Source organism: Eptatretus burgeri, chromosome 7 (assembly GCF_056783735.1).
Source record: "Eptatretus burgeri isolate ZD-2024b chromosome 7, Ebu_testis_v1, whole genome shotgun sequence".
NCBI classification, from domain to species: domain Eukaryota; kingdom Metazoa; phylum Chordata; class Myxini; order Myxiniformes; family Myxinidae; genus Eptatretus; species Eptatretus burgeri.
In genome coordinates this window covers 66,246,767-66,318,855 of record NC_140967.1, presented here as the reverse complement: position 1 = coordinate 66,318,855, position 72,089 = coordinate 66,246,767, and the positions used below count along the sequence as shown (strand labels likewise).

The window sequence follows — 72,089 nt, the reverse complement described above, 5'->3', positions numbered from 1 at the left end:
TATGGACTGGATTTTAGGGAGGATGTTGGAGAGATCAAGTTGCGGTGCATCGTTTGGCAATGTCAAGATATCGGACCTTGATTTTGCAGATGATGCAGTCATCTTTGCGGAGACTTTAGACATCCTCTTGGGGGCCCTCGAGGTGCTGAATGAGGAGTCGGAGCCGTTGGGATTACGGGTTTCTTGGGTCAAAACGAAGATCCAGGCTTTCGGTGACATCTTGGATGCTGCTGTCCTGTCTGTGTCTGTTTGTTGTGAGGATGTTGAGGTCGTGGAGAGATTCACTTACCTTGGCAGTGATATTCATGCCTCTGCTGGTTGCGAGTCAGAGGTCAATAGACGTCTGGGTCGGGCCTGGGGAGTCATGGATTCACTGGATCATGGGGTGTGGCGCTGCCGGTACCTGTGCGGGAGGATGAAAGTCCAAGTCTTCAGGTCCTTGGTACTTCCAGTCTTGCTCTATGGATGCGAGACTTGGACTCTGACCAAGGATCTGAGACGGAGACTTAATTCCTTTGGTACCAGATCTCTTCGGAGAATCCTTGGCTATCGCTGGTTGGATTTTGTGTCCAACGAGCGGTTGCTGAGAGAGACTCGGATGAGATTTGTCACCTGCATAGTCCGTGAGCATCAGTTGCGGCTGTATGGACATGTGGCTCATTTTCCTGACGCTGATCCTGCTCACCAGATTCTCTCAGCAAGGGAGTCTCATGAGTGGAGGAGGCCATTGGGCCGACCACGTGCCTCGTGGTTGCACCAGGTTGACTGGCATCTCAAGGAGATGGGGATGGGCCTGGCATCTGCCTGGGGGATGGCCAGACGGAGGCCCCTGGAGTACCGGCGGAAAGTGGACGCAGCGACGCGCTGTTCTGGCACATGCTCCCATACCTGACCTGACATGATGACCTTGCTGTTCGCGGATTTCCCCTTTGTGGATTCGCTCTTTCACGATGAATTTATTGAGGCAATGTTTGTGGATTTATTCACCTGATTAATTAACATGGGGCGTTAACACAAATAACCCCCTCAAACATTCCAACAACAACATCATCATCTTCATAAACTCATCTTTATCGTCGCCATCATCAACATCATCATCGCATTATTGGATCAAGGTTATCATCATTATTATTAAACACAAGCAAATACAACTCGTTGCTTCTCTGCCGGGATTATTAGGGGGGGTGGAGAAATTGGGAGGGAAGGGAAGGAAAGAGAGGATGCAGGGGAGGGAGGGAGAGAGGATGGTGAAGAGGCAGAGAGGATGGAGGGAATGGAAGGGAGGAAAGAGGACAGAGGGGATAGGACATAGGGAAGGGAGAGGAGAGAGGGGAAGCTAGGAGTGGGTGGAGAAGGGGGAGCTCAGAAGATGGGGAGTTGGGGGGTGGGGTGGAGAACGAGGAGGGATGGGTTGGATGTAGGGAGAGTGACGCCTCACTAAATGTTTCTGCACACTGTGGAAGGGAGGGGTGCAAGGGGGTGAGAGAAAGAAAGAAAGAGACAGAGGTGTGGGAGGAAAGTGCTGTATTTTATAAGGAGGGGGGAACGAGAAGGAGATAGAGAGAGAGGGTGAGGAGCGTGGGGAGGAGGAAAAAAAAAGAGGTAAAGGTGAGGGGTGGAGGTGGAGTTCGCAAAGAGAGTGATATGTTATGCTTAATGACCGAACACAAAAAAATATAAAAACTCATGTCAGAACAGCTGTACACACAATTACACAACAGATTTTGTAAAGTAATCTGCTGACACATTTGCAAAAATTTTGATATCCCAGTTCCAGAAAATTTGTGGGAACATGAACCAAAAGTAATCACTGAGAACATTGAAGTACTGCTCACGTATGACCTAATCATCCCATAGAGTGGGGAACATCGAAAACAAAGCATTGCAACCAGATATCATATTTGGGTACAAAAAAAAAGAGAAGAAGGCATTCCCAATTCAGGTGTTAATACCTGAATGTGATGTTAATTCAGGTGATTTTGGACTAACGATGCAGAAATCAAGAAAATGACCAAACACAAAGACCTCAAGAATGAAGTGAAGAGATCTTGGAAGCTGAAGAATGCCGAAATTGTACCAGTGATAGTTAGAGCTCCGGGAATGATGAGGAGGAAACTCGCAGAGATATTATAAACCATCTCTGCGAATATTACTACAAACGAACTGCAGTTGGAAGCTGTTTGGGGCTCAGTGACGATCCTGAAGAGAGCCATCGTCACAAAACTTTAAAACAGAAAACTTCACAGCTTGGTCCATGAATCTTGACCCCTAACTGAAATGAAGGTGGATGCTTTGAGCCAGCCTTGAGAGGACTCCATTCCACATTCTGAAACCCACATATGTAAACACCAATCAATGACACATACACACACGGAGGTGGATACATTGAGACCTGGTAGGTCTCTATTTCACCTCCTGAAACGCACTGACATGTGGAGATTGCAGGCCACAACAGTAACTTGCGCAGACACGCAAGCGCGCGCACACACACACACACACACACACACACACACACACACACACACACACACACACACACACACACACACACGGAGGTGGATACATTGAGACCTGGTAGGTCTCTTTTTCACCTCCTGAAACGCACCGACATGTGGAGATTGCAGGCCACAACAATAACTTGCGCAGACACTCAAGCACACACACACGGAGGTGGATACATTGAGACCTGGTAGGTCTCTATTTCACCTCCTGAAATGCACCGACATGTGGAGATAGCAGGCCACAACAGTAACTTGCGCAGACACGCATACACACACACACACACACACACACACACACACACACACACACACACACACACACACACACACACACACACACTCACACACACGGAGGTGGATATTTTGAGATCTGGGAGGGCTCCATTCCACTTTAAAAACATGGACCAACTTCTATCCTCTCATACCAACCCTCTCTTCCTCATACCTGGTGACTTCAATTGTCATTGTCATCATGCCAGTTGACTGGGTGTGGGTACGTCTCTCACCTGCCATGGCACTTCAGCAAAAGACTCCTGCGACTCGTTGAGACTGACACAATCTGTCAACTTCCCATGCAGATCTCAACTAATGGTACTCCATCTATTTTGGATTTGATTTTGACCAATTTCCCTGAAAATATCTGCTGTTCTCCCGCTCCAATCGATTCATCTGACCACATGCTTGTCGAAGTGGACATCTCTCTGGCTGTTATCAGAGAACCACCTCAGCACCGTCGAGTCTGGCATTTCACTCAGGCTGACAGTCAGGGACTTCAAGCAGCAATCAAACTTCTAAACTGGTCTCCCATTTATATTTTCTCCAACATCAACTCGTCCTCGGAATTCTTTCAAAGAAATTTGCTCTCTCTCATGCACAGATTTATCCCATATTGTCTTCAGTTGTCCTACCCTTCCTCCCACCCATGGTACACTGAAGCTTGTGGTGAGGGAGTTGTCCTGAAGGCAATATCAGTTCCTTCCACAAAGCTTGGAACAAGTGTGTGTCTACCTGCAGGAGAACCAGAAAACAACATCTTTCTAACGTCAAGTCTGAACTCTCAAACCGCCTCCCTCCTCCATATTCTGGTGGCATCCAGATACCTCTGCCACTGAAGGTGAAGGAGGTTATGTTTTCACCCCTTTCTGTCTGTCTGTCTGTCTGTTTGTGTGCAGGATATCTCAAAAAGTTGTCGACAGATCTGGATGAAATTTGGTGGGCAGGTTGGGGGTTTGTCAACGATGAACTGATTAGATTTTAGTGAAGATCCAGATCAGGATCCGACTACTAGAATTTTTTAAGTCATTTTTCACCATTGAGAGATCTGGCTACACTTGTATCTCAAAAAGTTGTGGACGGATTCGGATGAAACTTGGTGGACAGATTGGGTGTGTGACAAGGACAAATTTATTTGATTTTGGTGAAGATCCAACTCCGGATCTGGATACATTTCCGAATCTGGAAATCAGCAAACATTACCGCTCTGCATAAAAAAGGTGCAAAGACAAATTCCTGAAACTACAGACCAATCAGCCAACTCCCAATCATCAGCATGGTCATGGGATCCATCATCACTTCTGACTTTAAATCCTTCCTCTTCTCCAATGGCTTGATTTCTGATCATCAATTTTGATTCAGACCACATCACTCTACCCTGGACATGCTGCTTCTGCCCACCCAATAATGGATAGAGGTCCTCAAAGCCAGACATGAGATCAGAGCCATCTCTCTAGACATATTGCATGCTTTTCATACAATCTGGCACCATGCCCTGCTCACCAAACTCTCTTCCAATGGTATCCAAGGACATCTCGGCTCATGTCTCTCAGAGTTCCTCTCCTGTCACCGTCAACATGTGGCCCTTCATGGAGTTCCCTCATCCCCTCTTCCTGTCCAGGCTGTTGTTCCTCAAGGCACAGTGGGCCCTGTACTTTTTCTGGTTTTCCTCAATGATCTCTCCGACTCTCTGGTAAATATTTTTTTTATCTTTTTGCTGATAACTCCACCCTCTGCCGTACCATCTGTCATCCCTCAGATCGGCAAGTCGCAGCCTCTTCATTCTCTGCAGATCTGGATAAAATCACAAGCTGGTCCAACACTTGGAATATGTCTTTCAGTCCCAACAAATCTCACACTCTCACTGTCTCTCTGAAAGGACCGTCTGTAGAACACTCCCATTTACTTTAACAGCAATCCTCTTGAAGAAGTCCTTTCATTCAAGCTTTTGGGTCTCACTATCTGCCATGTTCTTTCCTGGGAAAGCCACATTTCCAATCTGGCCTCCAACGACAGTGGCCGACTGGGCATCCTCCATTGTGCAAAATCCTTCCTTGGCACACCTGAGTTTGTGACCACATACAAAGCTTTCGTCCACAGCCTGATGGAGTTCTGCTCTCCCCTCTAAGCTGGTGCTCTCACCTCACACCTTTCTTGGCTTCATGCTGTGGAAACCAGGGCATTTTGAATCATTGGTATCTCCCACGATGAAGCTGTCTTTGGGTATCTCACTCTCTCACCGCAGACAGGTGAGCGGTGGATTATAAAAGGAGATAACACAAAAAGTTAAAACAAGGTGATGTCATGTAAAAATAATATTGCACATTTTCAGCAGATGAGACACCTCCAGAGGCATCCAGCGCATGGCACCACGGGACCTGATAAAGGTGGAAACGTACGTCTAATCGATGTGAGATTGAAAGCTCGGATACTTTTACTGCAACGAACAACTAAGTAGCTTGGAGAGCGCTTGGCAAGTGGCTTAAGCACTCCAACGAAATGGTTGATAAGGAACGGCTGGCTTGATAAGTGATGAGCATCGCCTATACGTCATATTAAACACACACCTTCCGGAGATCCCAACATATCAAATATGTCCGAAATATACAAATGAACACTTTTTTTCAACAGTCGGGACTGCTGCGAAGTTCAATTCTGGAGCTCAAATTTTGTAATTTGGATTATTTTAAGAGATTCTCAATGTTATGGCAAGTGTTGTAAAGAAATGGTTGTGGCCTTTTCCAAGTCAAGACATCGTTGAGCAGACCAAAAAACATGACAGCTTCAGACCCCAGCGAGGTCACCGAGGATACGCCTTGAAACGCTAAACAGTGAGGTGACCGAGGATGCACCTGATAAAGGATATAATGAAATAAGGCCGTTAATTATCTTCAAAAGGGGTGTATTAATTAACCCAAACAGCCCATTTTCAATCATGCACTTCCTTGGTTTCAGGCTGCTCGGTTTCATGGTTTTGGAGTTATGGAGGAGTCTAACACACACACACACACACACACACACACACACACACACACACACACACACACACACACACACACACACACACACACACACACTGACATTTATTAGTATAGATATGTTTCATGATCTTAATAAACTCAAGAAATAAACTTTATTTTATGCTCTTTATACAAGAAAATAAGCCTGTGGCTCTCCTCGGATAATTAAGGGTACAGTTTGGACAAATTTTAAAGTTGAAGTCCCTCACCCTATTTTCCCCATTCCCACCGAAATTTGCGGCTTTGCGGTTCACGATGATTTTCGAGAACGGAACCCCCGCAAATGGAAAGGCCCGCAAATTAAGTATATACTTAATACTGCACCGGGTATGGTGTTCTCTAATGTTTATGCCTCCGCACCAAGGGTGCCGGAGGCATTATGTTTCCAGGTTGTCCGTCCGTCTGTTCGTCCGTCCGGGTTTTCCTTTACGCGATAACTCAAGAAGCAAATTGTAGAATTTCATAAAACTTGGTAAAAGGTAAAGTAAGACAGGGCAATTAAGTGATTAGATTTTGGGCCAGATGTGATAAAGATCAAGGGTCAAAGGTCAAGGTCAAACTCTAAAATTTTACTGTTTATGCCCCAACTCAAGAAATATTGGACAGAATTTCATCAAACTTGGTACAAAGATAAAGTTAGACAGGGCAATTAACTGATTAGATTTTGGGCCAGATATGATAAAGGTCAAAGGTCAAATATGTCAATACTCAAGTGTTTGTGCAGGAGAGCGGAGGCATACCCGTCAACTGTGCGCAGTAGAATTACTCTAGTTTCTGTTATGATTTTGATTTTTTTGGCAGTAGCAGAACAAAAAAACCTTTTCTTTAATTTCTGATGATGTCAATTCGTTCTCAATTTTTTTTCTCTCTTTTATTGTAAATGTCTGCTCCATCACTGACAAATTTGTTGGAGAAATAAACAAGATTTGTGTTTGTTTTTTTTGGATGTGCAAATGAATGTAACAATATAATTTATCCTCTTTGACTTTATAATAAATTAAGCAACGTTTTTGCAAATTTATTTTGCAACCTGTAAAAAGTTCACGGGAGGGATCTCTTTCTTATACATCTTAAAAGCAATTAAAGCTCCTGTGTACAAGGTTATGTGTTTTGTTCGGGATTTACAAGGGACTTGGAAACGGGAATCAGCCATTTGGCCCATCAAGCCTGCACTCTATGAACACCCCATTTATTCAATTATTTATTGACTTGATATCACTTGGTGGGTAGGTAGGTCACAGGGGTGTTGGTCAAAATTTCTCAACACTTCCATGTGTACAGGAATGAACAGGGTAATGTGGTTGTTCAGGGAATACTTACTCCAAATGATTCTTAACCATAGGAAAATACTTTCCACCATATATTTAGGTGTTTTCAGGATAATTTATTTAACTGTTTCTTTTGGGTTATGTGTATGGCCACACTGTTTAGTAAAACAATAACAGCCATGGCCCATCTGGAAGAGGGCAGGTCTGAAAGAGGTCCATGTTTACTCCTATTTTATCCTTCTACTATCCGTGTATGCGTGCTTATGTGCAAACCTTCCATTAGGCCTCACATTAGTAAAAGTGTAACCAAGTAAACCAGGAGGAAACTCCAAAGTGAAGCATCGCCGATATTTTTTCCACGAACTTTGGAGATGAAATTCCTCAAGAAAAAAAAAATGAATAAATGAGTTCATAAAACATGTTATATCACAATGTCTTGAGAATAAGTACATGAGTGGAGTCTGTGAGCGGCAAGTTTGATTGGTCACGATGATGTAAAATGCTGTAATATTTTGTCCAAGTACCATTAAACGGAAGGGTTTTGAAAGTGCAAAAAAGGCAATTTCTGGTCTACAGTGTTCAAGTATATAATTCAATTGAAATAAAAGTGAAAAAATCAATGATGAAATTAAAATAAATTAAATTTTAAATTGATAAAAAAGGCGATTCAATATATGCAATTAAATTTGGAAGTTTTCCGCTGTTGATGCAGCATCTCTTACACCACCTTATCGAACACATTACATTAGTTATCTGTGCCTGTTGTTTGTGTCCTTTATGACATCCTGAAAACAGTAAGTTTCCTGATTGGAATGATTTTAAATTTTGTTTGATGGCCAGACAGACAGACAGACATTAAAAAAATTATCTCACTCCTCTCTGTGCATGCGCAATCGGGACAAATTCAGAGCAAACAGACTGCTGAATTACAGGTTCGTTTTTCTGATTCATGTTCCGATTTGTGTTCAAAATATTACACTGAATTTGAATTAAATTATTCCTCGATTATAAACTGACCTTTGTAGACAGACAGACAGAAGTGAACCAATTGCTTAACCCCACTTTTCGCTTCACATGCAGAGGGTTATAATGTCCCACATGTGAGAGAAGGTTCAAGAATATAATTGATCGTCCCCAGGATGAGATGCCCTACACCTGCCAGTTAAAATGAAAGACCAACATTTATTTTCTACTAGTTTATTTACGAATACAGTGCTCTGAGAAACACCACAGAAAAAATATGGAGGAAACAAGAGTGGCCTTCAAAGTTACCTGCAACTCTCTCAATACAATAATGTCAAAATACTGCAAAGATAATTGCGACTGTCACAGATTCACTAGTGTAGTGCTAATAAATTAATAGAGAAGACATGGAAAACAAGAAGCGAATACTTCGATATCGCGCGGCTGGGGGCAGTAAAAGGTTAAGAATGATGAAACAATTTTGCAGTTATAAAATTTTAATGTAGACACTGTGATTTAGCATGCATGATGGGAAGAGTTGTGACGTTGGACAAATTTCTATTTACAGCCCTCAGATCAAAGGGACGTACGTGGCCATAAGTGTGACAGAAGATGTGACAGAAGACACAGGACAGAATACCAATTATATAACAGCGTGATGTCGCCGCGCTATAACAATGAAGAACGAGAGTTACAACGCTACGCGTCAACAACGAACGGAACAGGAAAATTATCACTTCCTGCTCAGAAAATCAACTTCCGGCGTCACACAGAAAACGATTCAGCACAAAAACGTCGCTCTTCCGCATTAACCCCGCCGTCAATTCAACCGGCAATCTCCGCCCACAATCCACCCGGCAATCTCCGCCCACAATCCACCTGTCAATCTCCGCCCACAATTCACCTGGCAATCTCCACCCACAATCCACCCGGCAATCTCCGCCCACAATCCACCCGGCAATCTCCGTCCACAATCCACCCGGCAATCTCCACCCACAATCCACCCGGCAATCTCCACCCACAATCCACCCAGCAATCTCCACCCACAATCCACTCAGCAATCTCCGCCCACAATACAGCCGGCATTCTCCGTCCACAATCCACCCAGCAATCTCCGCCCACAATTCACCTGGTGATCTCCACCGACCAGCCACCCAGCAATCTCCACCCACAATCCACCCGGCAATCTCTGTCCACAATCCACCCGGCAATCTCCACCCACAATCCACCCGGCAATCTCCACCCACAATCCACCCGGCAATCTCCGCCCACAATCCACCCGGCAATCTCCACCCACAATCCACCCAGCAATCTCCTCCCATAATCCACCCCGCAATCTCCGCCCACAAATACCCGGCAATCGCCACCCACAATACACCCGGCAATCTTCGCCCACAATCCACCCAGCAATCTCCACTCGCAATCCACCCAGCAAACTCCACCCACAATCCACCCATCAATCTCCACCCACAATCCACCCGGCAATCTCCACCCACAATCCACCCAGCAATCTCCACCCACAATCCACCCGGCAATCTCCACCCACAATCCACCCAGCAATCTCCACCCACAATCCACCCAGCAATCTCCACCCATAATCCACCCGGCAATCTCCGCCCACAAATACCCGGCAATCTCCACCCACAATACACCCGGCAATCTCCGCCCACAATCCACCCGGCAATCTCCGCCCACAATCCACCCAGCAATCTCCACCCATAATCCACCCGGCAATCTCCGCCCACAAATACCCGGCAATCTCCACCCACAATCCACCCGGCAATCTCCGCCCACAATCCACCCGGCAATCTCCACCCACAATCCACCCAGCAATCTCCACCCATAATCCACCCGGCAATCTCCGCCCACAAATACCCGGCAATCTCCACCCACAATACACCCGGAAATCTCCGCCCACAATCCACCCAGCAATCTTCACCCACAATCCACCCAGCAATCTCCACCCACAATCCACCCAGCAATCTCCACCCACAATTCACCCGGCAATCTCCACCCACAATCCACCCTGCAATCTCCACCCACAAGCCACCCGGCAATCTCCACCCACAAATACCCGGCAATCTCCACCCACAATCCACCCAGCAATCTCCACCCACAATCCACCCGGCAATCTCCACCCACAATCCACCCAGCAATCTCCACCCACAATCCACCCAGCAATCTCCACCCATAATCCACCCGGCAATCTCCGCCCACAAATACCCGGCAATCTCCACCCACAATACACCCGGCAATCTCCGCCCACAATCCACCCGGCAATCTCCGCCCACAATCCACCCGGCAATCTCCACCCATAATCCACCCGGCAATCTCCACCCATAATCCACCCGGCAATCTCCGCCCACAATACACCCGGCAATCTCCGCCCACAATCCACCCGGCAATCTCCGCCCACAATCCACCCGGCAATCTCCACCCACAATCCACGCAGCAATCTCCACCCATAATCCACCCGGCAATCTCTGCCCACAAATACCCGGCAATCTCCGCCCACAATCCACCCGGCAATCTCCACCCACAATCCACCCAGCAATCTCCACCCACAATCCACCCGGCAATCTCCACCCACAATCCACCCGGCAATCTCCGCCCACAATCCACCCGGCAATCTCCGCCCATAATCCACCCGGCAATCTCCACCCACAATCCACCCGGCAATCTCCACCCACAATCCACCCGGCAATCTCCACCCATAATCCACCCGGCAATCTCCACCCACAATCCACCCGGCAATCTCCGCCCACAATCCACCGGCAATCTCCGCCCACAATCCACCCGGCAATCTCCGCCCACATCACACCCAACAATAAGAGTGACAGAAGACACAGGACAGAATAGCCAATTATATAACCGCGCGATGTCGCCGCGCTGTAATGAGCATCTGTGAAATGGTAAGGACATTAATAAAGTTAAAAATGCAAATCCATTTGAACAAAAGTTTATTTGCAATGCAAAGAGCTAATCTTACTGGTATAATTATTATTGCAGTTCTTATTATATCTTTCCTGTTATTTGTGTGCAATAAAGCTTAGCTATAATCTACTCAACCTCAAAGTGTGTGTGTGTGTGTGTGTGTGTGTGTGTGTGTGTGTGTGTGTGTGTGTGTGTGTGTGTGTGTGTGTGTGTGTGTGTGTGTGTGTGTGTGTGTGTGTGTGTGTGTGTGTGTGTGTGTGTGTGTGTGTGTGTGTGTGTGTGTGTGTGTGTGTGTGTGTGTGTGTGTGTGTGTGTGTCATCAGGAAAAGTGTCAGTGGTAGCGGTGCATTATGGAACACGCTGTTTACTGGAAGAGATATCTAAATGGGGGTTTCTTCTACAATTATGTGGATGTAAAAGTGTGATTTATAAGAATAAGCCAGTGGTCTAATAACTGAGCCAAATCTCAGAGTCCTCGTATGGTTCAAGTGATAGGGTAGACCATTGCCATATATATATATATATATATATATATATATATATATATATATATATATATATATATATATATATATATATATACATATAGTCTGGCCATTTTTTGTCTCGTTGCTTTGTGACGTCCGCGGCCAAACTATGTCACCGAATTTTCAGGCGCCATTTTGTTGTTACCCATTCAATTAGTCTGCATTATACACGGCACTGGGAGCTTAATTCAGCAAAGTCAATTCCGAGATACATGTTAGTTAATAATGTGAATTTTGTCTCAAAACTACAAGGATGATATTTTAGCACAAAGCAAAGTGTAACACTCGTTAGTAAATGTCAAATTGAAATCTGGTGTCGCGATCGATCACGAGCTTTGACCATCACGCGATTCACAGCCGAGAGGTCGCGTTCGATCACTGAATGAGAGGAATTTGATCAACGTAAATCCCAAAATTTATTTTGTCTCCTGCTCGGTATGCCATATTTGATTTAGGTTCATCAATAACACAGGATAAATTTTCACCAAGTTAAAAATAATTCAGCTATTATTGTTATTAGTCATTAATCATAAAATATTATTCACGGTTCGTACGTCTGGGGCTGTGAGTTGTTCGTTGGTTCTGTGTTCTCGCCACTGAATCTCCTATCACTGACACATTGTCAAACTCTTGGCGTCTTGAAATGTAATAATTAATTTATTCACAATTAACTCAGGTCTGCAGGCCACTTGTAATTCCAGAAAATAATCAATTCCTTTTTTGCAAAGTCTGAAGGTTATAATATTTCCATTACATCAATACAGAAGGCTGTCATTCTGTCATTGTCATTGTCTCTGTCTCTGTCTCTGTCTCTGTCTCTCTCACAATATCAGTGAAAAGCACAGGTTATTCAAGTTGATGATGACAATGATATCACGTGTCATTCTGAAAGATGCAGTTGCTTATAGTAAAGGAATACACATTTGCATCTGAACTCAAATACATGTGGTACCATTCATCATGTATCCAGGTATGGCAAACCCTCAATCCCCTCCCCTCCCTCTCATAAAGATTCTACCCCCTTATGATACTCCAGAGCAGATAGCGAATTTTCTAGACCCTTTGAAGACCGTTAGAGACCTCAAGGTCCAACATGATGCCACTAATAAAGTGCAAATTGGGCGTGTTCACCATTCCAATCAAACTGATGTCTTGATTTTGAGATTCGGTCGAGTAGTTCCTGAAAGGGCTGTTGTTCCTGAAAGGCGATTGAAAGGGCTGTTGTTCAGTCTGGCCATTTTTTTTACCCCAACCCCCATGCTACCAAGCTTCTCCCGAGAACTGCCCACCCTTGAACCTATCTGACCCTGCACCCCCCCAGCCCCCCCTGGATTTCATTCCCATCCATGTCTCAGCTCGGTGAAAAATCAGTTTGCAATTCGCATCTTTATAGCTTCGATTGCATAGTGATGGTGGCTGTTTGGGTAACAAAATGACGCCAATTATGATATCGTAGTCGAGTTGGCAAAAGACTGGTGTTAGCTTAGCAGCTAGGGTGGCTGGCTCAGGATCCTCGGGCCCTGAGTTAAATCCATGTTGGCTGCTGAATTAACACCAGGTGGGGTTGACTCAGCCTGTCATCTTTCCGAGGTTGGCGAAATGAGTACCAGTGTACTGGTAGAGGGTACAGCATCACAAGCACAGCCACGCTTCCAACAAATGATAGCTATCCGGCAACCAAGCTGCCATATGCAAGAACAAAACAGAGTCGAGTTGTGGTCTGTTTGTCTATATATATATATATATATATATATATATATATATATATATATATATATATATATATATATATATATATATATGCACTGGGGTAGACCAATTAGGACACTTCCAGATCTATAAGTGCCACATCACTATGAGTGCATGGAAATAGTGAGATCAGACTATTCTTGTGATGAATCTTGCATTTGGTCATAATTTATTTCTATGCCTGAACAATCCTTCTGGATTAAAAAAAAAATTGGAAACTGTGTGAAAAGTGCTGTTGGAGTTTGCAGCCAAATGTCTGACGGGTATGCATCACCCTGTACAATTTGGCTTTGTGCAAGGAAATTGGAGACTTTTCAAAGTGAATGTTTTTATTTTTATTCTTCAACCTTCATTGATGAGATCATGTGGATTACATCCAATAGCTGTTCACTGCACAGCTGGATTGTGTCTGTGGATAACCAGACTTATGTCTATGATCCGGCCTCTTTCACACCAGGCTTTGGTAAACTGATTAGCCCATAGGATCACAACACTACAGCTTTCCAGAGCTGGACCCCTACTGTCACAGTGACTTACGGCCACCTGATTGGAGTGCCATTATAATTTATATTATGGAACTTGCAGTAAAAGGCGATTCGTTTATTTGGTTATAAGTTTAATATGCATAAAGCTCCTGATTTGCGAGTTTTTCTGTTGATGGTTTCTGTTGGACTCGAGCACAAAACAAAATGGGCCTACTGTCACGTCTGGGGCATCTTTTAGAGCATGGAAGGTCGTTGGGCTCATTACTTTGACCAAACTTGGCCGCATCGCCTCAAGAGAACTCTTTCTTGCGTATGGCTTCCACGCTAGCCTCATAAAGATCTATGAGAGTCGAGCCTCCATTTAGAGCTGAAGCAGATCTGGTGCCTGAATGAATGCTTTGTGCTTTTTGTTTAGCACGGAGCTTATTTTCTAAAGCCCTTACATTGTTGAACGTGATTTAACGAAATTGTAACAAACTGTTAAAACGCTTTAAAAAATATATGTAATCAAAGCATTCTTTATGCAAGGATTTTTTTTTCCCTGTAAATATAGTTTAAAAGTGGAGTTCTCTTCTTCAGGGTATTAGGCTCATGAAAGTGGTCACACAAATCATGCTCACATGCAGACAGAGACACCAGTCAATGTGGGATTTCACTTCAGACAAACACAGCGGGCTACCTTGGGGAAAATGACAACTTTCCGGTGCACTCTGGTTATGTTCTTGTGGACGATCTTGTGATGTTGCTTTTCTCTCTGCATTCAGAGTAAGGAGGGAGAAATCTCATAACCTAACCTACCCCCCCCCCCTCCAACCGAAAGTGTTAATCTGTGCTCCATCATCTAATGCTGAACATCAAGCAAGGAAGCAGCACGTACAATTTTTCTATTTTTGGTATGACTCCACCAGGGTTAGAATCGAACTACCAAACTCCCAGACTAACAGCAGAAGCTCTCACCACAAGAACAGCACTTCGGTGGTGTGCATAACTCTGCCAGGCTGAACAGTGAACGTTTTGTATCCCTCTGATAGGCTGAATATACATCTGGACCTTAATCAAAATCAAATCAATTTGTCCTTGTTACTCACCCAACCTGTCCATCAAACTTCGTCCAAATTCGTCCACAACTTTTTGAGACATAGTACTATATATTGTTTTTTGCCCTATAACTCAATAGTGAAGAATCACTGAAAAAAATGATCACATCCAGATCTTCACCAAAATCAAACCATTTCGTCGTTTTCACACACCCAACCTGTCCATCAAATTTCGTCCAAATCCGTCCAGAACTTTTTTGAGATATCCTGCTCACAGACACATAGACAAACACACAACGAGAACAGCACTTGATAGAGCGCATACCTCTGCCAGGCTGAACAGTCTACGTTTTGTATCCCACTGATAGGCTGGATCTCCATCTGGACCTTAATCAAAATCAAATCAATTTGTCCTTGTTACTCACCCAACCTGTCCACCAAGCTTCGTCCAAATCCGTCCACAACTTTTTGAGATATCCTGCTCACAGACACATAGACAAACGCACAACTAGAAGAGCACTTGATAAGAGCGCATACCTCTTCCAGGCTGAACAGTTTACGTTTTGTTTCCCACTGATAGGCCAGATCCGCTGACCTGAACCAAAATCTAATTTGCTTGGTCTTGTCATCTACCCAACTCATCAACCAAGTTTTGTCATAATCCATCCATAACTTGAGATATCATGCTAAATATCGTTTTTGACCCCATTTCTCAATGGTGAAGAATCACATAGAAATTTTTTTAAATCTTGTATCTGGACCCGGATTCGGATCTTCACCCAACTCTAATAAATTCGTCCTTATCACACACCCAACCTGTCCACCAAGTTACGTCCGAATCTCTCCACAATCATTTGAGAAATCGTGGTATATATAATTTTTAGCCCTATCTCTCAATGGTGAAGAATCACTTCAAAAATTATTGGATCCGTATTTTCACCAAAATATAATCATTTTGTCCTTGTCAAACTTGTCCACCAGATTTTGTCCGAATCCGTCCACAACTTTTTGACATATCCTGTTCACAGACACACAAACAAACAGACAAGAGAGGATGAAAACATACCCTCCGTCCACCTTCGGTGGCGAAGTTAATAATGCCACTAAGTCAACAGAGTTGGCCTTTTTAGTGCTCCCGTCTGAGCAAACTACAAAAATAATAAACTTTTTATTTTTCTCCCAAAATAAAACTTTTCAAAATACAGTAATAAAAATTTATGAACCTGTTATTTTGTTGGCTTGTTTAATAGCATTCCCATCTGAGCAGAGTCTCATGATTCTGGGATCCCAGGTTCAAATCGCATGCACTTTGTTGATTTGTCACCTGTCCGTTATTACCCTCGTCATACACATAAAACGTACACCAATGTCTCCTAATGTCCTTGCACCACATATGATATACAAGATATACAAGCTCCATCGGGAGCCATAGATCACTGTTTAAAATGCAAAAAAGCAAATACTTTCCGAAAACATTTCACACTGGAACACTTTGGTCAAGATTCAAAATCAGGAGTTTAGCTCCTGTTACCAGCAGAATTCACTCTCTAAAGTGTACATTATGTTAACGTACAGCCTTACGACTTCAAAGCACTCTTAAATTATTATTATTTTTGAACCAAAGCTGCCCAGGATTGGGTTCAATGTTAGAAACGTGTATACCCTAGATTGTACAAATGAGGACAGATTGCTCTGCAGAATCCTGGCACCATCTCTGACACTTCTACCGTGGTGATGCTTCAGTGAATGACTGATAAATCCTCTGGGATATATCCAGCATATGGAGGTTTTACCATGCGACTGAGGCTTGTTGATGCGGATCCGTATAGAAGACCTTCTTAGAAATAAAGCATCAAATTAAATAATCGGTCTCGATGATAATTATCTAACCTCTCACAACTGCCTACCCTCATGCTGCAGACAAAACCGCACAACTGCTGTTGCGTCCTGGCAGTGTTCTGCAAGCTGAGCAAAACCTAATGCTGCTGCCATTGGCCGTGTCTGATGGCGGCTCCCCCAGCCTCACGGGGACCAGCACCTTGACGGTGCGCGTGTGTTCATGCTCACCGGACGGTTATGTCTCCTGCGTCAAGGGTGCCCCATTCCGAGCACCTGGCCTCAGTGCCGAAGCACTTATTGCCATTCTTGCCTGCCTCCTCATTCTGCTGAGTAAGTAGCATGTGATGGTGTATTTCAATGACATTGTGCATTATGATGTCATCAAAGATTAGAATCCCAATGTGGACATGATGGTGTGGAGTGTACGGTCATTTACAATTGTGTAACGTGTATTGCAGAGTAAAATAGATATATAGCACTCTATGCTGCCATGCATCCTGGATAGACTCGACAAGTAAGGATGTAATAAAAATCGATGGCTAAACAGGCTATTCATCGACGTACTGTTGGGATGCATCTCCATCACATTCATCCATACAAAACACCCATAACCTTGAAGGGCTTCAACGTGCTGAGCTTTCTTTCCCGATTTATCCCCTCTACACCTCCCCAGTCATCGTTGTGCTGTTCGTGACGCTGCGGAGAAAGCGCAAGGAGCCCTTGCTTGCGGAGTCTGAGGGTGATGTGCGGGAGACGGTTGTGAGCTACGATGATGAAGGGGGTGGAGAGGAGGACACTGAGGCGTTTGACATAGCAGCACTCAAGCATGTAGAGGGTGGGATTGCTGGGTTGCCTGATCAAGGAGCACGACGGGACATCAAGCCAGAGCATGCCATCCCTCCTGGGGTTGTACGCAGGTTCGTGTAGTCAGTGTTTAGCCGAGCATTGTCAGCAATAAAACCAAAGTTTCATTGTCAGACCTTGCCTGGGCTGAATAACAAAACTCGACTATACAATCATAAAAACTCGAGTAAGAGTCTTCATTCGTTTTTGTGATAGCCATTATGTTATCACAAGTTGTCACCAACATAAACAAGGCACATATCAAGGGAATTTGGCCTATCATACCTGTGCTATCCTATGTCTACCTACCACCACTTCCTCCTACTCCAGGAAGTGACAACTAGCTGTCTAACCTCAAGCAAGGAACATGGGGAGGTTGCTGGCAAACAGTAGCTGATTCTTTCAAAAGATTTTAAACATCCACATCCGAAATATATATGGGACAGCCGACTTTTCAACTCCCTATAAAGGGTTTGAGAGGACAACTCAGAGGTAGCACACTCACCCTTGAGCTGTTTAAGCTGGGTTCAATTTCCAATTCCATTTTGAACTGTCACCCTGGTGCTTCTTAGGCACAGTGTTGCATCAATGAGTGCACCTTCCTTCAGAAAGACATCAAGTTGGGTGTACTGTCTGCTAGTATTTCTCACTGCTTTTAGCAGCACCTTGTGAAGGAGTCCAGGGGTAAAAGTTCAGTTTTGGAAATTCTCCCAATCAGTCCTGGTTGCCCTGATGCTCTCTCAGTGGGTAGAGGAGTAACAACTGCAACAACAGTTATCAAAATGTTAAAATCCAGATTAAATGTTGATATTCATATTGAATTATATGTACATGGGATGGGGAAGTCAAGTATGACCGTTTTGATTTGTGTCCACACTCAGGTGCTGGCCAGAGGCACAAGGTGGTGGAGAGATGGGCTCTTTCCTGCAGGACATGTTACTCGAAGCGGATAGAGATCCCTCGGCTCCTCCTTATGATTCCCTGCAGGTGTTTGCATACGAAGGTGCCGGTTCTGTGGCTGGTTCTCTAAGCTCACTCGACTCGCGTGCCTCGACCGATTCTGATCAGAACTATGACTACCTGAATGACTGGGGGCCTCGGTTCCAGAAATTGTCGGCAATGTATGCAGATGGCGGGTCCAATAGTGGAGACTGAGAACCTGCAACATCTATTCTGGCACCTCTTCTCTTTGTCCATCTTATGTCCATCTATTTCTGCCTTCCTTTCTCTCCTGTGGCTTTTGGGGCAAGACCACTATGAGACAGGTCATGTTCGACTTGATCTACTTTTCAGCCACCACAAATTTTCTCTCTCTTTATTGCACGCTTTCCAAATTTTCTTTCTTCTTACACTGCCAATGCAAAGCCCCACCATCAATCCTTTTTTCACATTTATTACAACAATACCCCTTTCTACAACATTGCGAGGTGAGGCCTGGCCACTAACATAGGCTTCAGCTAAAGGCACATGGCCTTTCAGACCACAACTGCCTGGCAGAACTGAACAATGCCCCCACCCATGGTTTGACTTGATCACAGTGTGACTTTTATTACTTTGTGTTTATTGTTATTATTTTTATTATTATAATTATTATTATAATTGTTGATATTATTATTACTCTGATTTTGCTACATTATTGATGCTTATTTTCAACCCCTATTTCTCCTACCCCTCAACCATTCGTGCAAAAAAGAATTGTCTCTTGCCATTACAACTGCCTTGCATGCTCAATACCCACTGTACCCTTCAACTCAACTACCTTCACCTTCTTCAAAGATTTGGGACCAATTTATCACTGCTGAAGGTGCCAATGGCCCTCACTCAGTGTTTGCACGCGGCGTTGAACGTGGTGTGTTCTGGATGCCCCTTCCTTCTCAGAGCTGCCAAATCACAAAGCGGCCATCATGCCCAAGTTTGTGCTCTGCACATTTTGCATTCCGTTCTTGTTATGTTTACACTGTTTACCTGCTAATGAGGAGCAGAAGTCACCTCTCACGCTTGTTTCTGCTGCATGAAATGGTGACCTTCAGATCTGTACTCTTCTTTTTATTTCCTATGTTTTACTCCCGTCAACTCCTCCCTGTTATTTATCGCTGGCAGTGTTAAGTACTGTTTACAACCTGCTTACATTGCAAACATTTGGCACCCAGCAGCTTTCTCGTTCCTGGAGCTGCATTGCTCATCCAGCCCCATCTGGTCTTGATTAGCAAAGGTTGCAGTGCAGCCAGGTACTTTCAACCACAGCTGGATAAAATCCTACTTCAGATATGGATCGAATTTTGACCTGAAATGGATCCAATCTCGATCAATTGATTATGGGTCATTGCCCAGTTGAAATAACATCAGAGCTACCCGAAATGGGCGTAATCTGATTATAAATCGGACCTTGGCACTCGTTGCAAGAGATTGGCCAGTTGATCCAGTTTTAATGATTCCCTCACTCCATTGTCCCTTGGTTTTATTTTGATCTTATTTTTGTATAACCTCACCACGTTTATACTCTTAAAGAATAAAAGTTTGTTTACAAAAACATACCATTGGTTCTGCTTGTTAAAGATATGAAGGATTGGATGGGCTGTGAACGGTGGGGAAGAGGGAGAAATAACAGCACTTCTATAAAAGGAAGCAGAAAGAGGGGTTTCATGTCGAGCATATTCGGAGATGTAGAGATTGTGGGAGACTTGCATTTGGACAAATATATTATCTGTTGAAGATGCACCTAATTGAGTCACCAATGGTGGTTATAAAGCACCAAGGATCCTAATGAGGTAATTTCAACTTTTATAAGCTCAACGCAATTAAACAGAAAAGTTGCCCAGGGCACCTGTGATCAACCTTCCACTTGGATGAGTCAAGTGTGCCCAAAGATACAGAATACCTTGAAGAGTTACCTAAGTATAATTTTATTAAAAATAGGCAATAAGAGTGTAAAACTAGAGTTCAGCTCAAATTTAAATCACCTTAACAGCTATCATTAGTGCAAACACATTTTTAGATGAAAATTCCAAACTTTGCACTAACACGGTTTTGACTTGAGGCCTTATTAATGGTCTTCTACCCTAAACATATGTATCTTTCAATTCCAAATGCCAACTTACAATGAGTATTTCCACATATAAACAGCCTCTTTCATCTTGTGGTCAGACTGGCTGAAAGAAGATCTCTCAAAGCACTTTGGCTCGTATTTTGCACTGACATTTTTCAGACTGCTCATATTTCAAAACTCCCTTCTTGTACAGGTCGATCCATCGACATTTCACCCCCACTGGATCAATCCTTATCCCTGTCTGCAATCAATGAAAAAATATTTCAGAGCAAAATGGTTGGGTTTGGGGGATTACATAACGACTCACACCATCCAAAGATAATTTTAGTAGCAATGTCATAGTGACTTCCCTTAATCACCTGGGTTACAGTGCTGTAGATGACGTCCATCTGCATGTCTTTTCTTAACGTGTGACGTATTGTTCTGCAGTTGAATATTTGGCTTGCTGTGCTCTTAACTTTAAGACCACTGAACTCGTTTCCTCTCAACCTCATCTGCCAAATTCGACACCCATGATCTCAAAAGGAGATCGTCTTATCCCAAGTCATCCGAGCTCTTTCTGTGTTGCTACTTTATTCACACTTCACCAGATGAATCTTCCAAACTCTAAAACTTTTGCCTGACGTCTAACATTTTTCTTCTCTTTTGCCACTACAAATGATTGTTTTTCATTTTATCCATTTTTTTTCCTCTCTCTCATCTTCTTTCTTTACTCTCCTATTTATGTCTATCTATAATTCCAGCAATGTATGTGTGTGTGTGTGTGTGTGTGTGTGTGTGGTGTGTGTGTGTGTGTGTCTGGGTCTGTGTGTGTGTCTGTGTGTGCGTGTGTGTCTGTGTGTGTGTGTCTGTGTGTGTGTCTGTGTGTGTGTCTGTGTGTGTGTGTGTGTCTGTGTGTGTGTGTGTGTGTGTGTCTGTGTGTCTGTGTGTGTCTGTGACCGCTGTTTCTCGACAACCGCTGGTCCGATCTAATTGAAACTTGCTAGGTATATTGCTGGGGACCTGAGAATGTGCCTTTTCAAGGTTTGATATTAATCGGACAAGTGCTTCCCAAGTTATGGCCATTTATTTACCAACCAATGACAGCCGTTTCTGCGGCCATTTTTTTATCAACCAATGACAGGAAGCGTTGCTACGTAGTCGTGGTCGATGGGGAAGAGAAACTCAGCCGCGTTCGCCATTACGGGTTCTTCTCTTCTCTTCTCTTCTCTTCTCTTCTCTTCTCTTCTCTTCTCTTCTCTTCTCGTTTTTCCTTGCGAAAAGGCAAAATCCGTTGGTGCTAATTGAATAATTGGCCATTAAAAGCCTCCGTATTCTTGCCCTGGACGAGGAAACAAAGAAGAAGCGCCGTTTCCTCAGCGATGTTGTTTAAGAAGAGGTGCTAACGAGATAAAGGTGTGTACAATGTACATGGAGACGATTTTTATTATTATTTATTTATTGAAGAAAAATTGTTCCAAAAATAATTTATCAAACAAAGTGCACAACTTTTTTTGTTTCCAATTGTCAAAATGCTGTGGCCTTTGGAAGTGTTAAGGAATTCAGCTCCACTCAACATGCTTGACAACGAAATACATCTCAATTTGGTGGTAAAAACGATTCACAACGATGGGTTTCCTTACTCATTCCTCTGCAGTCTGCATTCAACCCCTTCATTTGTCATCTCATTGACCTCATTTCATCTATTTATAATTCCAGCAATGTGTGTGTGTGTGTGTGTGTGTGTGTGTGTGTGTGTGTGTGTGTGTGTGTGTGTGTGTGTGTGTGTGTGTGTGTGTGTGTGTGTGTTTCTGTGTGTCTGTGGCCGCTGTTTCCCGACAACCACTGGTCCAATCTAATTGAAACTTGCCAGCCATATTGCTGGGGACCTGAGGATGTGCCTTTTCAAGATTTGATATTAATCGGACAAGTGATTCCCAAGTTATGACCATTTATTTACCAACCAATGACAGGACACGTACTGCGTAGGCGTGGCTGATGCGCCATTTAGTTACCAATGACAGGACACATGCTGCGTAGGCGTGGCCGATGCGCCATTTCGTTTCCAATCACAGGACACGTGGCTGCGTAGGCCGGTGCACGGCCGGGCAACGATGATGTCACGTGCCGTGCTGGTTACGATTGGGATCGATCGGTGCCTTAGTTACCGTGGGGTAGGAGTGCCAATGGTAAATGGCAGCGAATGTCATGGCAAGCAAAGACAGGGAGGTAAACTTGATTTTAATTAACTCTGTGTGTAAGTATCACAGCAGTTGTTACTTCAATGCAAGCGATAATTCGTGGAATGATGTGAACATTCCGTACGGGCACGCACTACTTTTGGATAGTGATGACTTACTGTATTCTAATAATTTCTCGATTTCTTATCCGCATTTATAGATAAACACAATGCCCCAATCCAGTCGTCGTTTATGAGGGCGAAGGAATGGCCTGTGTGGTTGTTTGAAAGTTTTTTTTTTTTGCATTTACGGCCACGCACATATGGGCACATGAGAGCGAAGGAACGGCCTGTGTGGTTGTTGTTTCTGGCACGCGGTTTGAAAGTTTTTTTTATTTATTTTTTTTGTATACGGCCACGCACGTACGGCCATGCATGTATGGGCATGTGAGAGTGAAGGAACGGCCTGTGTGGTTGTTGTTTCTGGCACACGGTTTGAAAGTTTTATTTATTTATTTTTTTTGTATACGGCCACGCACGTACGGCCATGCATGTATGGGCATGTGAGAGCGAAAGAACGGCCTGTGTGGTTGTTGTTTCTGGCACGCGGTTTGAAAGTTTTTTTTATTTATTTTTTTTGTATACGGCCACGCACGTACGGCCATGCATGTATGGGCATGTGAGAGCGAAGGAACGGCCTGTGTGGTTGTTGTTTCTGGCACGCGGTTTGAAAGTTTTTTTTATTTATTTTTTTTGTATACGGCCACGCACGTACGGCCATGCATGTATGGGCATGTGAGAGCGAAGGAACGGCCTGTGTGGTTGTTGTTTCTGGCACGCGGTTTGAAGGTTTTTTTTTTTAATTTTTTTTGCATGTATGGCCACGCACGTATGGCCACGCACATACGGCCATGCATGGTCGGCCATGCACGTACAGACACGCACGTACGGACACGCACGTACGGCCACGCGAGAGCGAAGGAACGGCTTGTGTAGTTGTTGTTTCTGGCACGCGGTTTGAGTTTTTTTGCGGGGGGGGGGGGAGGGTTTGCACGTACAGCCACGCATCTACGGGCATGCACTAGTACTCTTTAATTTTGATGCTCACCTTCATACATCGTTGCATTTTCACTTCTTTTTCAGTGGTATATGTAATACCTTGAATACTATTCATGCCATTTTATGTTGTTGACCGTTTTTGCTTTTATTATCTTGCACCTCTTATGTTTCAAATACAGCTCTTTCACAAGACTTGTTTTGGTGATTATAAAACCACTTATTTGCAAATCATTTGCATTCTTCGTTTCTTTGGGTTGGAGCTCCAAGTACTGTATTCACATCTTATCTTGAGAACGTGTCGAGTCCGAAACAGTGGTCGATATTGGAGAAAACTCTGAGGAATCCTTAGCAAAAGCCTTTCTTTAGTTCCATTACCAACTAGTTGAAAACTTATCTGTTTATTATGAACCCTTCACTCCTTAACCACATTTACCCTCTCAATGTCAAGGGTGCATGGAATTATCAGCCACACGCACTCACTCTATCTCTACATAAAGACCACATGAATAACGACCTAATTTACTTCTGCAATCAACCTCTAGCAGACGTGCTTCATTTGGAACTCCTCGGACTAATAATTAATCTTTCACGATCTGTCATGGTCTCAACTCCATCAAAATAGACTAGCACGATGGAATGCTCTGCAGAACTAAGTCATTCCTTCGCTGTTCTCAGATCCTATCAGATCTCGGATGAAAGCCTTAATCTGCAGTACCATGGAGTATGGGATGGTGGCCACTGGAGATTGCCTTATGCCCTTCCTGAATGTGATCGAATCCATGAACCTAACATTTATTAAAATCGCTCAGCAGGAGGCTGAGGTCTTGGGCTTGCTCCTCTCCCACCACAGGCAGGTTGGGAGCAAAGTGGTTTTCTACTCCCTTATATCTGATCTTGCCCCTCATTCCCTCTCAGTCATTCATCCCTCATGACCGCTGCCAGGTCATACTCGCTCAGCCAGCAGCCCATACCTTGTTATCTCTCCCCCAGTCTGAGCTAACTGCTCACCTCCATTCTTTTGTTCCCTTCTTCTCCTGACTGTGGAATCATCTCCCCAAGAGTATTGGGTCATGTTCTTTCCTCCACTCCTTTAAAAATCCAGGTCATCAAATCCTCTTCTTCTTCTTCTTTCGGCTGCTCCCGTTAAGGGTTGCCACAGCGGATCATCCGTATGATCCGCATAGTGATTTGGCACGTTTTACGCCGGATGCCCTTCCTGACGCAACCCTGGTCGCCTCTTACGACACACAGGGAGATGGTACACCTATTTTAACCGGGGTATACACCGGCCCAGTATACTGGTACTCATTTCGCCGACCTCGGAAGGATGACAGGCTGAGTCAACCCCCTGGTGTATTAATTCAGTGGTCCAACAGGGCTTGAACTCAGGACCTTTTGTATCCCAAGCCGCTGCCCTAACCACTGCGCCAACACACCAGGCTTCAGGTCATCAAATGATATCCCCATTCCTATTCCTGATATTTACAATTCCCACCGACTTTCTGATCCAGTCCTCTTGCACTCTTTCCCAAACTGATTCCTTTTATCAGCTTTTCCTGTTTGCCCAAACTGATTGTATAATTATCCCCATACATTCCCTATCCTGTTCCAATGTCCCAAATGATTATGCAGCCTGCCGAGCTGTGCCTTGCTCAATCCCCCTACTTTGTCTGCTTATACCCCTCTCCTCCATTGTTGATTTGTTGGTCTTTCACCTCTCTTGTGCAGATCGTCCATGAGCCTCAGCTTCTGTCAAAAAATCTCACACTCTCACTATGTCTCTTCGAAAGGACCGTTTACAAAACCCCCCCATCCACTTTCTCAACAATCCTCTGGAAGAAGTCTTTTCTTTCAAGCTTCTGGGTCTCACTATCTGCCATGACCTTTCCTGGGAAAGTCACATTTCCAACCTCGCCTCAAAAGCCAGTCGCCGACTGGGAATCCTCCGTCGTGCAAAGTCCTTCCTCGGCCCTCTTGAGCTCCTGACCACTTACAAAGCTTTTGTCCGTAGCCTGATGGAGTACTGCTCTCCCCTCTGGGCTGGTGCTCCTGCCTCCCACCTTTCTCGACTTCACGCTGTCGAAACCAGGGCTTTTAAGATCATTGGCATCTCCCGCAATGAAGCTGAGTCTTTGGGCCTCTCACTCAATCACCGCAGGTTGGTCTGTGGTCTTTCTGTCTTCTACCGACTCCTCTCCAGCCTTGCCCCCCCTGCTCTCTCTGCGATTTGTCCCAACCACATTTCCACAGGGCGCTCAAGGTCCGCCAACAACCCCCTTCTGGTAAAACTACCAAAATCACGAATCACTGCTCATCTTCACTCTTTCATTCCTCTTTTTTCCCGCCTTTGGAATAAACTTCCTCACTCTATTCTTTCCCATTCTTCCCTTCAGGCTTTCAAAACAGCTGTTCACCACCACCTCTTATCTTCCCCCATCCAAATCCTCGATCTTTTCTACCCCCGATAATCCACCCAAGCCCACTTCCTTCAATTCTCCTGCTTTCCTTCCTGAAAGTCCCTTTAATGTCCATCTTCCCCTCGCCATGTTCCCCGTCCCATCCCCATCCCTCTCCCTTCCACAGTTCACCTGTGTCTGTTCCCCAATGTTTTGTCCCTTCCACTCCCGCCCCTCTTGTCTCATGCCTCCTTGCTGTGAGTTGTGTGTTAGCTCTCATACGAGCCTCGACCAAGGTATACAAAAAAAAAAAAAAAAAAAAAAAAAACCTAACAAAACACCCCATCATTTATCTATGGAAACAAATATGAACCAATTTTCGATGATTAAAAATATTCCATGCATTTTACAGTGTTTTCAAAAGTGTAAGAAGTCCTTCCCAATAAATGCATTTGATATGATTTCTGCTCTATAGATGAATCAAGAAGAATGAAATGTATTGTTCTGGATTTGATGTCGAGGGTAAAATGGGGCAGCATTTAGAATAGTTATGTCATAGTACACGTTAGTATAAGTGTGATGTAAGTACAGAGAGCGAGAGATTGAGACATCATCTAACCCTACCCAATGGTAGTGTCTAAGCCCCGCCCCCTACAATCTGAAGCTTTCTCCATTGTACATCTGTCTTCAGCAAGCAATCAGCATCCCATGACAACGTGGCATGAGTGGGCCAAAGGTCGCCCGTCAGATACTTGAAATTTCCCTCGCAGAGGGCCTAGACCATGGGCCAAGAAATATGCCCATTTGTGGACATCAGCCTGGTGGCGCTTTCTGATGGGCACGCCCCACGAGGGTGCTCAACAAGCCAAGTGAGTTTATCAAAGGGTGGCAGTGTATGCAGTGCTGCCAGTTGTAGTCGTGATTTGTTCATGCATTCAGTATGCGGGTCATCCATCCAGTGGGAGAGCTACTCATGGTAGTTTGGTTTGCGCAAGGACAAGCCCCACATGGAAATGATGCATGGCCATCAGCATCCCAGCAGCTGACCGGGCTGATGCACGAACGAGAGACGTGTGTGCAAAGCTGGGCCACGTGCGTGAGTAGGGCTCATGCCACACAGGTTAACTTGTGTCCCGTCATTTCTCCTATCAGTGTCACCCTCTCTCAATGAATGGGTTAAGTAATTATTTGTGGAAGCTTTCGAGGTCCCAAGGGCGCACTGGGTGTATTTATTATTCATTAATTTGTTATAGCTGTGATCGCGCTTTGTGGCCATGTTCTTCGTCCTCCCCTTTCCCCCCTGTTAATACAACCCCATTTAATGACAACTTGTGTCGGCGGAAGGGAAAATCACAGTGCTTATCAATCAGCATAATAACATGTCGGACGAGCACTACGTGCCACCATTTGCAGATCCGCGACAAAGCTCCGCTCAGCTATTCCTGTTGGCAGATTCTCTGTTGTCGTATGTTCTTGAACCCCGATTCATGCCAACATGGAGATCTTTTCATCCCGTTCCCGCCAGCGGGGAGCCAATCGCTGAAGACATGCGGCCGTTAGAATAGATTTGGTGTCAGTGCTGGCAGAGTGGGTCAAGGAGATCTGTCTACCATCTGTCGACTGTCAGAAGTTTGCCATCTTCCTTTGACTCTCTTGTCTTTAGAATGTCTTGTTTAGATCAGGTATTCATGTTGTAGGAAGAAAAGTCGAACTTTGTAGCTCTCTCAGCTATTTGAAGGTTTGGTGGTAAGAAAATTATTGGTCTAATACACCGTACCATAAAATGTGGTGACTTTGGAAAATGCCAATTTCATGGAAATGCCAATACAAAAGATATCCATCATAAGCACAGTTTGCGCCTGTATAATACCTTGATTATGGCCTGAAAATGTATATTGTATATATTTTTAAGTTTATTGACTACACGTGATGAAACAATAATCCTTTTGACTATGACAACAAATTGATGCATCTGCATCATCTAAAGAGAGAGAGAGAGAGAATTGGAGAAATGCAGCACAGTTCGACCAGCTTTCGATAAATATGAACGAACAAGCACATGTAAGTCAGTCATGTCAAAGGGGAACCTCCCATGCTGAAACAGCTTTCATGTGATTCACAAGTACCGCTTCCTCCTGCTCATGAAGACCTGTTGGACGATCTGGTTTGCCGTGATGTTTCCCATTAATTTGGTCTGATAAGGTCCACAATGAGATGTGAAATTTCTTACTCGCTTTCCTGAATCTGCGATCACCTGATTTTACTGCCCTCATAGTTTGTATTATCTGGTCTTCAGAGTAGCTTACATCGTTAGGGGCCGTTTGTTTGCTCGGACCATATTTCTGGGAAAGTTATTTTAATCCTAAAAATATATATCTCTATTACAATACCAAGCTTGCACACTAAAAACTCTGCTCGCCGTCACACGATCCCTATGAAATTGCTGTGGCACTTAACGGACATGCCGACAATGTTTGGGAAGTGTTGGCGTTCCATAGTACCACTTGCATTTTGCACAATGCGTATTTTTGTCATTTCCCGTGTACGGTCTGTCGTCTGCTACCAGCTATGTTGTACTGCTATCCCGTGCATGTGCACGGGTATCGCTAGTTTAGTTTATTGTTTGATTGTGGAGCCCATGAGCATACTTCCAACAAGTTTCACATTATCCATCGATGTATCATGGTGCAACATTGAACACTGTTCAAAGTTACCCCAAAAATGTGTTCAATGTTGCCTGAAAATATTCAAGCTTATGCTATCACAAAATTATAAACTACAGGGAAAGTAAGTATACACATCTTCACAACCAATTAACGTAAAGTGTATGTCAATACACATACCGCTGAGTAAGTAGAAGTTTGCACGACAATATTTCTGACAATTTCAGGATGTAATTTTGAAATTCACTGCGGAACATTCCGGTATGCATGATACAGTGCACACTTTAGAATGGAACGTTTGGACGCGCAGGGAGGAGCTGGGAGTGCTCTTCACGTCATTCATGCGTGATAGACAGGGTGAGGGCTGTGGCTCCTGCAGGGACAGCAGGATTTTCCACAAGCTGCATCGTAGACCCACCCTCATCAGATGCACACCAATGGGAGAGAGGCGCGCACAAGAATGGGGTCACCTAAAAGCTTGTCCTGTGAGCAAGGGGAAAAAAGCCCAGAATGCGGCTTGGTTCATGGTGGAGAGTCTGGTGCAATGCTTAAGCATGCACCGGAGACGGCATTCTTGGTGGAGCTCCTTGTCTCGTGTGCGCAGCAGCGGCTGTCTTTCCTGTGAACTTTGCTCTGGAGGAAACCGAACTGCTTGTCCCGTGTGCACATCAGAAATGGAGTTGCTTGCCGTTAGCATACGGGGGATGCCTGAGAGAATTTATCTACTTGTTTTGGACGCCTCAGAAATACAGCGGTATGTCCCATTGTACCACATTGCCACTCCACCACCAATCTTTCCTATCCTCCCCCCCACCGCCCCCTCCTGGATATTTGGACCGGCACAGTCCCGTTGGATTGTGTGAGGTGAGAGAAGGAGGCGACCCCATGCTCCGTTCTTTTCTTCCTCCTCAAATCTTCTTGACTCTTCTTCCTGAATTGAATGATGGCCATATGTCTTTTGTCTAAGTAAGTCTGTCTCAGCGGAATACGTGTTAGGGTTAAGTCTGCTCTCCTGTGCCTTTTGCCTGTAAATACGTGTTCGATGATTGCTTGCTTGTTTTTGTGTAAATAAATAGATTGTTGGTTGTTTTAAAATGTCTCAAGGGTTGTCCTTTCCTCCGTTGGTCCATCATAGTCCCCATGTATTGTTAGCCAGGATGTTTTACCCCACCAATTGGCTCCACATGTTAGCCGGTATGCACTTGGCAGCTCTGCTTGGCTGCACCTTATTAAGTAAAATAAAGCAAGTACGTTTAGAAGGTGCAAGCACCCCTTGCTACTGCCAATCCACCGGGAAGGTAACGCGTGAAGCAGCGAGAACCCTGCCAGGATTAGCAGTCCCAATCGGCGTTCATGGTTGACGAACAACCCGCCAGACAACGGAGTTATCTGCAGCTGGTGGCCTCAAAACCGAACGTTTGAGAGGAACTCGAGTGCTTCCCCTCGTTGGCGAACCTCAAGCCCCGACCCGCCCGTAATAATGTTATGCAATATAAAGTCCCAAACATATTCAGGATTTAATGTAAAAAATAAATCAATTTGAAAAGTTTGAAAAAAACATTTTGATTTTTTTAGTTGTTGTTGTGAATCGCTCTAATGCCTTAGCCTTTGTAGCTATATGAAAGGCGATAATATTAAATGATCCCCGAACCCATTCCCCAGTGGGTGCAGGAAAGTGTTTAGGTCCCCACAAAAATGTCAAAACGCCAACAGGATTAGAACATCACCGGACAACACCAGGTATCCCTGCTAGTTATACATACGGGGCTACAGGTGTCTCAATAACGTGTATATACAAAACAGACTTTATATGTCCAAAACAACATGATCTTATCATTCTGCACTGCCTTATGGATAACAGCCGACTGATGCCATGCAATCTTTCTGTCACACACTAACGCCACCAGTTCGGCTGTTATACTGTTAGCTTTTCAGTATTAGTAACACGCAACATCGACCCTCTCTCTTCTATTTACTTAATTTTTTTTGGTGAAATACTAAAGTTTACATACATTTTATTTTATTGATAGGTGGTGCATTGCACTTTCCTATATTGTTTTGTTTCCCAACAGCAATCGAGTTTGAAACTTCTCTGGGCCGGAACAAAACCCACGTAGAACTGAACTCTGCGTTCCCACTAACAAGGTGGAAGCTTGATGTAGATGTCGTCATGCTTGCTACGTGTTGTAGATCCAAATTAGGATCTTCTGCATAGACTGTGGGCATTCTGTTTACATTATGCTGCAAGCTCGTTCCTGGAACACAAACCACAACAACAAAGGGTGGATCCACACTGTCCTTGGTTAAATAGTGAAGTAATCTCTTCTACCGCTCCTCCTCCCCCCCCCCCAATTCATTGGGGTCTGCTAACTTCATGTGGGGTTTGCTGGGCCTGATGTTCCAACTGGCACATTTGCCGAGAGGTGACAGGAATATGGAATTTGGCAAAGAGGCTCGTGATAGATTCACCTACTTTTTGGGAAACACACCACGGGACCTTCAACATCACCAAAAACCAATGTTGGCAGACGAGTCCTCCAGCGTAATATCCATCCGAGGGATGGTGCGCTTTGTGATGCAACGTCGCAAACTGTCTGCGAGCCACCAATCTGACAGTTTAATGTCGGTCTGAAATCAAACTGGTAATTCGACCTCAATGACAACTCAAAGGTGAATGCATTACTTCTGTAACTACCTGTTGCACACCTCATGCGTATCCTTGGAAATAGGAAACCTGCTGGCATGCGGCAGTCACTAAATAATGGTCGTTTGTGTTCGGTAGGGTATGTAAGGTAGTCATAACCAAGATGGCCGCGATCACAATGAAGGAGGTCTGAGGCGTATACACAGGTGAGCACGGCGTTGCTTTGATATAGACATCACGGTGCGCTCATAATCGAGAACAAAGTTCTCCATGATGTTCCATCAGATTTGATGGGTCGTTCCAGCGAGGTTCCAGCAAGGCTTGGTGAATACAAATGAAGACATTTATTGTCAATTCTGGTTTTAATTTCTAATGGATTGAAATGTGAACAAAAGTTGTTCCAGTGCAGTACAGACTAAGTGTTGCTCGGCAGTATAGTACATGTCATTGCTGTTCTTTCTGAAATAGTACAGAGGATAATGATTCACATGGAATCTTGCTAACAAGAGGAAAGCTTTGTGTTGGAACGAAAGAAATCCTCCCTACATATTTCCAGTGCAGGAATTGGTATAATGAGTGCAATAAAATACACATAAAAGGTGCATGGTATGTTTAGATTGTAAGAGCGATCTGAGAAATGCCATTAAAACTCTACAAAGACCAGTCCAGGAAGCAAAAGTATTTGAAGAAAATGCATGTGCAGTACAGAGAACAGGTGATTATAGTGCTCCCTGCTGTCTTGCCTCCATATATCTAGTATGTTGCCTAAGTCATCACATCATGATGTTAGCAGATGGTGGGTTAAAGGTGAGGGTAATAAGCTACCGAGGATCATGTTGATATATATATATATATATATATATATATATATATATATATATATATATATATATATATATATTTACCTTCGCATTCTGCGAAAGGTTATGTTTTGGTCGGCGTGTATTTATTTATTTATTTATTTATTTGTAATCTTGTGATTAGTATAACTCAAAAAGTATTAAACGGAATTGCATGAAATTTGGTGGGATGATTGGTTATTAGCCAGGAAGCATTGGATTAGATTTTGGGATCGTTCGGGTCAAAGGTCAAGGTCAAGGTCACGAAAAGGTCAAAATCGTCTTTTTACGATAACACGGTCAATATTTATTCAATTTGCATGAAACTAACGCCAAAATGTTCAGAATTCAACGCCTCATCTTGTGATATGCAATATGACACAATGACGCCCATACTCTTGTTACCGGTTAGGGGTCAAAGGTCATGGAGGTCACGACCTTGAAAAGTATGCAGTTTTTGTCATAACGCGGTCAATTCTTGTCCGCTTTACATGAACCCAGCACCAAAATGGTCAGATTTTAATTGCCAATCTTGTGACACAATGACGTCATAACACATGTCACCGGTTGGGGTAAAATGTCGGGGGGGGTCACGTCCTTGAAAAATATGCGGTTTTCGGCATAACTCAGTCAATTCTTATTCGATTTGCATGAAACCAGCATCAAACGAGATTACCTTCTCTTGTTGAAACGCTGTATTCACCGAGCTTGCGAGTGAAGACTCGCTAAAACGATGTGAGTTGATTGTTGTTTAGTCTGTAGCCCCCGAAAGTCGGGGGGGGTCATGACATTATAGATATGTGGTTTGTGTCATAAGACCATTCATATGAAACCAGTTCCCCACACTCATACCAAGAACAAAAAAAGTAGTGACGGCGAAGGTATGCGCTCTATGAGTGCCCATTCTCGTTATATGTTGTTACGGCTGTGGAAATTCGCAGAACACCATATCGGTCCTTAGTTCAGTTATGCCGATAAGTCTGTGTTCAGTCAGATTTCCCCACCGTTGTTTCATGGGGTTTATTCGTGTCACCCGGGCTGTGATTTTTGAGTTAGCCGTTTTTCTTTACTATCATTATTTTGGACCAACCGCCATGACTACCACCACAAAGCGCCCCCAACCACAACAACCACGATCACCAAAACCACCTTCTCGTCAACCACCAACATCCCCACAGACAACGAACAGCTGCCTTCACAACAACCACCTTAACCACCACCGCTCAACCACACCACCCTCACTACCACCACAAACGCCAGCCACACCACCCTCCCGACCACCACGAATGCCAGCCAGACCACCATCAAGACACCACAAAACGCCAGCCACGCCACCATAACGCCAACCACACCACCACCGCATTTCCACCTCAGCACGGTTGCGAGAAGCCTGGCAATCATCGGGGAAGAACGGACGACTGCCTCACCCCTCCCCCCAACGACAGACACATGCGGAAAAGACAAAAGATGTGAAGAGATGATCGCCTACAGAAGTCTGTTGAGAAGTACTCAACGAAAAACCCTGATTCAGCGAGGAAAACGCCCTGCTTCTGGAAGCTTCGCGCGCGTGCTGGAAGGGAGGGGGCGAGGGGAGGGGAGAGGGCCGTGGAGATAAAAGCGAGCGCTGAACGCAGCGAAGTGGGTGTGTGTGTGTCATCGAGGAGAACCGAGTGGTGGGTCGTTGAGGAGAAGCAAGTAGAGAGGCGAGTGGAAGTCAGTCGGTGAGGAGCTGGAGAGGGTCCAAGAGGGACGCCCAAGCAAGTCACCACGAGGGTGGAGGTAACCTGCGACAGCCTCTTGGAGTTCCTTCGGTCAACCAAGCTCCTTGGACATAAATACCCTAAGGGGTCCAGTCTGACCCCCTTGTCTTTGAGGGGGTCTTTTTCTTGCTTTTATTGGTGTGAATGTTGTGGCGCCATGTCCGCAAGTAGAACTGTATAAGTGACTGTTCATGATTAGTTATCGACGGTATTAGCTCCTTCCTTTGCATTGTGTTTGGCTGTATAACTGCATGCGTGTTTCATCAATTTATTGCTTAATTGTATACATGTGGAAAATAATAAATGTGCTTGTTTGAATGTGAACCTGTTCGTCGTGTCATTTTCGCCATTGACGCCATATTGCATTTCGGAATGGTAGTGGGCTTTTTGATAGCCGATAAAAGAATCGGGTCCAGCGAGGTTTCGCGATAATACCCCGCTCGGTTATCCCAGAACGGAACGAACCGCTTAAGCGGTTCGTGTCCAAGCAGACCTCGCTGAAGTACGGTCTCTCGGTTGGCTGCCCGCGCAAATAATTAGGTATATTGACAATTCGGCAATTGACCCTGTCGCGCGCGGGTAGAATATTGACTAGGCCGTGGTGTGCGCTTGGAGCACACCCGTGACTGGTTTTCGGCGTTGTTCCGGAAAGTCGCGACTGAATTGTCCGTCCGGTGGGCGTACGGCCGTGATTCGGCTAAAAAGCGGCTGTCCGCACGCCGGTGGGCGCGAATTCGTAACAATATATATATATATATATATATATATATATATATATATATATATATATATATATATATATATATACATATATTTGTGGAGGGGCAGGGAGGGCATCTCGGCCCACTTTACTCAATATGATTAATGTGTGGGACTATGAACACTCGTACAAAATGTATATTCTTAGCCTTTGCATCCCCAATGTCCCTCCACCACCCCTTATTCACCACATTTATTCCTTAATTCAACTGATCTATGCGCAGTAAGTTGAAGTTTGTGAAATATCCCCATGAGGCTAACAAAGGGAATCATCCTATAAATTTGAGAAGCATCTGTGTTTGTATGTCTATTTGGGTTTCTTTGACTCCCATGCACGCCTGAACTGCTGGACGGAATGAGTTGAAAACTAGTGGTTGTACTCGACTCGAGGTGTGCCTGGGTGGGTTTTAGGCGGAACAAAAAAAAATGTAACAGTCCAGGGTGTTCAGGGTGTGGGGAGAACCCAAATTGTCTCGATGTAAATATGTATCATGTATAACGCTGCTTGGTGGGAGTGGATCATTGGAGACCAATGGATTGAACATCACACACCTACACCAGAATGCTTCAATAGGACCCTTGTGACATGTTTAATGATTCATGAACCAAGGACATGACAAGCATTTCTGAAAATCCCGGACAGTGCTTCGAGAGTCATATAATTATTATTGCACTCATATGTCACCATGTGCAGATTGCTTGTGCATCTACATCATGCGTATGCATCGCAAGTCCATCAACAATTCCGATGTGTGTGTATATATATATATATATTATAATACCAAGCTTGCACACTAAAGACTCAACTCGCCATCACACGATCCCCATGAAATTGCTGTGGCACTTAGCGGACATGCCGACAATGTTTGGGAAGTCTTGGCGTTCCATAGTACAACTTGCATTTTGCACAATGCGTATTTTTGTCATTCCTCGTGTACGGTCTGTCGTCTGCTACCAGCTATGTTGTACTGCTATCCCGTGCATGTGCACCGGTATCGCTAGTAGATATATATTACGAATTTGGGAATTCGATTGCACACAACATTCAGGTTCCTTTCGTCAGTTATTTCGATAAGTGCTTCTTCCCGAGATAGTTCACCTTCCATTGTTTAATGGGTAGAAATAGATTAAGTGCGCTGTGTTTTAATTTAATAGTTAGGGACAACACAAAGGGAGACGCCCCTCCCCCTCTTCTGCGAAGAGGAAGAAGAGCCCTCCCGTCCCGTGATCCATGACGTCAACAACTCCCTCCCACCCGTGGTTGAGCGGGGGATGGAGCACGAGGGCATGAGTCACGCCGGGAGCGGGGGAGGGGGCCGATAAGAATAAAGAAGAGATCCTCTGCTTTGTTCGGGCTGGCTTTTCAGTAGGCCTTCGGGTTCTGCTTGGCTTGGGTTAGGGAGGAGGCTTTTTGAAGGCTTTCTGCTTTGGCTTGGCTTTCAGCAGGCCTTTGGGGTTCTGCTTGGCGAGGGTTGAGACTTTTGGTTCAGTGAGCTTCGGCTTCTGCTTGGCTAGGGTTGAGGCTTTTTGCAGAGCATTTTTCTTCGGCCTAGCTTTTCAGCATGCCTTCGGGTTCTGCTCGGCTCGGAGTTCTTGATCCTCGCTTTGTTCATCGGAAGAGAGTTGAGCTGGTTGCTCGGCTCGAGTTGCTGGTGGTGGCTTATTGATCTTGGTTCGTGTTGTGAGAGGCTTTGTTTATCGGAAGAGAGTTGAGCTGGTTGCTCGGCTGGCTCTTCTTGGTTCGTGGAGCTCTTTGTTCTCCGCTTGGTTCCCGGCTTGGTGCGACTCATCGGCCTCATCTTGGAGGTGGTTCTTCGAGATAGCGACGCATCGACGGGAAGGATCGGCGCCTCGTCTGACCAGCACGTGTTCAGAAGCGCGAGAGGATTTGCTGGAGGTAGGGAAGGATTGTGGCTCACGGCGATTGGATCCAGTTCCCTCTCGCTGGAGCCCGGGTCCGAACAGCTTGAAGACCACACGAGGTGGAGAGGTTCGAGATAGGTTCTGGGTTTCAGCTCATCTGTCCCTCCGAGCTGGAGTCCGTTATTAAAGGCATCAGCCACCATTTATTGGGTGTGTGTATGCGTACGTGTGTCCATGGGCCCGTCTAATAAGTAGGAAACTGTGAAGTGCTTTGTGTGCTGTAAATGATTGTATTGCATTTCGTATAGTCGGAATAGTTCTGCTCTTACGTGCTTCCCTAGTTCCCCATTATTATTATCAATAAATACCCCAATTGTTTAATGTTTTCAGCTCGTCGCGTCGATTCTTTCATTGACTGAGCATTTCGTGTGTTGGGAGTGAGAAAGCCGTTGGTTTGCCATAAAAGGGGGACATTCGGACCGACGATTCTCGGCGATTAAGCCGCTCGGAATCGCGCACGGGACAGGCTCGCTTAAGCGGCTTGTTCCGTCGAAGGTGGAATACCCCGGTAGTTGGATCACGTGGGTATTTAGGTAAATTGAAGATTCGCAATCAACCCGTGGTCTGCCCATTGGCGTATTTCGGTTCTTGCACAAGGACCCGTCGGCCTCGGAGTTATCCGGGCGGTGATCTATATTCCGGGAGATCAGTCGGGCCGACTCGACTTGCAGCTCCGTCAGAGCGGTCGGTTCGCCCTGTAACTATATATATATATATATATATATATATATATATATATACATATATATATATATATATATATATATATATATATATATATATATATATATATATATATATATATATATATATATATATATATATATATATATATATATAGTTGCGGGCCGGTGGGATCGGGTGAGAAGACCACCAGGTGGGGGAAGCTTCGTCGATTCCCACCAGACTCCCCGGAATTGGAGGCCGTTGCACACGGATAATTCCGTGACACGGCGGGTCGCTTAACTGACCGTGGACGCCAATAACTCAACCGCGTGACCTAGGGTCCTCCCGTCTATGGGTTAATCGGGTTACCTAATTAGTCACATGGTTTAATTACTGGGAACCCACGCCCTCGGTACACCTTGCCCGAACCGGATCACTCGACCGGATCGGATCACTTTTCCGGATTGGATGCAGCCGAGCGACACTGCCAAGGACATACCGGCTAAAAGGAACAGATCATTGGGAATAAAGTCCCGGCTGGAGTAGGATTCGGACCATGCTGAACCAACGGGAGAAAAAGGCAAAAACGAGCAGGGAACATTCCTAATGATAATTATTTATTAACATGGAAGCGAGGAAAGGTATTTTATTGGGTATGTGAAGATTTTATTGGGTATGTAACGCAGGGAAAGAGGAGAGAGGTGTGGAGTGCGACAATAATACAAGCAACTTACGAAAGCAGACACAGGGCAGACTTGACGTGAGATTAATCACAGCAACAACAATATGATCCTCTTCAGACTTACTTAACAGACAGGCACCAGCACACTCAGACACACACAGAAAAACGAAACCCCAATGAGAAGGGACTTTTGTAGCCAGGGAGGGAGGTGGTTGAGGTTATGCTCTCGGTACCTGGGCGTTTAGGGGGAGGGGATGCTCCATGGTGCGTTACCCGACAGTAGTCGCGTTGTCTCTGGCCCAAGCCGCACGTCTGGAGCCTGTGTTCTGAAGGAGGAGTCCAGAGTGTGAGGGTGGAGTAGTGGGCGGGATCAGGCAGGAGGCGGTTTGTCGAGGCGAGGCGTGGGCGGAGACGAGAAGCAGGAACACACCACGTGAAAACACCCACACACACCACACCACACCACACCACGCCACACCACACCACACCACACCACCCAGACAGAGGAGCTTCTCCGTCTTTTATAGAGCCCAAAGCTTGGGGGAGGGGAACATGCCGAATTTGTCGTCATCGCCAGAATCTGGCGCTTTGATTGGCCCCGACACCTCACGTGGTCCATCAGCTTGGGTGGGGTTTTGGGTAGATCTTGGTGCAGCAGATCCCCCACGGCGGCGCGGCAGCCCGCCCACCTTACAGCGAAAACGCACGTGACTCGCCGTGCATGTCGGGTTTCGGGTAGATGTTAGTGCAGCAGGCAGATTTACCTCAGGAGTGATCGGAGGGTAGGGTACCGTGGGTTGTCATGGAAGCTCAAACCGACAGTCCAGCACCTAGCGCACGTCACGGATTTTGCCTCAGAAAAGAAAATGAGAGTGGGAATGAAATTGAGGGGAAAATGATTTAATAACCTTAACTATTAGACCATCGCAACGCACTCCCCGTTGTCCCGCTAAACAAAAGGAAGGGGTCTATCTACACGTATATTAATGGCATAACTGTCTTAGGACACCTCTCTGTTGTATGCATGCGGATCCGAGAACCGCAACACTACCCCCTTCCCTTTTGCTAGACTCGACCCGAGTCTTCAACGTTCGTGTGGCATGCAGGTGTTGGTTCCCCTAATACATTTTACCTACGGATCCCTGAGTGCGCCATTTCGAATACATGTCCCAAAAATAAATAACCGAGTGCGTCGCATAACTAAACTAACAGACTCATACGGACAAATTATATACATTGCTGGAAATTGGAACTAAACAAACAGGTGGGTGAAAACTATATACATTTCTAATATTTACATTACCCATGGCCCAGAACCTGTGATTTGAGGAGAACAATAAAGGCAACATTCGGGGATGAGTGCAGCAGCAGGCAATCGATGATCAGGTGTCTCCAGGGCCCTCAACGGTCCTTTGTTTGTTGGATTCGCTGGATATCCCTTATTGTGGGGTTTTGTGTGTGTGTGTGTGTGTGTGTGTGTGTGTGTGTGTGTGTGTGTGTGTGTGTGTGTGTGTGTGTGTGTGTGTGTGTGTGTGTGTGTGTGTGTGTGTGTGTGTGTATCTGTCTGCAACGCGAGGCTCCACAGCACAAACCAGCAAACCGATTTCGATAAAACTTGGCAACAAGGTGCCAAATGAGCTGGGAATGTGCGCGTTTGAGTTTCGTTGCTAAGCAACCACCCGAAAAACCGCACGTTCACTATTTTCAATACTTGTCCTACAGTTTTGAATGTAGAGAAACGAGACTTCGGAATTAAACACTTCGAGATATTTAGAAAATTTTACTCGAGCCGATTTTTGATTTAGGTTTTATTTTTTAAATGGTAGTCCTTCAAAAATCGGGCATCTATTTACCGTCATTTAAGGTGTGTACAGAGTGTTTGTAAGGAACTACACCGTCGTTCCACCTTCGATCTCTTCTCGATCCAAACTTTATTGACAAAAGTGAAAAGGATCCAAAATAAATGGAATCACCGGCATTTCTGTATTTGTGGATTTCTCATAATATGGTATAAATCAAGTTATGTGGAATTTGAAAAACATCTTTTAAAAAGAAAATTCTACACCCCCCTTTATGTTATCGTTCGCTACACCGCCAGGTTCATCAAAAACAACCAACCAGGAAGTCTTCTCGCGCTCCCCACGGTCTGGTTCGTATTTCCCTGAACATCTGTTGTTCTCTTTCTCTTTCTCTTTCTCTTTCTCTTTCTCTTTCTCTTTCTCTTTCTCTTTCTCTTTCTCTTTCTCTTTCTCGTTACGTTTTGTTTCGTGTTCTTCTGACGTCCACTCTGTTTGCCGTCATCTGAGGTAATGTCAACAAAAATAATGGCACATTTTATTTTTTACTTAATTCGTCCCGAATTTACTTGAGCCGATTTTTGATTTAGGTTTTATTTTTCAAATGGTAGTCCTTCAAAAATAGGGTGTCTATTTACCGTCATTTTTTATGAGGAGTGCCAGTTGGCAAAACACGCAATAGGAAAAATCTTGCCAGGCAGAGGAACAATTGTATGTGAACCAACACGTCTTGGTAATGAATCTTTGTCGGTGGATCGGTCAGAATGAAAAGCATCGGATCCAGCGCTTCGATCCAAGCGACTCCTTCGTCGCCTACCGACTTGTTTGGTTGCGACTTACGAAATCTAAATATTTCGTAAGTATATTGATGACTTCCATCATCTGTTTGTGTGTTTGTTTGTGTGTTTGTTTGTTTGTTTGTAGGCATGATAACTCGAGAACGGAAGAAGCTACCAATGTCAAATTACACCACGTGATTCAGGAGGGTGATGGCTAGTGCTGATTAGATTTTGGTCAAAATCGGTCAAAGGTCAAGATCACAGTGAGGTCAAATATTCGATTTTTGATGGTTTGGTGCAGATAACTCGAGAACGGAAGAAGCTTCTAATGTCAAATTACACCACGTGATTCAGGAAGGTGATGGCTAGTGCTGATTAGATTTTGGTCAAAGGTCAAGGTCACAATGAGGTCAAACATCCAAAAAATGATAACTCGAGAACGGAAGAAGCTACCAATGTCAAATTACACCACATGATTCAGGAGGGTGGTGGCTAGCGCTGGTTAGATTTTGGTCAAAGGTCAAGGTCACAGTGAGGTCAAACATCCAAAACATTCGATTTTTGATGGTTTGGTAGAGAATCATCGTAGAAACTTTTGGTTTGCGTCGCTACCTTCTCCAGAGACAGCTTTTATTAGACAAGGTCAGAGGTCAAGTTGACGATTTCGTAAGTACCAGTCTATGACTGCTTGTTTGTTTGTTACTTACGAAATCTAAAGATTTCGTCAGTATATTGATGCCTTCTGTTTCTGTTTGTTACTTATGAAATCTAAAGATTTTGTAAGTATATTGATGCCTTCCGTTTCTGTTTGTTTGTTACTTACGAAATCTAAAGATTTCGTAAGTATATTGATCAGTTCTGTTTCTGTTTTGTTTGTTTGTTTGTGTTTATTTGGGTGTTTATTTGGGTGTTTGTTTGTTTGTAGGCACGATAACTCGAGAACGGAATAAGCTACCAATGTCAAATTACACCACGTGATTCAGGAGGGTGATGGCGAGCACAGGTTAGATTTTGGTCAAAATCGGTCAAAGGTCAAGGTCCCAGTGAGGTCAAACATAATTCCGTAAATTAATGTGGAGAAATGGAGTATTTTTGCTTCCCTCGACGTTACGAGTTCGTTTTAACTTCAATTTTAATTTTGTCTTCGGTTTTTGCGATCGCTTAGGATGCTTAAAACTCGGTTGTCGAAATTCTGGTAAAAATCGGATGTTTTGGAGACGTTTTAAGATTGTATAAAAAAAATTTCACTCGACGGGTCACGGGTCGTCCCATGATGCAGTGCACTCGAGCAGACGCGTCGTTGAGTCACGTAAAGGTTTTGCGTGTGCGCGCTGACGGTGTTTTCGATAAAGATGGTGTTTAAAAGTCATTTTTTATCCCAAGAAAGATTATCGTCACATGCCTGACTCGCTAAGCCATCGGATTATGTAAAGATTGTTGGTGGATGGCCGAATATTACGGTTTTGTGACTTTTATAAAATAATTGCGTTGAGAAATGGAGATTTTTCCTTCGGTCGACGTTACGATTTTTGATGGTTTGGTACAGAATCATCGTAGAAACTTCTGATTTGCTTCGCTACCTTCTCTTGAGACAGCAAATATTAGACAAGGTCAGAGGTCAAGTTGACGATTTCGTAAGTACCAGTCTATGACTGCTTGTTTTTTGTTTGTTTGTTTGTTTTCATGGCTGCTGGAGGCAACTCACCCAAACATGGCAGGCCACACGCCATCTCACAGTCCGTTTGAACTGGCCTTTATACAAGGAGATATCCGGCTGCACAAATGCAGTCCCCGGTAATGTGGCTGCCTGCAAGCAGTCCTTGCAAATACTCCCACACAGATGGTCCTGGTGCACATGGTAAGGTTGAGTGACATGGCAAGGCAAATAAAGGCATGGGCAGGTATGGCAAATGGAGTCAAGGCAAAGGCAGATAAAGGCATGACAAATGCAGACCAGGTAAGGTGCGATACAACAGGTCGGCACATAAAGCTGGCCGGCCTCGGTGTGGTCTCGTGAAGTTGTGGAGGGAGTGTGGTGGCATTGGCCAGTCCGAAGACGTGCTCGGTCCTACCCTACGGTCTCCCCCCAACCTATTGCCTATGCCTGTCCTTGTCCATACCCACCCCCATTCGGTTGTCACAACTCAAAAAAACAACAAAATTTAGACTTTTTTCAAAAAAAAATTATTTTATTTTAAAAATTACCTGTGTCCCTAACCCCCCTTATTGTCTTTGTTCGACTAACCTGTCCTGACCATCTTTTCCCAATCCCTTAAATCACTTTGTTATGGATTGAGGAAGAGACGAGTGAATCTGTCTTCAGGCCCAATGCAGTCTCAGAATGGCTCCCACAGGTTTCAGCATTTTCCAAGATGAGTCCAGCAGCCCACGAACAGCAAAGGAATGGATGGTGCGAAGGGGTACACGTTGTCTATCTATCCTACCATTTATTAAACTTTAATCTATCCCCAGGGCTTTCCAACACGCCTGTATCTTTAAACTATTGGTTCTAGCAACCATGATTCCCGTCACCTGTGTTGGTGTTCGTAATTAATTTGGGCCTGGCCCACAAATTTTCTCCCGTGCTCTTGCACAATTTCGTGGCTGGGCAGCGTGGCTCCACTGGCAGGTCTTCCCACCTGCCAAACTCGATATTCGGCACCCCCGGGTCGCTGAGGCTGTCTCCGAGCCTACCTACTCCGTATGAACGTGGGGAATGCCCTTCCTGGCATCTTCCCCGTCGATGCCCACGTGGCATTTTTGCGCTCTGGGTCCCTTTCCCGTGGGTACCCGTGCCCATTATACTAACTCGGTCGCTTGGACCCATGGCCGACTCTGGCCGACTACTTCGGTGCGCGGGGTGCCCTCGACTCAGTACGCATGTTTCAGTGGTCAATAGTCTCCTGCACCCTACAAAAGGTTTCGTACCTTCGTTCAACACCAACAACAAAACGACATCCTTTCAGTTAATTTAACTAACCCACTAACTATTATTACACTAACCCCGGGTTCCCTTGGGTGGGATTCACTCCTCCCCCCAATCATTCGTTCGCACCATGCATTCCACTTTCACTCCATTCACACTCGGGCCCGCGGACCCATGTTCACTCATCATGTTTTTTGTTTTTTTTTCACCAACACTGATGCTCTACAAGCTACGTTCCCCGAACTAACTCGTGCTCCCCGTCATCCCTTATTCTGATGCACGTTCCATCTAACTCTACGTAGCTAATCTACGTCCCCACTATACGTTCCATGTCTGCAGGCCCGTTGCTCGGGGGGGCATTTGGGTGCAATGCCCCCCATGGCGCATCTGGTGCCCCCCCCCCCAATTGTACGCCACCCATTTATGCCCTGTTGCACCCTGTGAACAGCTTAGTGTTTCAGGACGAGCACCCACTGTGAACTCCTTGCTGTTTAAGAGTTCACCTGTGTGAACTAAAACCCTTATTCCAGATGTTCAATGTGGTGAATAATGCGGCCTTCTTGGATCAACTGTTCTTTAATAATATCCTTCTTTGAATAACAGTCAAGAGATAAGTGAGCGCTTGCCAGCGCATCTCCAAAAGCAATTGGCAAGACAATACAGTCCAAGCCCACAAAATAAAAGATAATAACGCAATCACCAACGCCAGCAGCCAAGACGACAGACAGCCGCAAGATCTCGTGTCGAATGTCGATGTTGAGGGTGGTTATACATGTATACATCAGGATCATTTAGTTTTAAGGAATAGCCAATCAGCGTATTTGATATGGAGGCCCCATTAAGCAGGTTACCTGATTGGTTGTAAGTTAGGTATAAATGTAATATAGTCATAATATGATAAAGGAAAAGACATAAATTTACATAATTAAAGATGAAGTGCACGTGCACCACATGACCTTCACAACCCGTCAACCCTCCATCTTTCAAAAGTAATTTTAAAATAAAAATTAAAAATATGTGTGTTTGCAATCGTGCTTACATTTGAAATTATGCAGATAAAACCTGTTTTTGATGCATGGATCATTTAATACATAAAACCGTCAACCGTAAAATCTCGCGAGTCATGAGATTAGCGACGCGAGTCACGAGGGACTAATCACGGAGCACGAGCTAGCAGCAGGAGAAAAAGACGTGGATGATGGATATACGAAAATGGCTCAGAAAAGGAAAAAAATGCAACCAACGAAAATAAAGATGATTAAAGACATGTTGTGGGAGGAGGAGGAGGAGGAGGAGGAGGAGACGATCATGTCGATGAAATACCGACAGAAGCTGGCCAACCTGGCCAAGCCAGCAACATTAGACCTGCAGCTGGAGCCCCAGCACAGGCAGCCGAGTTGCCATGCTCGGCGGCGGCCTCGGGATCGAGTGTGACTGTCAAGCCGCTTCCCGATGATCTTGGAAGTGAGAGACCGAATCAAGTTGTTCTCCAGCGGTACCCTGGCCATCTGTTTCAGAACAAGAGTCACTCATTTGTGGCCTCGTGGTACCAGACTAATGAATGGCTAGAATACAGTGTGCAGACAGATGCAGCATTCTGCTATCCATGTAGGAAGTTTAACACTGCACGTGGCCCAGTGGACTCTACTTTCACAGTGCGAGGCGACCGGAATTGGAAACATGCCATTGAGAAAGACAGGGGGTTTCACAAACACGCAACTTCAAAGGAACATTTAACTTGTGTTTTGAGGTGGAAGGAGAATGAGAGGCGCATCGATTGTGGTAAGGAGATTTCCACACTCCTCAATGCTGACCAGCTAAATAGAAACCGGTACTATGTGTCTGCTCTTATAGATGTGGGATTTCTCGCCAAAAATCAGATACCTTTTAGAGGGAGCCTTGATAATTTTGAGGATATGTCAGACGAGCACAGTGGGCTCTTTCTCTCGCTTTTAAACTACACACTCAAAAAAGACACCGAGCTTACCAAAGTAATACAGCATATCCCACGAAACGCAAGCTATACTAGTCCGGAAATGCAGAATGAACTGATCTGCACATTGAGTAATGTTGTGACGGATGCCATTCATGGAAGAAGTAGGCACATCGTGGTTTACCATCAAGGTGGATGGGATGAGGGACCCCACTGAATGTGAGAACATATCAATCATCATTCGCTTTGTATCGGCATCAAATGAAGCAACAGAGCATCTACTCACAATAGCTACAGCCGACGCTGGAGATGCAAAAACATTGACAGACCTAATAATTGCAGAGCTGACAAAAACAGGACTTGACACGTCAAAAATATTAAGTCAGGTGTACGACGGGGCTTCGGTAATGGCTGGGAAGCACAGTGGGGTGCAAAAGTTGTTGCAAGAGATATTGGAAAGAGAAATCCCCTATGTGCACTGCTTAAATCACCAACTCCATCTGGTAGTTATCCACGCACTGGCAGCAGAAAAAGCTGTCACTGATTTCCTCGAGGTTTATTGTTGCCTGTACAAATTCTTCAGAAAGTCCACTGTTGCTGCACAGTATAAAGGTGAGCAGTTAAAACGACTTCTTGATCAAAGGTGGACGGGACATTTAGCCACCGTGTCTGTGATCATAGGATCTTTTAAGGATATCACATCCTTACTGTCGGAGTTTGATGCAGAGCGTGCCTACGGTGCAGAGATGAGGATAGATGAGGATGAATCAAAAAACTGTATTTTATTTGAAAGTGCACTGATTCTGGTGCCAACCTCCCCCGTTTAGTCATTGTATCTTTGGTATATTAATTTTCTAATGCCAATTCTTGACAACACCTTGTATAAGTGCACCTGAATTGGTGCCAATTGTCTAATCATTTAATATCTGCATTGTGAATGTGCCAGTTTGTTGCGGCTCTCCTGCATTCGAATAATTTTAGGCCAAAAACATCTCATCCGGGAGCCCACTGAGGTTTAATGATAATTTTTGGTGCAAAAGATTTGGGGTGCGGGATGTGCCCATGGGACCCGTGGGAGTCTGGGAAGGCGATTCTTAAGTGTCGCGTATGGTGCGTTTGGTTGTCAGCACCACCTGGATGAGCAGAAAAATCACTTTTAATCATAAATTTCGAGTGCAAGCGCAATTCAAGCATGGATCGACAGATAATTATGTTTTGATTATAAATCAGCTACTTAAGAACACAATCCATGGTGCATATCCAATTAAGAACACCATTAATTAGCATCAATTAGCACTTTTAATCATAATTTTCAGTGCAAGGTTAAAACAAGTGCCAAAGTGTAGAGCACAGTGACGCTAAACACAATCAAGTGCTTAAGAACGATTCTTATGGTGCGTTCCGTGCTTAAGAACGGGTCAAAGGTTACCGTGGGGTCACCATATGACGTATGAGAGAGTTTAATCATAATTTTGAGTGCAAGCGCAATTCAAGCATGGATCGACAGATAATCATGTACTGATTATAAATCAGCTACTTAAGAACAAAATCTATGGTGCATATCCAATTAAGAACACCATTAATTGGCATCAATTAGCACTTTTAATCATAATTTTCAGTGCAAGGTTTAAACAAGTGCCAAAGTGTAGAGCACAGTGCCACTAAACACAATCAAGTACTTAAGAACGATTCTTATGGTGCGTTCCATGCTTAAGTACGGGTCAAAGAGTTCGTGTGGGAGTTACAAGCATTGACGTTCTAGTGTTTGAAATTGTTGCTTGTCAGTTACCTAAGGGTTTTTTGCTCCAGGGGTCTTTGCGGTCAATCTATTGGCGAATTGCCGAGGGCGGGGATTCTACAGCAGGCGAGACATTAACAAAACATAGCATGTCAGATTATATTTCTATTAACTGAGCAACAATTTAAACTCGACAAATTCGTTTTCTCCTAATTCCTCCTTCGTTTCCTCCGAACTCCGAACCCCAGCAATCTACAAGGTCATCTAACTAAACCTCAGGTGTGGCCCAAATTACGTCATGTCGTGTTCGTCATGTTTTAGTACGTCATACCTCGACAAACTCCCTGTGTAGTTGTTGGGCTCGGCGAGGAACACTGAGTAAGCACTCTCGCACGGCGGCATCAGCAGCTTTCCCAGTGTAAATGTTGTCCAGTGTTGGGGAGGTACTGGCGGTGGACGGTTCAAACGGATTGCACGTATCTGTGATCTGTTGCATGGCCTCACGTAGGTCGCCACAATCTCGTTTCATGCATGCAGGTTTCAACTCGGCCGTTGCGTCTTCATGAACTGCAATTCCAACCATTTCCCGAACAGTGGCGATACATGCAGCCCGGGCCGACTTCGTTATCATCCACCGCAACCTGGCACTGAAGTTGTTGGTGGCGGATGATAACCCCGTCATCCGCGATGCAGCGTTCGCATTAACAGTATGTTCGAAGGTTAGGTCCACCGGACATCGACTGAATGGATGGTCAGTCCTTCTCACAGTGAACGCGCCTGCCTTCAGGATGTCACGAAGCCCGGGATGCGTCTCATCAATGTTGAGCAGGTCCAGTAGGAATTTGGAGAGCCAACGGGAGTAATTGACATGATTTGTCACGAAGAATAATGCTATGACTTCCATGAGTGTGTATGTGAACAGATCGATGTCGTTACTCCTGATTGCACGTTCGAGGTCATGATAAGCCTGTATGTATGCGACATACATCAGCCAGAACTGTGCGGTGGCAACTTGTGCTCCCAGTCGCGTCTGTTCAGTGAAGCGGCCATACGACTCTGCAGAATCTTTGAACAGATCGGACAATTCAATTTTCCTGGGATATATTCGCTCCTGGGGTGAATTCAAATTCTTGCAGCATGTCCCTGATCTCATCTTTGGACTCGTATGTGGCCAGGAATGCATTGAAGTGTTGCGTTTTGAACGCGAGGGTGAGGATTGGATGGAGGTGCTTGCACCTATTGAAGTGTTTTCCGTCTAAGAATCCTCTCAACGATCCTGGTGCGAGTACACCGCATTCTGTCAGCATCTTCGGTCTGCCGGATTCTGCAATGAGCTTGCCAATTGCCTTGAAAAATGCCATCTCAATGTGGAAAGCACTTGGCATAATAAATATGTCGTCATACTGGGAACTTTCCGTTACCTGTTTCTGGAGAGCCGGTTTGGCTGCATTCAGGTCGTACATGAGGAAGGCGTATTTCTGATTGCATTCGTGGGCACATTTCTGAGCTCTTCATGGTCTCCCGTACAACTGCCACGGCAGTGATCAGCTTCTGGATGTTCCCCATGTATAGTACAACCTGTTTTGGAAGGTTGGCGACGTAGAACTTGGAGTTCAAACCAATCCATATTGGAATATTCTCGATTTGCAGCGCGTGATGCATGAGCCAAAGAAGATCCAACTTCCGTCTTGCTGATTCCATATATCCGCGACATTGTAGCTGAAGACCGACATCTTCGGTATCTTCTGGTATGGCTCAAGTGACAGCTGATTGACGTCTCGTTTTCTCTTTCTTGATTTGCGCTGTCGTGATGACAGTTGTGAAGATGGCTGTGTTGCGCACTGCGGATTATCAGGTGTTTCATTGCATGATGCGCTGCCTTCAACCTGGTACAATATTCCCATCGTGTCATGTAAGGTGTCTGCCCCGGACAACATGTTTGACAGTTCATCGAAGTTATCAAACGCTACTCCCATAGGCAGGTTCGGGACGGTGCCGTCGGGACATGTCTGTTCTTTTTCATGGATGGCGTATCCCACAGCTGTTTCTCGTTCTTTCACAGCTGAGTAGTTCAGACAGTGCCCAAATCTATTGAGCATGGTAACGAGCTGTTTGCTCCCTGTCATTGACTTCACAGCGATACCAAGAGCGACGTGCTTTTTCGGCTTCACGTTTCATCTTCCCACCACAAACAGCGCGTCTTGACTTGTTGACTCAGAGCATCGTCTAACTCTCTCTGTGTGATGATCTGGATTTGGTCCACCATATAGTACGCTGAAGAATGTTGACAATAATTCGGGTGGAATTGCTGCACATGAGTGTAGATTATTCAAAGTTGGAGAATCAGGAAACTGTGTTTGGCACATTCTTGATGAGCTGCCGAAGGATTAATGCTGCTTTTGTCAACGTACCTTCTGGTGTGGCCGCGAAGTCGTACACGACACGGACAGCATCATCGGCCATGTCGGCGCTGTACAAAATTATGCCGGACTTCTTACCTACTGGGCACTGCACCTTTAAACGTTCGCCGAATTTCTTCATGATCACCTTCATCAGGTATTGTGCGGTCTGCAGTGGCTTCTCATCGACGTCAACACACACATCTACGTACTGAGCATATATAGACGTCAGCATTCCTGGTCGTTTGTTTTAGATTACAGACTGCTCAATATAGGAACTAATCGTATCAATACCCATGCTATTACGTTCATTACGTTCACTCTTCAAAGCTGCCTTGGACGCCGCAGCCAAGAAATCCTTCCTACAGCTATGATGCTAACGAACCTCCTTTGCTATGAAGTCTACATCGGAGAATTTAACTACTAGCTGTTCATCTCCTTAGATCTGTGCGGCTTCCTTGATTTTAGTTTTGGCGTGTTTGGTGAGACACGCACCGGTTACCTCGACTTGACCCTTTCTATTCTTACGCTCTTTGCTGCACAATACACACTCTTTTGGAAATATTCCTGATGTCGACGCCATTGGCGAAGGAGGTTCTACAGCAGACCGCAAAAGAGGTTGGGGGGCCAGATTGGCTGGTGGCATCACCACAGTCCTCTGAGGAACTGCAGTGAAGTTCTTGTAACATCGACTGTGGTAACCATCAGTTTCTGTGGGTTCACTTGGTTGTGATTTGATTACATTACAATACCGAGATGTGAAAAAGTTCTTCTTTTCTCCATGGATAATGGATGTTCTCTATACTACGGCCCACTGATCAGCGTTAAATGACAGTATGCCCTCACTTGATGCCTTGCCTTTCTTATCGATGTGCAGGATGCAGCGTTTTGCAGCATTCGTGTCTGATGTGTCTGCAACAAAAAGCGCGACTTCTCACTAATCTCAGCTCAACAATTACAGTATATTAAAAGTGACAAAAGGTAGCGTGAGAGACGGATGAACATTAACAGTTGAAGGCCGCATCATAATGGGTAATCAAAGGAATTGTATGGAAGTTATAGACTAAGTATACACGAGTTCACATGAGTCAATTTTCATCGAGGATCCAGAATATGCAACTGACATTGTGTATAAAGTGTCATCTGCTTACGACGTGGCGTCTCATTCTGGATGTCGGGCGTAACGGCCGACTCGTGTGACGTATCGGCCATATGGTGGGGCGTAAGGGCCGACTCGTGTGACGTATCGGCCATATGGTGGGGCGTAAGGGCCGACTCGTGTGACGTATCGGCCATATGGTGGGGCGTAAGGGCCGACTCGTGTGACGTATCGGCCATATGGTGTGACGTAACGGCCGACTCGTGTGACGTATCGGCCGGGTGATCTGGTGTTCTGGCAGACTCATTGCCTGTCTCCTGGATGCCGTGCCATCCTAACATGAAAATCAATGAAACATGGATAATAATTCATCAATAGAAGTTCACAGAGACAAGGATTGAGATCAGAGCCGTGACATGGCTGTATGGGGATAGAGCAGACGCCGTTCATAAAAGCGCCTGCTCTACTTCCGGGTTATTTTGACCCCAACCCCCTCCAGACCCCCTGTCCAGATTTGACTAGGACTATCATAGTAGATATCTCCAGCTATCGCCCAAAAATGATTTTTGACGAGAAATACAGAAAACCCTACGAGAAATACAGAAAACTTACCATTCTTTTTGTTGGACATGATGATGCATACCCGGCTGGCATGACGTGTGGTCCCATTCTGGCCTTCGCCAGCAATAGCGTTATACGTCATAGATAGGCAGCGCAGCAACGGTAGCCTAGGTAGCTACGTAAGAACACAGCGTGCTGACAGAGACGCATTCATTCTTATGCATGACTTCCAAGAAAACACCAGAACCCATTCATGCGTGTGCTGAAATTTCTCCAAGCATCGTTCACACAGGGAGGCAGCCTGGTGTTGGCTTTGTGGTTAGGGTGGCGGCTTGGGATCCGAGGGTCATGAGTTCAAGCCCCGTCGGCCGCTGAATTACTATACACCAGGAGGTTGACTCAGCCTGTCATCCTTTCGAGGTCGGCGAAATGAGTACCAGTTCCAGTGTGTGTACTGGTCGAGGGGCACTGCATCAGCGACACAGTCGTGCTTCAAGAAATGATAGCTACCCTGGCAGCTAAGCTGCCATACGACCACCACCACACACGGAGGCGCACATCGACACGGTGACCTTTGACCCGTTCTTAAGCACGGAACGCACCATAAGAATCGTTCTTAAGCACTTGATTGTGTTTTGCATCACTGTGCTCTTCACCTTGGCACTTGTTTTAACCTTGCACTGAAAATTATGATTAAAAGTGCTCATTGATGCTAATTAATGGTGTTCTTAATTGGATATGCACCATGGATTTTGTTCTTAAGTAGCTGATTTATAATCAGTACATAATTATCTGTCGATCCATGCTTGAATTGCGCTTGCACTGAAAATTATGATTAAAAGTGCTAATTGATGCTAATTAATGGTGTTCTTAATTTGATATGCACCATGGATTTTGTTCTTAAGTAGCTGATTTATAATCAGAACATAATTATCTGTCGATCCATGCTTGAATTGCGCTTGCACTCAAAATTATGATTAAAAGTGATTTTTCTGCTCATCCAGGTGGATGATCAGATCAGATCAGATCAGATCAGACAACCACACGCACCATACGCGACACTTAAGAATCGCTTTCCCAGACTCACGGGTCCCATGCGTATATCTCGCATCCCAAACCTTTTGCACCAAAAATTATGATTAAACCTCAGTGGGCTCCCGGACTAATCAGAACATATTAAATCTAGCTGAGATCAATTTGGTTAGTATGCAACGGCAACCTCAGTATAGATGCGTCAATGCTGCATGAATACAATCGTATACAGGGTTATCAAAAATATTAAATTTAATAATTGTGCCCCCCCCCATCCAGTTCATATGCCCCCCTTAATACTGAGCCCTGGCTACGGGCCTGCATGTCTGTCCATGTCTCCAATCCATTTCTAATTGTAGCCTAAATTTCCCGTAACTGATGTTACCGGGCCCCATGGAGGACGACTCATGTCCCCATGAGGCCGATCTATCTAATACTAAACCCTTTCCCTAACTAATGCTCCTTTTCCCCCAAGCGAGGATGTTCGCTACATCCTGGCCGGTCATCGTGTACTCGTGGCAAGACTCGGCGAGCCTTGCACCTCCAGGGCGGCGGTTTACAGCATGCTAGTCCCCTCTGTTTGGCCGATACATGAGGCCGTAACGTCGCCCCGTTAATTACCTTAAATACTCGCTTTCGGGCCATCCACCACGTGAACCACCGTGCGTTACACACCTGGCCTTCGTGCTGCGAGATTCCCGCTGATGTCACCCGCTCCGCGAGGCTTGCCCCACACACGAGCCCGGCGGTGTCGTCCTCAGGACTCGTTCTGCACGTCCTGCGAACATCACTCGCGGCGCGCAGCACGTCGGGCCCCACACACGGGGATATGTGTTTTCCAAATTCACTCGACCCCCCCCCTCAATTTGCCTCGTTTTTAGCCGCTTGGGCGGTTTGCAAAACACGGACCAGATCTCGCACGCAGTCCTGTGGAGCCGGCGCCATTTCCGAAATAACTTTATCCCGCTCAGAAGGCTCGCCACTCCCATCCAATACACAACCCACGACTCCCGACTCCCGTCTGGGTCGGTCCGTGTCCCATTTTCTCACGTGCACTCACACATGCCATGTCATTTGCATTACTCCCATGTTCTGACACACACTCCGGCACAATCACACTGGGGACTTGTGTTAGCCCAAGAGATCCCGGGGCTTCTATACCCACCAAGCTCGGCATGTGCCCTTTCGCACCATGCAACCGCTCTACCTCGTACGGTCTTACCGGACTCACCTCGTCACGGCCTGCCTCGAGGGAGCATACCGTCTCCCTTTGTTCCTGCGGGAGGTTAATCCGACCCTCGCATTGGGTCTCAAAACATTCCACACACTCAACCTCAATGTCCCTTACCATTTCTACTTGTGTCTGCTCCTCTTTTAATTCCTGCGTCTCTTTCACCTCTTTTCATTCCTCCTTTATGATGCCCAATTCCCGGCTCTTTGTCTCTACCTGTCCGAGTTCACAGGTTTCTGTCTTGACTATCGTGGTTTCACTCGTCACCTCGACCTTGCCCGTCGTCATCGCGGTCCGAACAGCTTCCACACTCCCTCTCAACCCGGTCATTTCTTCACATACAATCCTGATCCCATTTGTAAAATTCCGGTCCAAGTTTTTTATTTCGCTCTTCATCCATGCCAGCCCGCTTTCAAGCTTCGTAGCCCTGCCTTCATTTCCTCCTGACCCACCTTCACTTCGCCCTTTTCCTCTGCCAGCCCCGCCTTCATTTTTCCCTTTAGTGTTTGCATATTCCAATCTATGCTTTCCATCATGTGTTTCATTACCTCCATAAACGTGTTCGTGTCCAATGGCTTTGGCGGAACCGATCTGCTATGATCGGGTGTGGATCCGATAGGGATCACTCGGTCCTCTGTGAGGGAAATTTGATGCAGGGGGTGCCCAAGCATGTTCGCTGCTGCAGTTGTCCCCAATGTTACCTCTGGGTATGGCTGCAAGGAATGATCTCCCTGAAAGGTGTTGTCCTGAGCCATGGAATCCTCTAATATTGTTTTAGAACCCACCTGAACCAGCTCGTCTTGGTCCGCCATGTCTGTACCGATAAATAAAATTTGAATCCTGCTCTTAATTTTGGGGGGGTAAGGGGGGTTATTGCTAAGCACACCCCTGGCTCGAATCCCATTCCAAATACCAAATTGATGCAGGTTCGAATCCCATAAATTTTTTATTGGGGTTAACACCAAACTGTTGCGGGTTCGAATCCCACAAATTTTACTATGGCTCGATCCCACTCCTGACACCAAACTGTTGCGGGCTGGCGTGATCGGGTGAGAAGACCACTAGGTGGGGGAAGCTACGTCGATTCCCACCAGACTCCCCGGAATTGCAGGCCGTAGCACACGGATAATTCCGTGACGCGGCGGGTCGCTTAACCGACCGTGGACGCCAATAACTCAACCGCGTGACCTAGGGTCCTCCCATCTATGGGTTAATCGGTTTCCAACATGGAGACGGCTGATCTATCTCCCAGGAGTGACCCAGAGATCCCCCGTGTACAAGATGGTGTATCTCGCCTTCACAAAGTCAGGGCCATGGCACAGAGACAGAGACAGAGAGAGAGAGAGAACGAGAGAGAGAGAACGAGAGAGAGAGAACGAGAGAGAGAGAACGAGAGAGAGAGAGAACGAGAGAGAGAGAACGAGAGAGAGAGAACGAGAGAGAGAGAAGAGAGAGAGAGAGAACGAGAGAGAGAGAACGAGAGAGAGAGAACGAGAGAGAGAGAACGAGAGAGAGAGAACGAGAGAGAGAGAACGAGAGAGAGAGAACGAGAGAGAGAACGAGAACAAAAAGGAAAGGGCTGGTCCATGGGGTCAAATCGGCACTCTGACTGTGACTGTGCTGCCCTGACAAAATCAGGCAGCAGGGAGGAATGGGCCCCTGACCCTGACTTTGGTTGGCCCCTGGAAGATTTGGCCCCTGACTTGCATTAGGGGTACAACCACCACGGAGAGGCATCCCCAATAGTTGCTATGGGTGGTAGTACATTTGTGGGGGGGGTGGGTGTAAGCAGATAACGCATTGCCAGGCAGCTCCAGGTAAAGCCAGTAGGGTGTTAGGTTGTATTCTCAGGGGGATAAATTATAAATCAAAAGTGTTCGTGTGAACACTGCACAGTAATTCAAGTAAACAACCTGAAAGTAAAGAAGAGAAGAGTTAAGACTGTAGTAAGGCAGGGGACTTTGACTCAGAGCGTAGTTAATGCATGGAATGGTCTCCCTGGAAGGGTAGTGGCAACAGAAACAGTACATTGGTTTAAACTGGAATTAAATCAGTACCTAGAGGCATTGGGATAGATGGGTACATGGATATAAACATGACAGGTAGGGTTGCTTCGGTACGAATGGGTGATTATGCACATGTTTAGTAATTGTGATATGTGTGAGAGGGTCTCATCAAAAAATGAACATTCTGCCTGTGTTTGTTCATTTCTTATACTACTGTTCTTTTCATCATTGCTCCTCTCCTCTCTTCCCCAGTGAAATTAAGTCGATATACTGATAGATTTAATTAATGCGGTGTTGAGAGCAGGCACGATGGGCCAAGTCACATCCTCCTGTATTTAAGTTCCTTGTATGTCCTTGGTACTTGGATAACAGAGGGATTTGCAACGGAGGATATGTTTGATGCAAACTTTTCTCATCAAAATATCCCCCCCTTGTTTGCACTCACAACTGCACATATTCTATGTGTTCAGTCCCATAAGGTTAGCAATATTTTGCTGTGTATTTTATTCCAACAAGTCTGAAACATCTTCTAAATAATTTCTGAGGCCATTTCATAAAGTCTGCAACGTTATCTAATGTCTTGTTGTTGTTTTTTTCTCATTGCAGACAGTACCGTGGCTCCAACTAGGGAAATAAAAGATGATGACAACAATGCCATAGTCACGCTGCACAAGGAAAGTTTTATTATTACTGGGGTGGAATTGCGAGGGAGGGCAATGCTTCATCCTCACGTCATGGATTACAGACCACAATAAACAGATACCAAGAAGCTGGTGACTTTTGCAAACAAAATTGGTCGTGGCAGAAAGAGGAAGTTAATTGGGAGAGAGAAGACAGACTGATTACTCAGAAGTCTAAGGCTGACTGTTTACTTCCTCAGCAGTACTCGACTTGCCGCTGATTAAAATTATACATCAAAAGTCAGCACATCAACAGAAACAGTGAAAAGACAACCTTGAGATAATGGCATGGCAGGGAGAGATTCATCTCGACGAGCATTGCTGAGATGAGGTAATGGTCAAACATGCCTACAATAGACAGCAAACCATAAAGATTGGACAAAGGACGAACAGAGAAAAGTGTTATGGATGGAGATACGTTTGACCCTTTGAACTCCTAGATGAAAACAATAAGAACAAGACAGAGTAATCAGAGATTGCACACCCTCGCCAGGACTTGTTTTGTGCGAGGTATTTTGTGTGGCAAATAAATGGATGGATGTACTATATTCAAGGTATAAATGGTCTTGTTATAAAGGTGTAAATGTCAAAGGTCTGAAAAGTTGTAAAGAGCAAATGATCTGAAGGTCTAAATGTGTCTAAAAGGTCGAAAGGGGTCTCAAAAGGTCGAATGGGTCTAAAAGTTCAATTTAAGGTCCAAAGGGTTGGAAGCGTCTTAAGGGGTCTAAAGGGTCTAAATGTCAAATGGATCTTCAGGGTATTAAAAGGTCTGAAAGGTGTGAAGGTCTAAAGGGTAGAAAGGAGTCTAAGGGTCTTCGGGGTTCTAAAGCGTCTAAGAGTATTGAAGGGTCTGAGAAGTCTTCGGTTCTTCATGGTTCTAAATGATCTAAGAGGATCCAAAGGTTCTTAGAAGTCTAAGGGTTCTTAAGGGTGTAACAGGGTCTATAGGGTTCTAAATGATCTTAGTGACCTTAAAAGGTCTTACATGTCTAATAGTCTTGAAGGGTCTTAGGAGTCTAAAGGGTCAAAGTGTCTTCGGGGTCTTTTCGGTCTTAGAGGTCTTCAGTGTCTATGTAGTTGATGCACGTACTCATGTTCCATGTGGATAAACAGACAAACAACCAAACAAAGGATCTTAGGGGTGTTCAGGATCTTTAGGGGTCTTAGGAGTATTAAGGGGTCTATGGGGTCTTAAGAGTTTTGTGGGTCTTCGCATCTTCATGTGTCTTTAGGCTCTTCGTCGTCTTTCAGTTCTTCAGGGTCGAAAGTAATTCATACACAAACTCATGTTCTGTGTGGACAAACAAACAAACAAGAAAGATATTGTACATCGCACAATACTTGCGAAATCCAAAAAACAAAGTTGATCTTAAAAATACTTGTTCATTGAATTCAGTCACTTCATATGCAAATCCTCTTCAAACTCCATGTCAATTTGATGAAAATTGCCGATTTTAGAAATTTTGCCTATGCCGACTTTTTGGCCAATGCTGATCTCAGAAATACTTGTTCATTGAATTCAGTAACTTCATTTGCAAATCCTCTTCAAATTTCAAGTTAATGGGATGAAAATTGAGGATTTTAGAAATACCACCTTCGTTTTTGACCTTTGGCCGATGTTGACCTTTTGACCTCAAATACAATAGACTTCTTGCTTATGAGGACCTCTACCTTGTGGTGAAGATTTGTGAAGATCGGTTTAAAGTTGTGATCTGTAGGCGATAAACATAATCAGGTCAATCAGATGAAAATTGTTTTTCAGATTTAAATTGATAATTTTAGAAGTTTGAGTTGACCTTTGACCTTTGACCTTTGACCTTTTGAACTCAAACATAGTTGGTTTCCAAATTCAGTGATACACTCTGAAATTGCTGCTTAATTTTCAGGTTAATCAGATGAAAATTGATGATTTTTCAGATGAAATTTGATGATTTTCGAAGTTTGACCCTGAGTTGAGCTTTGACCTTTTAATCTCAAAAATAGTTGGTTTCCCAATTCAGTGATGCAATATGCAAATCTTATTCAAATTTCAAATCAATCGGATGAAAAATTACGATTTTAGAAATTCGATCTCAAGATGACCTTTGACCTCAAAATCAATCGGCTTCTCAATTGATACGACCCCTCCGACTTGGTGCAGTTTCGTGAAGATCGGTTTTAAATTGTGACCTGTAGGCGATTGATAGACTAACAAACAGACAGAAAAACAAAATTGACTGATATACTTGAAAAATCTTCGATTTTCTGAAGTAACCCAAGAGCCAAATGCGAGGGTCACTCCGGCGAGGGGAACTGGAGAGTTCATTGAACACCTACCCCCACAATGTTTGGAGAAACAAGGATGTGGGTAGGGTCTAAAAAAAAACACAAGCTGATCTATGGAATATGTCTTTCAATCCTGACAAATCTTTCTCTTTCTCTTTCTCTTTCTCTTTCTCTTTCTCTTTCTCTTTCTCTTTCTCTTTCTCTTTCTCTTTCTCTTTCTCTTTCTCTTTCTCTTTCTCTTTCTCTTTCTCTTTCTCTTTCTCTTTCTCTTTCTCTTTCTCTTTCTCTTTCTCTTTCTCTTTCTCTTTCTCTTTCTCTTTCTCTTTCTCTTTCTCTTTCTCTTTCTCTTTCTCTTTCTCTTTCTCTTTCTCTTTCTCTTTCTCTTTCTCTTTCTCTTTCTCTCTCAGGACCATCTGGCAAACCTTCCTATCTACTTTCTTAACAATCCTCTTGAGGAAGTTAAGTCATTCAAACACCTGGGTCTCGCTATCAGCCATGATCTTTCTTGGGTAAACCCCGTTTCAAAGTTGGCTTCCAAAACCAGCCGCCGACTGGGCATCCTTCGTCGTACAAAGTCCTTCCTTGGCACACCTGAACTTATATCCACCCACAAGGGCTTTATCCGCAGCTTGATGGAGTACTGCTCTTCACTCTGGGCTGGATCCCCTGTCTCACATCTTGCTCAGCTTGATGCTGTGGAAACCAAGGCCTTTAAGATTATTGGGATCTCCCGCAATGAAGCTGAGTTTATGGACCTATAACTTCACCATCACAAACAGGTCGGTGTTCTTTCTGTCTTCAACCGCATTCTTTCTGGTCTTGCACCCTCTGCTCTTTCCGTACTTTGTCCCCCAAGGTTTCTACAGGGCTCACACGGACCACTATCAATCCCCTTGTGGTGAAACTACCTAATCCAAGATCACCACTCACCTCCACTCTTTTTTCCCCACTGTGGAACCAACTACCACATCCTCTTCAATCTCATTCTTGATCGTCCCCAATCAAAAACCCTGATATTTTATATCCTCGTTAACCCGCCTCCCAATCCTACCTTAACCGGACCCCAATCCCTCGTCCTTCCAAACTTCTAGTTTTCCCTCCTGAGAGTTCCCCTCTGTATCCATCTTGTCCACCCCATTCCTCCCCACATCTATTGTTTTTCCACCTCCCCCTGTCATGGCCTTTGTCTCTGCTGTTAGTGTCCCCCCCCCCCTTTTCCTGATGTTCCTTTTGTCCTGTTGTGTCCTGATCCATTCACTGTACGAGTAAGAGTTCTTCCATGAGCTTCAACGATGTATAACAAAAAGAAAATCTAAAAAGAATGCTGATGTCTACATAACAAATCTTTGTCCTGCATGTGATTTAAATAAAGGTCCTCCATGAATATTAATTGATTATTAATTTATTACTTATATTGTACTCGTATATCATGCTTTGTGTTTTGCAGTGATCTTTTGAAAGTTAATGTTATGCACATTGCAAGTTATATTTACACAGTAACTTACTTTCATTTTTCATCACAAGGCTATGAATGAAAGCAAGAAGAAACCAGAAGGCATCTCAAAATGCCAAGCCTGTTGGGATACCTTCATCATCCTGATCTTTTCCCTCTAATTTGCTCATTCCATGCTTTCTTGATTGGTTCTTCATCATTTTTCCTTGCATCACGCGTCCAAACCACCGCAACTTAGCATGGATACGTGATGAGGAGAATGCTCTTTCAAGGTAACGATAATTTAATTTGTAAAAACTCAGTCAATTGTGTTGAGACACAGCTTTGTTAAGACCTAAAATTCTTGTATGCAGACAATGGAACAAGCAGTGGAATCAGTGATGGTATTGTGTGGGTTAAATGGCAGCTGAAAAGTGTTATTGAGAACTACTTGTTCAACATTCCATCTTCACACGGTCTTCCCTGAAATGGATGAAAAAGTTCCGTGCTCGCATCTGAAGCATTCAATTTAGAACCATCCCATAATAGGTGTGATCGAGACACCAGGACACCCATTTCCCACGACGTCCTGACCTGCACGGAGGTGTGTATTCGATTAACTTGCAAGTTTTTCCAGTTTTTGGCATGTGTTCAGAAAACCCATTGCATTGGACGATGAAGACCTGAATTACAGGCCATGAAGACCTAGGAACAGGGAAGGTGGACCAATGTTTTTGGAGGAGTGAGCCCGATAGCCTGCTTCCCAATGAATAAACACAAACCCATCAGGCTTCGTCTTCATTCATGTAAGATATAAGGGAGCAGTTACAAGTACAACAATTAAACACCGTTGAGATTTTGAGATGTTGCATTTGCCACAGTTTGGGAGTGCTCGGGGGTGCACAACTCACTATCGAGTCATCAGCGCACTCATGATCACAATTTTGATTTGTGAAAACACACTCAACAAAAACACGCAGGGACTGTGAGCTGGCAGTGTGGAGTTATAGAATAGAGTTCCACTGTTTTATCAGAAACCACTGACATAGCCAGTACTTTAATTCCATCGTGCAGTCTTTTTGCTTAGGTTTGTGACAGAGCAGAACACATAGGGGACAATGGATAAACAGACAAAACGGGACAAAGAAATAACAGTGGTATGACAAGTGTACGCACAAGGAGAGAGATTACAGGAGGTAGGTGGGAACAGGGTCTCAGCAGGTGCAGCAAACCTTAGGGGGTACTAATGGGAGAGACGATAAGGTGGTGGTGGACAGCAGACTTGAAATCCCATTGGGAAGAGCTCGAGACAACTGAGTCAGGAAGACAATTCCACAGCAGAGCCAACAGGGATTATTTGATAGAATGTAGGATAGCATTCGTTAAGATTTGAGTACGATCCAACATATCACTTAGTGGCTTGAATCAACAACACATTTGTGATTATTCCACTGTGAATGTTGTCACATGTTCAACACTTATAATATGGTATTACTATTGAATTTTCTCTCATTTTGTTTTTGCAACTCCTATTGTTGTTGTTCATTCAATGCAACATTATGCTTACAAATGAGGTTACACGAAGTCTTCAATAAAATAAGTGTTTGACAATTAATTGTTTCAAAGTGCAGTGTGAATGCACGAGGTAGATGTAACAACACAGGCAAAGCAACTGTGAGTTTTTTATTTTTCAAAAGCGAAGGCACTTTGAAGTAATTCATAAATTGGCATTCGATAGCGTTGACAGATGTGATTATACCCACGACATTACATTCTACACTGCAAAGATAAAATGTGGTTTCAAAAATATAGCCATTAAAAACAAAGTTCCATCTCCGATCGGGCATCATCCTCAGAAATAAGGTCCAGGATTTTCTTCTTGGCCTCATTCTGATGTACCATACTCTGTTGCAGAGCGTTGGTGCTGCCGAAGGAGTTTCTTGGCAAGGTTCATGCTGGGAAGTTTGCCACCCCTCTCCCAGCAGGAGTTCAGGCAGGTATTTTGAATTTGGTCAGGGTGCTGGTAATCGATAGCTTACCTACTCCAGGCCTAGTGTTGGCTTAACGGTTAAGGTGGCTGGCGTAAGATCTTAGGGTATTGAGTTTGAGCCCCGATCGTTACGTTGAATTAATACCAGGTGGCATTGCATAAATTGCACAGCCGCACCCCCAGAAAATGATACAGATCAACAGCCACAGCTCTTTCGTGGGAATTTTTAACTCTTTGTCAGCATCTGCCATGTTGTTTTGATAGTGAGAAAAACAGAAGCTCCAGAGCCACGCAATGCATCCTGGATGATGTGCAAAGGGTAAATGGTCGGCCCGTTTTCTGTTGTGCGAGGTTGCCACTTGCTCATTCTTCAGTCAATACATTACATTGTACCATTAATCGGTTGTTCGGAGCACTACAATGTGCCCAGCTGGCGCCATTAATGAAAGAGCGTAGTTTCTTCAAAGAGGTAGAGAAGCAACAAATCAGGACATTTTTCAAAAGTTTGGCAGCCCCTTTATCAGGATGCCTCACCAAGTTCCTCTGATTTACCTGGTTCTTCCTTCCGTAGTGTTGTGTCTGAAATACTGCAACAACACCTTTCCTTAACCCTTAACCCCACCCCCCCAAATCAAAAATAACAATGGCATTGCAGCTGATGCTCATGGTGTAATGTCCACACTGGCAAGCAATGACCAAGAACCACATGCATCATTTTTACAGTATGGTGGTAATGACTTTCTAATTTGACCCCAAATAATCAGAATATGGCTGGCAGTATGGCCTACAGGTATGCACACTCACTTCCAATCTGTCGAGCCTGGGTTTGAATCCTGACTCAGCTATAAATCGTCATCCCCGTGTTTCACAGGCAGGTGATTCATCAATGTTATCAATCATCAATAAATTCACTGTCCCTCAGATAAACGTTAAATGGGTGTCCCATCTGCTGACATTCATTGGTGGTCATGAAAGATCCCATGATGTCCTTTGCAGAGTAGGTTTATTTATCTATTCTGATGAGCCACAGATGTGTGGTGTATGGTTGGAGCAACAGAGTAGGGCGACACCATTCAGAGGGTTAAACAAAAAAAAAGTAATTTAAAAAATAATTCCCATTTTCCTTCAAAGGACAAAATCCTTTCAGACCCTATTATTTTCTGTCCTGAACTTACAAACATTTTAAGGAGCTAACAATGGTTCTTCCCCGCAGGTTCAAGCAACCTCCATTAAAAAAAAAAAAAACTCGCCAAGTCAATCTTCAAAACAGACTTTACATCTTCATTTAAGTGGTTTAGCCCACTGAGCTGGAGTCCCCTCCCGAAGCATGAATGTGCTGATGTACCTGGAAGTGTGGACACCATGAGCATAGCAAGCTCTGCTGACTTCACTGTATGACATACTTTTAGATTCTGTTGCAAATTTTAATGATGTGAAGCAGAAGCCAGAAGATTGAACAAATGCAACAGTTCCTTCCCACCCAGTGTGTTCCTTATCCAGAGGTCTGCTATATAGTTTGACTCACTCAAGATGCTTTCTCGTGCAGTAGATAACTTAGATCCTCTGTAATCATGTGTCCTTGGCATTTGTGCGACAAGATTTCAAGACTGCATGTAATTCAAAAGTATCTTCATGTGGCAAACCATTCGGACTTATAAGGAGCGTTAAAGTGGCGCCCAGAACCACCTTACACTCTCCGTGTCAGGATTACCGGTCTTACTTTCTGTCTCATGCAAACTAAGCAACAGAGCCCGTTTTAATTTCTTTTTCTCACATGCACCATGGACTTCTCCTGCTCATTTTCACTCCATATCTTTGCATTCTTCTCTTTCCTTTCATTTCCATTTCTTTAAGCCACTTATTACAAATATGGAAATGTCCAACAAGTTTGTAGCCCCTAATTCCTGGCATTATGGGGCGTGAAGAATCTCCGGAGTCCTGCCTGTATCTGCTGTCAACGAGAGGGATGGCTCAGACTATCATAGTATCGGTCACTCTAAAGATCCTTGCCTTTATAATAAACCTGACACTCTTTCTATTAATTTCACCAACATTCGTGGTCTTTCTTCTCACCTTTCCTCTGTTGAACATAATTTAGGTGGTACCTTTCTGAACATCTTGCTTCTCTCAGAAACTCAACTGTCAAGTTTGTAGCCCCTAATGTTTTTTTTTTTTTTTTGTTTTTAGCCCACGAAAGCTTTTACCGAGCTGTAATCCACATCCTCAATGAATCTGTGTCAAAAGTTTTGTGATCTTATCGATATTTTAAACCATGCCACTCGTTTCATTTTTCTCATTTCATTTCAACACCAAAATGTTGTTAAAGGCTCTAAATTCATAATGAATATATCTCTATCTATCTGAATCTATTTCTTATTCAATGTAATATTTAAGCACGCACTGTTAAAGTACTTCTCATTGTATGCACATCACATATATATGACAATAAACTCATGATGATGATTATTATTATTATTTCGTCCTTGTGGTAGAGCACTGCTCTCACATCTGGGAGGTTCTAGCTCGACACGTTTATTGGACAGAGTCAAGTCAAAAGCAATCCGACTTATCAGTTCTCCCAATCTGACCTCAGAACTCAATTTGCTTGATTTATGCCATAACTGCCTGCTTGTGTACCTCCGCCATGAGCTCGACCATCAAATACTTGGCGAGCCACGACATCACGTGATGTGTGCCCATTGGCAACTCAAGGGTGGGTCATGATGATGTTTGTTTCTTTCCCTTCAGTACAAAGCTCTGGAATTGTTTACCTTATCAAGTCTTTCCTTTTAGTTATATCCTGCCCCTTTTCAAAAGGTAGCTTTTCAGATCCTTAAACACTCTTCGATTATTTTCCTTATCTATTTCTTCAGTTCTCTTTTTTTTTTGTTTCGTTTAAGGCCTGGCCTCGATGAGGATGATCCAGTCCAACTGGAGCCTTTAATGTAAGTTAATAAAGAGGTAGGTGAACATGATTTTGATCTCACAGGCAGCAGGCTAATACAACGACCTCAAACAAATCTATTACTACTACTACTATGACTACTACAACTACCACTGTGAAGATAATTTTGTGAAATGCAAAATCACTTTTGAGCTGTCTGTCCTCGGATCAAATCTTGACCCGGATCAAATAAACTATCACTCTGTTTTCCATGGAGGACAATGCATCAATGCAGGGCGACACATGCAGGAAAGGATGTTAAGCCAGAGGACCCACATCTGTCCACATTGGTCGTTGGTAGACGTTAAAGATCCACGGCATCTTTTGTGAATAGTAGAAAAGTTATTGTCAGCACAATGAAAAATTTTCAAATTCCTACCTGTAACTGCAGGTTGTAAATGGCAGTCTTCTTGGACATCCCTTGACACCAAGTTAAACAACTTGCTATCTCAGAGTGTGGTTGTTATCTAGGCAGCAGCTCTGACATGAGAAATAAATTCACACACCCTTGAGTTGTTAACATGTCACGTGTAAACTGCAGTCTTCTGCGACAAAGGGGAACCATGATGATGATGATGATGACGACGACGACACCACTACTTATTTATCGGCCCAAATTCTACATACTTCAGGAGTCAGCCGAGAGGGAAGTTTCTCCCAAGTGTTTCACAGACCAGTTTGGGAGGCCACTGTGGGATCGTTAATGCCCACCAGCCAATACTCGCAGATGGGACACCTAGTTTAGCGTCCACCTGAGGGATGACACACTTTGTGATGCAATGCCCTACCTGTGAAGGACCATTCTGACGGTTTATTGCCGGGTGGTGAATCAAACGCACATTAGACATCTCAAAGGTAAGCGTGTGACACTCTCCGCATCCTGTTGGATTGCATTTCAAAAATAGCTTTTCCTACTCACCTCTAAATTCAGACTTGTTTACTTGGGTTTGGAATAAATTGAGCTCCTCTGTTCCCTATTGGCATTCGCTACAATCTCTCTTCCACTTAAAATGCAACTCATTTAGCATCCCTGCCTTTTGCAACTATCACTGATGACAACACGGTACGCCATTCAAATGAGGCATTCCACTTCAGTTTGCTTCTTGTACACCATTCATGTAATGTTGTACCATAAAATTAACAAGCTGCCTGATGAGAGACATATTTCCTGCCGCTTTGTTTTGCTAATAAAGCTTTAAAGCAAAAGATACATGGCCACCATAAATGCTAAAAAGAAGGCCTGTGCAGTTCCCTTAATTAGTTGTTTTTGTTAATCCAAAGAGAGATCTTTCTTGTTGCTCAAGCAATTTCACCAAGAAGGAACCTCATTGCTTAAACTCCATTTATGATCGATAGTTTATGATATGTATATATATATATATATATATATATATATATATATATATATATATATATATATATATATATATATATATCAACTTAATACTTCCCATGTTTAGACATGATGTGCATAACGCCAGTTGAAAAAAAAAAAACACATTTTGAGGAACTTGGCAAAAGTGATATTTAAAACACATTTCATCATATTATACTTTCTATAATTAGAGAAGTATATGATTGTTTGTTTGTGGGTTTGTTTGTGAGTGGGTTTCCTTGTTTGACTTGAATGTATTCCTAATCTTCTGGATGGAAAACAAAACGATCTGTACTTGGTGGGGGGGGGGGGGGAGGGGGGTGTGCAAATGAATGTTTTCGGCATTCAACAAGTTTCATAGCCCTCACTCATGGTTCGGAGAGAGAGGAGACTAAAATTTTCTGTGTAAATGTGTTTCAAAAAGCACTACTCTGGTGGTATTATAGGTCTTAACCCGAATGGTCCACAAGTTTTTGAATAATCAGTCCACAAGTTTTTGATATATCATGCTATTTATTATTTTTGGCCCAATGTCTCAATGGTGAAGAATCACTTTTTAAAAAAATTTTTAATTTTCATATCCAGATGAGGAACTTCACCAAAAGCCAAACCATTTGTCCATGTCACACACTCAACCTGAAACAAAATCGACCGAAACAACTTTGTTAAAAACAAAATCTTTGAAAGAAAATCGAGTCGGTTTGTTCCTGTCACCTGAACAACTCATCCACCTAGTCAATTCGAACATAATTCGTCAACAACTTTTTGAGATATCTTGCTGTATATAGTTTTTGGCCCCATCTCTCGATGGTGAAGAATCAGTTAAAAAATTATTTTATCCGGATCGGTGACCACAATCAAAATCAATTCGTCCTTGTCTACATCCAACCTGTCCACCAAATTTCGTCAAAATCCGTCCATAACATTTTGAAATATCCTGCTCACAGACAGATAAGGACGCAGTCAGAGATACAGACGTGACAACATAACCTCCGTCCACCTAAAATACCCCAATTCTCTCCATCAATACCATACACATCATATATAAAGTAGGACAATTATCACACTCCAATATTGTTAAGTGTGTGGGGTACAGGCTATTTATTAAAATGGAAGGCCTCAGCACAAACAGTGTGCTTACATAGGATAGATCATTATTACCTGGAACAAGGACTTTGTGTTTAGTTTAAGTCTTCCTTGATTTTTGTACCATGTTGTAAGGTGTTGATGGTTGCAATGCAGATGTTAGCTAGGTTAAGGGTGTTGCAACATCTGTCCTTCCTGTAGAACCAGTGAGGGCCATGTAAGGTGAGTGATCGGACCACCCCGGTAGAGGGTCATTAATAAAAGGTTACTCCAGCATGTGTCAGGAAAATCCGCTCTCCTCTCTCCCTCCCTCCCTCCAGCATCTGTTGTGGTCCTGAGGGCATGACCTCACCACTGGTACAGTCAATGTTGTCATCTGGGGTGGATTCCCCAGGAGGACCACCAACACCCCCATTGCGTCAGCAACATGGTTTGCAGCTGATGCTATCGGACTATATGGGTAACAAATATCATCTGAGTCTCTCTCAGCAAATGCTTGTTAGGCACAAAGTCGAACCAGCAATAGCCAGGGATTCTCTGGTCTTTGAGATTCCTCTACAACTCTTCAGCATCCTCTGAAACAGCCAGACCCTTCAGCCCTCTACTCAACCTGTTAGCAAACTCCTCAGCTCCCCTTTCATCATTGAGCATGCCAACATTCTGCATAGTCTGGAATGTTAAGATTCTCTTGGATTTGAGCCACAGCTTCAGAGATTCCACAACAAGCCTGTGATCAATATTGAGGAATTGAGCATTCCGGTAAATCCTGCACTTCTGGAGCAACCTCCAGCGACCATCAATGAGAACATGGTCAATCTCCTTTGCCGCACCATAAGCATTGGAATACCAAGTCTAGCGATGTGGCTGTGGGTGATGAAACCATGAAGCAGCTACCATAAGTCCACGACATCTTACAAAGTCAAGGAACTTCGTACTGTACTATTCTGGTTCCTGGGTCCAGACCCATGGGAATCAACACATATCTCACAAACATTCATATCAGTGCCATTTGATACATTGAAATCCACCAAGACTTGAAGAGTATCTCACCTGGGGCACAGATCAACCACTGACTCAAGAACGGCATAGAATGTCTCCTTCTCTGAGATCACTCACCTCAGTCAGAGCATGTACAGAGACCAGGGAAATGACATCCAGCGAGTGACGAATTCTTAGCCTCATAATATGCTCAATGACCATTTTTACCTCCATTACCATCAGAGTCAGCTTATTGGACACAGTTACAACAACTTCCTGGAAATAACCATCAGAGCGACCAAACCAGTAGTAGGTGTAGCCACCCCCCATGACATCACCACTATCTGGTCTTCGAACCTCAGAAAGTGCTGCAATACTAATGTTCAGAAGCAGGAGCTCAGGTGACAGTATAGACAGGTGATCCTCCTCTCTAAGAGCGAGGACATTCCAGGCATCCACCCGAAGGGACCGCCTCAGCTTAACCTGAGGAGACTGCCATCTGGTGGACAACAACTCAGCACCACCCCAACACACATTATCACAACCTGTCCCAGCAGGGTTGTCCTGTGGTCCCACCCCCCCTCCCCAATCATCAAATAATAGGGTTCCCAAAGGATTTGCCCCAATATCATCATCCAGTGAGCTGCCCTGAGAAACAAAGCTGCACACGAAGTACTCCCATGAAGTGGGTTCAATTTTGTTTGATTTGTGTGGGGGTGGGGGGGTTGAAGAATGGATGTGTATGTTGCAGAATGGAGTGTTTTACGGTGGCTGGAGTGCAAATCCTGCCATTAACCTCACAAGAATGGCTAACCTAACCACAGGAAGATGTGCGAGAACACAGTTGGGCAGCAAATATGGATGGCTTTGGGCTCACTAGGAGCTCCTCTGCCCTTTGGGGATGCTCAATCACATCGGACTGCACTCTTTCACTGAGGATGCCCGTTGGTGTCATAGCTCTCATTTGTCAGGGACACTTCTTGGTGTCTGACCATATCTGACCAGTATGACCCTGTTCTGCTCTGCTTTCTGTGCTGTTCTATCAAGGACAATTGACTGGAAGCTAACTTAACTGAAACCCGGATCCTATCCAGGTTCCTTCTGATGACTCCATCTTTGCTCTTTACTTCTTCGGGTTCCTTCTTGATCTTCCATTTCATTATGTTTGTACCAGATCCTGATGCTGTGTGGACTGTGCTTCCCCACTGATGGACCACTGGTAGCTTGTACATGTCGCTGCGTTTGAGTCTGGGGAGCAACTGCTGAAATCTATCCGTCCGGATTCTTCCCGACATCTTTGTTCTTTGTTCCTTTCATATTTCTTTCTAATTTTTGTTCCACAATTTTTTTTTATTCATTCTAATTCTTGCATTTTCTTCCCTTTCACCTCTTTGACCTCTCTATTCCTCTCTGTCGTTATCTATCTCTCTAAGAAGAAGTGAATTCTTGCAGAAAAATTTCTGCAAGACTCACTTGGCTGCACCTAGATGGGTTTGGGGGTAGAGGAGGAACAGCTGAAACCCGAAACCTATCCGGGTCCCTCTTGATGACTCCATCTTTACTCTTTACTTCTTCGGGTTCCTTCATGGGCTTGTTTCGTTTACAATTCCTCTGCTGGTTTCTGTGAATATGTGTGTGAGTGTTTGACTGGGCTCACAGAAGGGTTTTGGTTTATTGTAACACAAGGGTTTATTCATTTTTTCATTATCGTCCCTGATTCTCTGTCTCCCATCTGCTGGATCTGTCTGTGAATGTCTTGCGTCTTCCTTCCTTGCCCATCCAAACCATGACTTGTAGTTACGTCCGCCGAGATTGAAGGTTTGTGGTTGAAGTTGTTGGAGGCAGTCTTTCGGGTCTCACAAAGGTCTTTGCTGCGGCCACTTTCTTGCAAAGCAACTTGTAGCGAAATGATGCTAAAGAGTCAGATTGGATCCCATTAAACAAGGACACCATCTCCTTGCAACCAGTGTTTTCCACAATAAATTGATCTCCCATGAGTGCGCGAGAGACCCATGAACAGGCACACAAGACAGATTCACCCTTGATGACTTTTTGGAAAACAGATTTCTTCCCCACCCAAAAAGATTCTCGAAGTTGTGTCGCATCCGGAGAAGGCATGGGCAAACAATAGATCAGAGCAGACATCGTCACCAAGCAACCATTTCAGAACTTCGATGTTTATAAGCATTTGGTTTCCCCTTGTCTGACCGAAAGTACAGGTGCTTGCAGTCCTTCGTAGTTGCGTGATACAGCAGCAATACCAGCAGATCTGTGTCTTCTCCGATCAGGGTTGTTGAGTTGAAGGATGTCATTGCGACGAATGCTTTCGCTATGTCCAAGTTTGCATCTCCTTCAGCTTGGATGACATGACAGCCTTTCTGCCGCAAGTGTTCAGAGATCAAGTGGATGAGGTCCTGTTTGTTCATATCATTTGAGAGGAAATCTTCCTTTCTCCCAACGAATGTTGTTGTATCCGATATGTTGACCTTATTTGATACGAGAGTTCGACTTCATTGCTGATGTGTATTGTCCTTTGTACTTGGTCCTCCATCATATCCATCAAAGACAACGGTGACGTTGCCGTACAGGTCTGACGTGAAAGACGTGTCGGCATCGGCAATTGAGCTGTAGTTGCTGCCTTCGGTCCATTTCAGTCAATGTAGAAGTGAACCACCATCTAGAACGTAGCGATCAGTCTTTGGAATGGACTGAAGAACAGCATCTTCTGACGAAGTAACATGCCATCATATAGCGTTCAGAAGTTGTGCTTTTTGTCGCTTCCACATACGATTCTTTGCTTCAAACAAGGATGGAGGATATGGGGAAAGTTCATTACCTCATCTAGACACAGATTTCCCAACTGAGATACCACAAGGAACCTCTGAAATAACAGTGCTGGATCAATGGTTCGATCCTTGGTGACCTCGATGGTCTGGGCTGATGCTCATGTCCTCACTGCAGTGTTTCATTTGTGCGAATATGAGAAGACAGATTGTCCTTCAATTTTCTTCACTGTGTTTCTGCAAACAATGAAAAGGTCCTGCACATTGACATCCTCATCAGCATTTATCCCTGTGATGATGTTGCAAAAGGGTCACCTCATCCGAGAATTGAGAATGCTGTTCAAGCTTTGTGGCAATTTTGGCCCAAGTCCATCTTGTCCCTGGCTATTCGTGATGCAGATGCCTCTGTGTGCTGTTAGCTCGTTGTGTATACGGTTCGACAGAATTCCTGCATGGTGTAGTTGTAGGCGGAGGATACAGGAGAAGACATTATCCAAAGAGCTCGTTGATGTTCAGTCATTCCACTTCCTCTTGTCAGGCCCCCTGTACTTTTGAGGGACCGCATCAGGGTCTGTTTGATCACCAGGTTTGATCTAAGGTCAGCCCAGTATTGGTAGGTGCATCGGATCACATGGAATCCATTTCTGAATTTTGAAAATACTGTAGAGTTTTCACTTTCTAATGCCTGCATCTTTTGTCGGCAAAGAAAGCAGACTTCAGATGATTGGGATGTCCAGCAGCAGCAAATAACGCTAAGCAGTCAGATATAGCACGGAGGTGCATTTGCCATGACCCTGTGCGATCGGCCTTGACATGTTCCCGGGCCACTCCAAACATTTGCAGGTAGTTCAGCGACAATTTGCTCATTTTTGAACGATTAGATAATTCAGACTTTTTGGAAACTAGTGTATGGGAAATCAATTTGTTACAATCACTTATGAGTAATGTTTCCAAGTCTATTTCACTTGCATTTAACATAATATGTTGTCTGTCAAGTTCTTGCATGAGGATCTCAAATCCTG

At 44.4% G+C, this 72,089-nt stretch overlaps 1 protein-coding gene and 1 long non-coding RNA gene across 9 annotated transcripts in view; both read left to right on the top strand.

The window, feature by feature from the left end:
• Positions 1-19,971, top strand: part of LOC147023445 (cadherin-11-like) — a 182,729-nt gene extending 162,758 nt beyond the window's left edge. Inside the window, exons 11-13 of the mRNA XM_085888867.1 lie at positions 16,678-16,926; positions 17,270-17,513; positions 18,321-19,971. Of these exons, the coding sequence (XP_085744993.1) occupies positions 16,678-16,926; positions 17,270-17,513; positions 18,321-18,594 (767 nt within the window). The 3' untranslated portion in view covers positions 18,595-19,971. The remainder of the gene's footprint in view (positions 1-16,677; positions 16,927-17,269; positions 17,514-18,320) is intronic.
• A 20,141-nt stretch (positions 19,972-40,112) lies between these two features.
• LOC147023444 (uncharacterized) lies at positions 40,113-64,367 on the top strand. Of its 8 annotated transcripts, none has more exons than XR_015060185.1 (7): positions 40,113-40,183; positions 56,141-59,258; positions 60,004-60,204; positions 60,286-60,515; positions 60,606-60,717; positions 61,826-61,904; positions 63,115-64,367. It is a non-coding gene; the product is annotated as an uncharacterized LOC147023444 (long non-coding RNA). The 8 variants fall into 8 exon arrangements; XR_015060189.1 differs by having other exon boundaries at positions 61,826-61,908; XR_015060186.1 differs by lacking the exon at positions 40,113-40,183 and adding exons at positions 40,192-40,340; positions 40,594-40,686 and having other exon boundaries at positions 61,826-64,367.
• The last annotated feature ends 7,722 nt before the right edge of the window (positions 64,368-72,089 follow it).